Raw genomic sequence first — 72089 nt, 5'->3', positions numbered from 1 at the left:
GTACCCTTTGAATGGACGGATAAGCAAGAAGCTGCATTCCGAACTCTGAAGCAAGCACTCTGCAGTGCACCAGTATTATCACTACCAGAGGGAACAGAGGACTTCGTAGTCTACTGCGATGCGTCGAATCAAGGTTTAGGCTATGTGCTTATGCAGCGTGGGAGGTGATAGCTTATGCGTCCCGACAACTAAAGACACATGAGGTGAATTATACCACCCATGATCTTGAATTAGGAGCTGTGGTCTTCGCCTTGAAGATTTGGAGGCACTACCTTTACAGTATGAAGTGCACCATTTTCACTGACCACAAGAGTCTCCAACATATTTTAAATCAAAAGGAGTTAAACATGAGGCAACGAAGATGGGTTGAACTGATGAACGATTATGAGTGCGAAATCAAGTACCACCCAGGTAAAGCTAACGTAGTAGCTGATGCCTTGAGTCGAAAAGAATACTCGAATCGTCGTTTGAAGACTCTCTCCATAACCATCCAATCCCACCTGACCTCGCAAATCAGGGCAGCCCAGTTCGATGCCATGAAGGCAGAAAACAAAACAAGCGAAGCGTTACCTGGAATGGAAAAGAATTTCGAAGTGAAGGAGGACGGAGCATATTACTTCATGAACCGCATTTGGGTCCCTAAACTTGGGGGATTCAGAGAAGTAGTCATGAATGAAGCCCACAAGACACGATACTCCATTCATCCGGGTTCAGATAAAATGTACTTGGATGTCAAGCAACATTATTGGTGGCCTAACATGAAGGCAGAAATTACCACTTACGTTAGCAAGTGCCTCACGTGTGCTAAAGTAAAGGTGGAATATCAGAAGCCCTCAGGATTGCTACAACAACCAGTAATTCCCGAGTGGAAATGGGAAAGGATTACTATGGACTTTGTGACCAAACTACCCAAGACAACTGATGGTTTGGATACCATATGGGTAATAGTTGATAGGTTGACAAAATCCGCTCATTTCCTGCCAATAAAAGAATCATACAAGATGGAACGATTGACAAGGATCTATATCAAGGAAATCGTGAGACTCCACGGAGTGCCAATATCTATCATCTCATATAGAGATAGTAGGTTTACTTCACGCTTTTGGCAATCGCTTCAACAGGCTATGGGAACACAACTTGACATGAGCACTGCCTACCACCCGCAAACGGATGGTCAAAGCGAGCGAACCATTCAAACGCTAGAAGACATGCTTCACGCATGTGTGATAGACTTTGGAAGGTCATGGGATACCCACTTTCCTTTGATCGAATTCTCATACAACAACAGTTATCACTCAAGCATCAAAGTTCCTCCTTTCGAGGCGTTGTATGGGCGTAAATGTAGATCACTGCTGTGTTGGGCTGAGGTAGGTGACACACAGCTGGCAAGAGGACAAACACCAGGCAATGCATTAACGGGACCAGAAATCATACGCGAAACGACCGAGAAGATAATTCAGATCAGAGCCCGACTGCAATCATCACGAGACAAGAGCAGTTTGTGCGGTTTGAATCCTTATACATTTGAAAGTGTGATATCATCTGGTATCATATAATAGTTAGAATGAGCTTACTTATTTTACTTAGGATGCACTAAAATCCAATAAGTCAAGTTACGACAAGATTCACGGTGAACTGGCTGTCTATAATAATAGGCCTAAATTCCGAGATGTCACACTTAGCCTCCATGGTTGTGTTTTTGAGCTCATGGTGTGCATCTTGGTATGTTTTAGCTCACATTCAAGAAGAAGGAGTTTGGTGCAAGGTTGTGGATCAAGGAAGAGCTTGTGGATCTGGATTATTTGCTTCATTTCCAGCTTGTTTGAGGTAAAAATATTTGATCTTGTTCATTGTTGGCATAGATCTATTATGTATGAGTTTTGGTTCATTTTGGTCCCAAGAATGAGATCTAGTGGTTTGTTACCACTCCAGAAGCTATGAGTTGCCACTCTTGGTGTTTCTGATGTTCTAGATTCATAAAGTTGTCTCCTTTAGGGTTTGGAATCCCCCATGTATGAGATTGTATCCATTTGGTAAAAGTATAATGCTTTATCTTGAAGTTTGGTTCTTTTGGGGCAATGCAAAGTCATCAAGTCAATGAATTTATGGTTATAGACGTTCTTTAAGAAGTAGATATGTGGTTTGGACTCCTGCTCTTGAGCATTAAGCGCTTAAGAAGGGTTTTGGCTTAATGGATGAGTACGCTGGGTGTACAAGTCTATACGCGCAGCGTACAAGCCAAATAGTGAGTACGCTAAGCGTACAGCTGAGTACGCTCCGCGTACTCAGTCAGGAGGGATTTTGCATGTTGTGCTTCGGTTTGGGCCATCTTTTTTGCTTAGTTGTCTTGGGCCTTGTTGGGCCATCAGGTTTTGGGCTGATAATTATTTTGAGAAGGCCTACAATGGGTTTGGGCCCAATTTGGAAAATTAGGCCATGGATTGGGCCTTGGGTGGTTTTTGGTATTTGGGCCTTGGGTGGTTTTTGGTATTTAGGCCTTGTGGATTATATGGTTTGGGCCTAAGTCTTGGTCCAAACTAGGTGAGGGGTAAATTGGTCATTTGCCCTAGTAATGGATTTATGGATATGGATTGGGACCTTAATGTTGATTGGGTGTTGTTTTGATTTTGATAGTTCGGGGATCGGTCAGCCAGTAGCCAAAGATTTATCTGCGGATTCAGTAGTGCGACGTGAGTGTCCTCACTATGTTTACCGGGTCAAAGGCACCAATGTCGGACCATGGTTTGTTATGCTTAGTATGCTTCTTGTCTGTGTGACTCTTGCATATGTTATGTGTTTTACGTTTACCGAGCGGGGCTCGATGCCAGGCGGGGCCTGATGAGTATATTGTATGCTAGTTATTTGTATGTATTTTTATGATTACCGGGTACGACCCGATGTCAGGCGGGGCCCGAAGGCTAGTCTGTATGCTATTTATCTTTGTGTGGTGTGTTTATGTGTTTATATGCTATTATATTTATATGTTTATATGCTTATACCGGGCGGGGCCCGATGTCAGGCAGGGCCTGGTGATTGACAGATCTATCTACCGAGCGGGGCTCGATGCCGAGCGGGGCCCGATGCCAGATGGGGTCTTATGTCGGGCGGGGCCCATTATGTGATTTTATGTATGTGTGGTATGAGATATCTTAGGGAACTCACTAAGATTTGTGCTTACGGTTTTCAGTTTATGTTTTAGGTACTTCGGTTTTCAAATGGAAGAGCTTGGGATGATTGCAGAGCACACGCCACATGTTTCCGCATTCCATGATTTACTCTGATTTGATGATGTTTTGCTAAATCTAAATTACCTTGATTTTATGGAAATAATATGTGCTAATGATTTATTAATCTAAAAACAAAAATTTTTATGTCATTATTTGTGAGACGTTACAAATTGATATCAGAGCCTTGGTTTGAGGGATTCGGACATACTCTCGGGTGTGTCTGAACTCAAACTGAGGATTTTGTAAAGTTTTCAAAAAGAAAAGTATTTTTAAGAAAAGAGTTTTCTTAGATAATAAAGGGTGTGGTGCGTGTAATCAGCCGAGCTCAAGTAAGTTTCTACCAAATTACCCATACATGTTACTTGATATGATTTGATTTATGAATCTGTGAATCGCATGCTAGTTAGGGCTAAGGATCTGGTCAGTTTTTCATGGTAGAATGCTAGGAGAGATGCCTTGTATGCCTATTGTATGAGCTTGTAGACTTGCATGATAGTTCTGATTAGCCAGTGATAGGTTGGCCTGATATGTGATGCCTTGTAGCCTCAGAAGCATGGGATGCTAGATTGGGTATAATTTGTATGCGTAAGGCAATTTGTAGCGGGAGTGAGAGCTCCTAGTATGAGTGGTAGTATGTAGGATTGGATTCTCACGATTATTCTATGGATTGGAGTGTTACTACATGAATGTTGCTTGCTTTGTGCTTTGTAGAACTCATAAGTGATGTGAGTTAGCTATTGAGTAAATATGTCAAGTCACATGTGGCAAAGGTTGGATAATCTTAGAGTGACGGATTTGACCCTATTGCGCACCTCTCGTTTGAGTCTAGCCATTATATGGATGAGTCTGTTACTCAAAGGATTATCTAAGCTTTGTTGCATGAGATTGTATTCATGAGGTAGCTAGCTGACATTATGAGGAGTTCTTCAGCAGCTGATGGCAGGGTGAGGTCGGGAACCTAGGAAAGCCTAGGGATTGCTTCATTGGGTTTTGTTGCACGGGTTAGCAAGTGTCGGTGTATGAATTTGAGAAGGTGACTTAGAGGATCCGGGAGGATTCTTGAGGAATGTATGGATAGGTGTGGAAGGTAGTATTGGGCCCGTACTACTGAAAGTACATGATCCATACTCGAATCAGGAAGAATCTAGGAAGCCTTTGGGATGAGGATTCTTGCGAATATTCGGATCTTTTGCATGTTATTTTCAGTATGGTGTTGAGCACTCAAGAATAGGGTTCAGATTCTGATTCCGGCTCAGGAGCAGGTACTGAGTCGACCGATGCGCGGATGCGGGAGTTCATCTCATCGAAGATTACTCGCAGTATTTTGGAATGGACCCCGGTGGCCTTTGGTTTAGTCAAGGAAGGGAATTTGGAGTTCTTGGATGGTCATCTCGGGGCCTTTCGGCCCAAGATTGTAGCAGGGAAGTTGGGGGATCATCTGGAGCCCAAAGCTTGTGGATCTCTAGAATCCTTCAGGAAGGAGGATCCTATTGTTAGTTCTTGACATTTGGGATTGGAGGTGAGTTTTACACCATGTCCCCAGGATGGTCGGGGTAACTCAGGAGGAGGAGGTCAGGATTCCTTCAGATGTTTTTGTGGGTATGTTATCTTCCGTTTTCTTCAGGGTTGTTATCCGGAATTTTTATTGCTTTGGAATTATGATTGGGTTTCAGTAAGTTATATCTCGGGTCGGTCTATGTTATTGTTAGGGTTATCAAGGATTTTTATATGACATTCTGCATGCTGAGAGTCTTCAATGAATCATTAGAGGGTCGTATCTCGTTGAGCAGGTTTTAGCGTGTGCAGTTGTTGATCCGGGTCTATGTCGGGATCAATTCAGGGGTATTGCTTGAAGGATATTTATTCACTATTAGCGGGTTAGTTATCCGGTGAAGTCAGTGTTCAGTTGTTTTATCTTTTGATCTGGTGGGATCGACAGTCGTCTATGAAAGAACTTTTGGGTTCAAACACTACCGTTGCTAGGGGAGGAGCGGTAGCAGGAAGATAGTGTTGTCAGTTGCATGAGTTGTTTGGTCATTGGATGTGTCAGGGGAGTTGTATATTCACATGGGTTGTAGACGGTTAGGGTTCAGTGGTTCTTTGAGAATGGGAGTTGGGGTGAAGATTCGTCAGTTCAGGGCAAGGGTTATGGTTTTTTAGTCGTCAACATAAAAACTCAAGGAATTGGTATGTTATCATGAGAGGTGATCGAGATTGTTAGTCTGGTTAAGATTTCAAGGGTATTTTTTCAGGATTTCAGAAATTGGGCGATCATTGAGTTGGGCTAGTAAGGGAACGCTAGTTTTGATTAGCGCAGGTCATAGGCGGTTCATGCTATATGAGGTTGATGGGTTGGGAATCCTCCGAATTTAAGAGATGCGAGAGCTTCGTCGAATCCAAGTGGGAGAGAATCGATCAGGATTTCCAGGAGCTAGGAAGGGTGTGGAACTAGGTCAAGTTTCACATCCTGGCCAGGAGGAGAGACGACCCAAGAGGCCGTCTGGATTGAAGTTGTGTAAGTTGGAAGTCCAGAAAACTTCCAACAGGCGGTCGGCGCCTTCTTTGTCATGCATAGCAGGCTTGTGGATGGATCCAGGTTGAGGGTGGTGTTAGAGCATCGATGTCTGTTCTTGTTTGATGAAGGCTTTGGGGTTCGAAGCATGACCCGAACACCTGATTGGATGCAGCTGGATGCAGGTTTCGGCTCAGGAATAGTGGGGTTGTGATGTTTTGGGTGTGGTAAGACCATGGGTGATAACCGTGGTTGGTTAAAAGTGTTGTAAGACTACGATGGGATTGTAGCATTCACCAGTCTGAAGTAGACAATCGTTGGAGGTGGTCATGAGTGTAAAGGGGGATCAGTTCGTACCTTGGGCACGCCGGTCAGGATTGTCGAGGAGTTATTCTCTATTTGAGGTTGAGGACCATTGGGGTCTGAGGCGGAGTTGGGCCTGTGTAGCTCTAGACGGGTGGGACCCGTGGGCGAGGCCGCTCCGTGGTATAGTTGGGTGAGACACGTGGGCGAGGCATGTGCGATTATAGCAATACAAGTGGGACCAGGTGGAGACCGTTGGGTCAAGGTTTTGGATCTTGAGTTGCAGGATTAAGTGGGTGGTCAGTGTGTGATGCAGAGGGGTTTATAGGTCGGGTAGCCTTGTTATTTGGACTCTCGGGAACCTGGTGGTTGGACCAGGTGCGAGACTGGTGGTCTCATCGATGGTTGGGAACCTGTATATCTCGGTATAGTGAGGGGTTGTCGTGAATCAGAAGGTTTTTGGTGAAATGCAAGTGCGAATCCGTGGATCTCGGGTTATGGGTTGAGTATCGGGTTGGTTTTTGGGTGAGACCTCGAGTTGGGATTCGCGAGTTTTTATGTGTAGGATTTTCTTCTCAGTGGGATAGAATTTCACGTATCTATATGTCGAGGGCATCAATCGAAGGGTTCAAGGGTAAGGAATGGATTCAGTTTTGATGATAGATCAAGCTCTTGTGATTGTGTCTTGGATTGGTTCTATTCGTGAAGGGAATCCAGATAAGTCAAGGCAGTATTATTGATTTGGAACTCATGTGTGGAGTATCTTGTTATTCGGAGGAGATGTTAGGTCACTTGCAGTTGGGATTGGATAATCTCATAGTAAATGATTTGATCCTGTTGCGCAGCTTTCGTCTGAGTCTAACCGTTGTTGGGATAAGTCTCCTACTCGAAGGATTATCTGAGCCTTCTATCAAGTATAAGTGTTTTGCAGGGATAATTGGTCTGTGATAATGTTTTCTAATAGGAACCTCAAGTTATTAGAAGTTGGGTAGTCAATTGGGTGATAAGTGGAATGGATTTAGCAATGGTTCAGTATGGGTGGTCTGTCAGGGAGTCATACCATCTCGAGACTTCAGATTTCAGGTTGAGTAGACGTGGTTAATTCGTGAGGGATTATTTTTAGGTGGAGAAAGGATTTGTTTATCTTCGGGTTCAAGAGCCCTGCTAGGGTTGGTTTCGGTTGCCTTGGGAAGGCTGTGATATGCTCAGGGTTGTGGTCGTGTTGCACATGTTGTCTGGTGTGTTGGGGTTGGTAAGGAATGATTTCGAGGACGAAATCAAATTTAAGTAGGGGAGAGTTGTAACGCCATGTTTCGAATCGTTTCCCATTTTGGGGTGATGATCAGGGATTGAGTATTATCAGGCTTAGGACCCTTGAAGAATTGAGTTTTGGGCTCATTTGGAGGTGGATGATGTAATTTGGATGATCCGGGTATTCGGTTTGTGTTTTGGAGTCAAAGGGTATTTTGGTAATTTGTCATCTTGGGATTTTATGGAAATTGGAGGTTTTTTCGGGAAATAGTAAGGAAGGTACGAGTTGATTAGAGTGTAGAGTTTCTCGTTACCTTCTCATGGATATAAGGTTCGTCGGATTTGGATTTATAATGAAGAAGTTATGGTCTTCGGAATGTGTTAGGGTTTGAGGCGAAACCCTAGTATGCAGGGTGTACTGATTTAAAGGGCATTACGCTGGGTGTAATGTGGTGTACGCTTAGCGTACTGTGAGGGTTGGATCGGGGGTGTGAGACCTCGTACGCTGAGCGTACGAGAAGTACGTTGGGCGTACGAGGAGTACGCGGGGCGTACGAGGGGTAAAGCAAAAAAACCTAATTTTTGGATGTACGCCGTATATAAGCACATTAAGTCTTTTGAGTTGGTCTCTCTACCAGCCTCCAAGTCCCTAAAACACTAGAAATCGTCACTTAGCCTCCATGGTTTTGTTTTTGAGCTCATGGTGTGCATCTTGGTATGTTTTGGCTCACATTCAAGAAGAAGGAGTTTGGTGTAAGGTTGTGGATCAAGGAACAGCTTGTGGATCTGTATTATTTGCTTCATTTCCAGCTTGTTTGAGGTAAAAATCTTTGATCTTGTTCATTGTTGGCTTAGATCTATTATGTATGAGTTTTGGTTCATTTTGGTCCCAATAATGAGATCTAGTGGTTTGTTACCACTCCAGAAGCTATGAGTTGCCACTCTTGCTGTTTCTGAGGTTCTAGATTCATAAAATTGTCTACTTTAGGGTTTGGAATCCCCCATGTATGAGATTGTGTCCATTTGGTGAAAGTATAATGCTTTATCTTGAAGTTTGGTTCTTTTGGGGCAATGCAAAGTCATTAAGTCAATGACTTTATGGTTATAGACGTTCTTTAAGAAGTAGATATGTGGTTTGGACTCCTGGTCTTGAGCATTAAGAGCTTAAGAAGGGTTTTGGCTTAATGGATGAGTACGCTGGGTGTACAAGTCTGTACGCGCAGCGTACAAGCCAAATAGTGAGTACGCTAAGCGTACAGCTGAGTACGCTCTGCCTACTCAATCAGGAGGGATTTTGCATGTTGGGCTATGGTTTGGGCCATCTTTTGGACTTATTTGTCTTGAGCCCTGTTGGCTATCAGGTTTTGGGCTGATAATTATTTTGAGAAGGCCTACAATGGGTTTGGGCCCAATTTGGAAAATTGGGCCATGGATTGGGCCTTGGGTGGTTTTTGGTATTTGGGCCTAGTGGATTATATGGTTTGGCCCTATGTCTTGGTCCAAACTAGGTGAGGGTAAATTGGTCATTTACCCTAGTAATGGATTTATGGATATGGTTTGGGACCCAAATGTTGATTGGGTGTTGTTTTGATTTTGATAGTTCGGGGATCGGTCAGCCACCAGCCAGAGATTTATCCGCGAATTCAGCAGTGTGAGGTGAGTCTCCTCACTATGTTTAGCGGGCCGAAGGCACCAAAGCCGGCCCATGGTTTGTTATGCTTAGTATGCTTGTTGTCTTCATGACTCTTGCATGTGTTATGTGTTTTATGTTTACCGAGTGGGGCTCGATGTCGGGTGGGGCTTGATGTCAGGCGAGTCCTGATGAGTATATTGTATGCTAGTTATTTGTATGTGTTTTTATGATTACCGGGTATGACCCGATGTCGGGAGGACCCGAAGGCTAGTCTGTATGCTATTTATCTTTGTGATTATGGCATGTGTGGTGTGTTTATGTGTTTATATTCTATTATGTTTATATGTTTATATGTTTATATGTTTATATGCTTATACCGGGCGGGGCCCAATGTCAGGCGGGGCCTGGTGATTGACAGATCTGTCTACCGAGCGGGGTTCGATGTCGGGCGGGGCCGGATGAAGGGCGGGGCCCATTATGTGATTTTATGTATGTGTTGTATGAGGTATCTTGGGGAACTCACTAAGCTTTGTGCTTACGGTTTTCAGTTTCTGTTTCAGGTACTTTGGCTGTCAAATGGAAGAGCTCAGGATGATTGCAGAGCTACCACATGTTTTCGCATTCCGTGATTTACTCTGATTTGATGATGTTTTGCTAAATCTAAATTACCTTGGTTTTATGGAAATAATATGTGCCAATGATTTATAAATCTAAAAACAAAAATTTTTATGTCATTATTTGTGGGACGTTACATATATATAGCATAACGTAGGTTAAATACGTTATTTGCTATATTATGAACTAGTATACTTTATAGATGCCTTATATGTGCTAAATGATATGTATAGCATGCCTTAGGGTTTTTACCTAGATTGCTAAGAATTAGAAAAGTTAAGGTCTGGTGCCGAACTTGTATTAGGAAATTATATGTTGTCACAACCAGGAATTTTGATACCTTGTAAAACCCTTAACAAAGATAACATTGTAGTTAAAACTTGGAAAACATGTATGATGCTTGTTCAATGATCACAAAATTCCATCAAATACTCTACACAAACATTCAAGTAGTCAACAAAGGTTGGAAACCTTAAAAATCCTGGTTCAAGTCCATTTTGGACTAGGATTTTCTTATTGGGCCTAATGGACCAATAAGCTTCCAATTTGACTATTTTGGGCTTAGAACTCTTAAATGGGCTCTAATTGGACCCACTTTCATTTATTTTAACATTTTGGGCCATAATGGGCCTAGAATGAAATAAAATACCCTTATTGGGCCATAACAAATCTAATTAACCTAATTGGGCCGTAAAACCTCTTAAGGGCCCATTGGGCCGAAAACCATTAACTTTGGCTTCAAATTATGGACGTAAGCACAAAAGGCCCAAATTCTCTTCTCTCTTCTCTCTTTCGCGGCCCAAGAGGAAAACAAAAAAAAATAAAAACTCATGAAATAAGGAGGGTTAGCCACCTCCTTATTACACCATGGACTTCCAAGCAAACCTCACATGTCTCCATGCACCATCTCTTCACCTCTCTCTCTTCTCCTTTCTTCTTCTTAATTCTCGGCCAAAAGAAAGAGCCAAACCACACCCACACAACACCAAAACTCTTCTAAACTCTCTCTAAATTCTCCTCCTTCCCACTCCAAAAGTCTCGAAATTTTACTTGTGCAACAAGAAGATTTCAAGAGATTATCATCACTTCTTGGTAAGTTACACATATCCTATGATTTTATAACTCTTTTCTCATGATGAGATCCCTTCTCTTAAACAAATTGTGGTAATCATACTCTTAGAAACACCTCAAGCTCGAGATCATCATCAAAGTATTGCTAGGGCCGAAAAATCACCTCACTTTCTTCCATTTCTTCTTCAAAACCGTGATCAACAAGAAAAGGTGAGTTCATACCCCTCTATTTTCAGTTTTTTCACAAGTTTTATGGGGGAGAATACAAGTAAAATGTGTAGATCTATGTGTATGTGTATGTTATGTGTGATTTCATGTATGTATGTGTGATTTTATGTGTTTATGTGGTAAATATGTAACAAAAAGGGAAGAAATCTCGAGATCTATGGCACAAGAGGGGAAACAAACATGATCTAATATACCTTTCATTGAACAAGTCAAGAAAAGTTTCTATCTAAAGTCATAATAAACATAATGCAACATAAAACTCATTTTTGGGCTATAATTGTCAAATAAACAAAAGTTGGGTTGAAATTTGTCATTTACGGTTTTCTTAAGGACTAAAAGAGTCAAAACAGTAAAAATAAATGTTTTTATGAATATTATACTCTTTAAAAGACTAGAAATGTAATTTGTAGCTTAATGGGCTAATTTTTGGGCTTTTCGGCCCATATGCCCAAAATTTGCAAAAATACGATTTTAAGGGGCTGAAATGGTACAATTCTCGAAACAGGGAGTAAACAGGGATAAACAAAACTATTTCAAGGGTTAAAATGCTTTTCTTTTCCAGAAAGGATCAAAAATGTAAAGTTTTTGGAATTTGGGCCAAAATTGTAAAAGTTGCGAAAAAGTTGGACTTTAACCGAAAGACTCTTTGCTGGAAGGGCTGAAACTGCCAAAGAGTAAATTTTGAGCTAAAAACATTTACTTAAACAAGTCTATGGGTCAAAAATGTAAAGAAAATGGTTTAAGGGCCTAAAATGTCTTTTTTTTAAATAAGGGACTAAAATTGTCATTTTTATTAAAGAAGGGCTGAAAAGGGTCAAACCAATATTTTGAACCAATTATTTTATTATTAAGATATTTGAGTCAAAAATACCAAACTACAACTCATGAAAATAGAAAGATGAATATACGTAAAATTCCAAATATCGTTATAAAAAAACCAACCGGCCTCGTACCGATACGAAATTAACAATCGTTCAATCAAATTTTCCAACAATTATACTATACCTAAAACAAGTAAATATTCAAATCTTTGGGCTTGAAAGTCTCAAATCATGCTTATTGGGCCTTCGTGACCCATTAACATAACTTTTGAGCCCAACGATAAAAAAAAAAATAAACGTTTATTGGGCCTCCTGTGACCCAATTACATGTTTAAGGGACCCTCAATGGCTTTCAAGTGCTATTGGGCCTCAGTGGCCCATTAGCATTGCTAGTAAGGTCCAAATAAATCAAATGCGAAATGGGCCAACGCGTCCTTCGTATAATCAACAGCCTTAAATAACACACGTAATTAGCAGGACCTTGTAATCCTCTTCTCCTCGTTTGTTAGGCTTACCTTCAATTCTAGTAAACAAATACAGGTCGTTAATCAATAGTAATCAATTTCGTTTGGATTAAGTGAGTAATAACGGGCGACACCTCTAAGGGTCGTTCGTAGTCTGTAGTTATAATCAAAGTCTCCTGGAAGGAGAACGAGAGTTTGTGTATAGATCTATACGGGGGTGGCTCCCCCACACCTCAGCTGTTCGCTACAGTTAGACTCGGCCAGTCTAGGGTGACAAAATCTTAAGATCAATTCCGGCGTTCATTAGGATGCCAAGACAGACGAACTAGTCATTATTATGCATGGTTATAACGACTCACGTAATTAAATAAATCCAATACTATCCGAGTAATCAAGGAAGAGTAATCAAAATCACTCGTGTGGCGGTATAACAATTTGAAACAATTATATTATGTTATCGGAAAACATCGGGTTTTTCGAGGAAATCAACACCACTCGCTTGTATTTGCAATAACTATAATGCAAAACTTCCCATTTATACACGTTTTGAAATCATTCATGCACCAACTTATGGATCTTCACACTTCGGTATAAACAATTGTCTTTTCAGAAAATATCGGATTTTCTGGGTTTTATAAACTACACAAATCTTTTTTATAACAACCCTGCTTATGAACTCACCAACATTCCATATGTTGACGTTTTCAAAATAACTTGTATTCTCAGGAAACAGGTAAGCTGAAGAGTAATATCAAGTACGTTAGGATGTTATGTTTTGAAAACTCTCAAACAATTGATGCTATGGATATGTAATATTTAAACAATGTAATGGATGTGAACAATGTCAATCGTTATGTATTAATGCATGGTGAAGTTTATGTTGTGTTTCATGTATAATCATTGTGATGATATTCAATTTGAGTCACGCGAGCCCTCGGACGTTTCCGCCGTCTGGTTCGGGGTGTGACATATGTGTTCAGATTTCTAAACGTGTAATTACGGTATTAGAAGTGGCATATAACTTTTCAGAATAATGAGGATTTTGCGTCTAAACCTTCCCTACATATATTCTCGTCTTGGTAACAAAATGTCTTCTTGGGTGTATAGAACGTCATGAAAATCATAAGGAGCGGTATAGTCGTCAATAACGAAGGAGGTCCAGCACCTCAGAACGCCGGAGTAGCTGTTGTTCAAATCCCGATGAATAAAGCTCAGGCAATGATGCAAGAAATGATCGATTAGAAACGACATGATTTTAGGGAGCTCTTAGCTCAGGAACTAGCTAATGCTAGAGGATGAGCACCAGTGGTAATGAAACAATTCAACAACGGACCGATTTCTTTTCATGCCACGACGGTCCAAGAAGGAAATAATGATGACTTGGAAAGTTATCAAGGACTAGAGCAACTAAAGGTCCAGAGAAATGACGAACCCAAAGGTTACTGCAAGTATATGGATTTCATGACTTGCAAGCCATCATCATTTAACGGGAAGTGAGATCTCGTAGGAGTCATGGATTGGATATCAGAGAAGGATTCGGCCTTCATAACATGTGGATGCATGGTCAAACTACAAACTGCCTATGATGTGAGGCACAAGGGCACATCACTTTGTCGGTGGAACATGTTAGGGAAAATTGTGAGCCCCAACAAGCCATTGCAGCCGACATGGGACGAATTCTTGACCCATTTCAAGAGGAAGTTCTATTCAGCTGAGAAAATGTTGGAATTGGAGAATCAATTATTGGCTTTGACAAAGGGAAGCATGTTAGTGAATGAGTACACCAACACCTTCACTGATAAAATGGAGTTCACCCTAAGAATTTTTCCGGACGAACTCACCAAGATTGAAAGGTATGCCAAGGGGCTACCTTGGGAATACACTTTGTCGGTTAAGCAGGCTCGTACATTTAAGGCGGCCATCTGGGCTGAAAATTCGGTCGAATGGATGATGAAGAAAAGGACAGCCGATAAAGTTGAAGTCGATGAGAAGAGGAGAGTTGAGGGAAGCAACAACAACAATGGCAAGAAAAAGAAGTATTTGAAGCCAAGCAACGAGTCTAGGAGCAACCAGGAAGGGAAGTGGTGCGACCAGTGCAATAAGAGGCATTCCGGCGAGTGTTTCGTCTGCTACAAATGCAAGAAGTCGGGGCATATATGTACAAACTGCCTAGTAAAAGTAAAAGCTTGCTTCACTTGCGGATAAGAAGGGAACATGAAGGCGGGCTGCCCAAAAGCTTAGAAGAAAACCCCAAGGATCCTACCAGCAAAGCCCAATGGTATAAGCTACTAAATAATCCTTGATGAAGCAGATGCCGTTGCAGGAAATCAAGAGTAGAAAACTACTTGTCCGAAGATCGATATATGAGTAGTTGTCATATATAGATAGTAATAGGACGTGAAGCCCAATATAATGGGCATAATGTATGAATAAATGTTGTAATCATTTTCAAAAGTTATAAAATTTCTAGTTAAGTTACATTGTTGTGTGGCATTAAGAAATTATGATTTCAATATAATTGTTTGGTTAAGAATAAATTATGGTATAGTGTGCCTGTAAGCAGGACACTACACGGGAAAGAGTTTATACCAAAGGGTTGAAAATAGAATTGCGGTTGAAGATACGCATGAAATAAATCGTAGTGGAGTCTAGGAAATTTGTTGTATATGATTATTTGGACACATCTATATGTGTTAAATTGCTTTTGTGATCTACATAGTAACTTAGGAAAACTACAAGACAACTTTTGGGACGAGTATACGTAGGTGTGGAAGGTAGTATGGGCCCGTAATACCGTGAAGCACATGACTCGTACTTGGATCAGGAGGAGTCACAAGGTTACTAAGGTACTAGTAGTTGAATTGTTCATTCATGTTCATCGTTGCCATCATTTCAGTAACGACTAAGATGATGAAAGTTATTTCTGACCCTAGTGGTCATATCGAATCAAGTCCGACTAATTTATGAAGTAAGTTCGACGTAGCGTCCAACTTTAGATCAAAAGAAGAGATAATTGAAGCGATCAATAGAAGTATCGCAATTGCCGTTAGGATTAAGCAGCCTATAGCTAGAAGTGCTACCTGCTATAATGTGATTATATCACATTAGAACATGAAGGAATGTATCCTTCGTGTGAGGATCCGACTCAAAGGGACCTGAGTCTAGCCTTTGCATCATATGACGATAGGTCATTAGAACATGAGCCATCGGTCGGTTACAATAGTCAAAAGAAAGATCTTATCTTAGGTTAAGTCAATTCTAGAAGGAGCAAGAGCCTCCAATGGAGACCAAATTTAGAAGGAAGAATAGGTACGGGATAGAGCACCGTCAACAATCAAGAAGTCTAAGAGTAGGAAACTCAATAGAAAAGACATAAGAGTTACGGTCATTATCAGCCATGTTTTGTTGATGATTTTGGGACGTAATTATCCTAAGGGGGAGATTATTGTAACGTCCGCAAATTCAGGCTACACATAATAAGTAATAATTATTAAAATTGAAATCCTTGAATAGGATATTCTATAGTCGTGCGTGCTGCAGACTATATAATACAAGTTTCGTATTAAGGAAAAATAGGAAAAATCAGTCATATTGCCCGTAAATCGTAAAAATAAGTGCGCCAAATTATATATATATATATATATATATATATATATATATATATATATATATATATATATATATATATATATATATATATATATATATATATATATATATGTCGTCCTGATCCCGAAAATATAAATTTCGTAGATATTCGACTCCATATGAATTAGATATGATTTTTATAAGATATAATGACAGCCACACACAAGGAATGTGTGACGTAAAAAACTACGAAGAGAATGGTTGACTTTTAGCTAAAGTCACCAAAAGAAAAGTCGTAGTACTCTTTAAGATAGGAGTTTTGAGAAAAAGAATGCCTAAAATGGAGTCCATACGAGAGATTTATTATTTTATCAAAATCATTTAATCATATAAAAAATAGAGACTAAAATGGAATTAGCCGATGCAGTCTAAAGGAAAGTTGTAGATCTCGTCGAGAGCTTTCTGGGGATATAAAAAACGTCGAAAACGGAGCTCGTATGAAGAAGTTACGGAATTTACAACATCTGCGTTTTGTGTGGTGCGCGGTGCGCGTCGGTGCACGACACACGCTTCTAGAAGGTGAAAACATGGACCATAGAGAGGTTGATACATGGCATAAAATGGCTGGGGAGACGTCACCTTAGAATGCGCGACGTGCACCTCAAAATCAGCTATAAATAGGAGGCCAAGCCTCATTCTTTCTCCCACAACTTCCCAAACACACACACTCTCTCTCTCTCTCTCTCTCTCTCTCTCTCTCTCTTTCTCTCTTTCTTTCAATTCTAGCCCATTTTCTCTTAGTTTTAGTCTTTGGCGAAGCCCTGCGATCCTTAAAGTAGTAGTAGCTAGCGGGTAGAAGCTCTGCCAGTGCAATTTCCTAACTTTTGTCAGGAAGAACCTCTGTAAGTTAAGCTACACTCTAGTCTTTTTTAGTGTAACTTATATTTATAGTCATAAGTCGTTATTATGAACCTATAAATAAGATTTATCAGTGATTCAAATTTATAATATTGATTGATCTACTTACAGGAGTGGTGTTTAGAATGGTTACGTTGGCTTTGTTGTTGGATTTTACAAAAGGCTATATGCCGAAATGGTCCTGCCTCCCAACTGTGCTGCCTGGTTGATCCTTACTTGATAGATCTTGATGTAGACATTGAGATTAGTAAGGAATCTAGACTAATTATCATAGTCACTAGGATTACGAAACTAGACTAAGGCTTAGTACTTTATGCATCTAGATCTTTCGAAAGCACGAAGTGAGGTGTTGCCAAAATCGTCAGTCACCCACCCACGTCAAGTAAGTGCATAGTCTCTTTCATGAACATGATTTAATACAAGTATTAAATCAAAGTATTAAATATATGTTGGGAATCATATATGAATTATATGCTTATTGTATGGATTTATATGTTAATGCATGTATATACTGTGCTATGTGCAAACCAAATAGGGTTCTATTTTATGTTAGGATTAAATAGATAATATCATATAATAGTATTAAAAGTAGCATTGTTGAGAAGATAAAAGAATAATAATACTTAATGCTCTATAGGGAATATAAATACACTAGAGATAGGTTAGTGTCCCCTAATAATAGAGTTTGTATTAAAAGTTGGTTACAGACACTGTAATCTAGTCTAGGGATAAACTTAGACTTGTGGAAGGTACCTAGTTCGATTAAGTTTGATATAAGGTAGTCTCATTAGGAGAATGTGTGTAACCTAAGGATGAAGAGTAAAGTTTTGTTCCGTGACACTTTCAAGGTGTCGATGTACAGTAGCTCCGTACGAGAGTACGATATAGTCTTCCCATTCGGATAATCAAATATGGTAGGTTCCGATCAGACAACTGTAATAGTATGTCTACATATTTGTGGATAACCAGAAATAGTAGGTCATGATCAGACAACTGTAATGGTATGTCTGTATATTCTTTGTGACTTACACAGACCAAGGAAGCCCTTAGTTGTGCAGTCAATCTTTTAACGGTTCATCAGTCGAGATAATTTTCCCCTGATAATCATGGCCTAGGATCTGTGAGGATCGGTAGGAATAGATATGTAGGAATGTAAGCCTATATGGATATAGTATGGTAATGATTGGTTTTGCAGGTCTGATAATTTTTAGGAATCATATCAATATTGTGGGATTAAAATCCCTATGTATCTAAGTTTTCCCAACCTGACCCACTCAGTTTATATGCATCACAAGTATCAAGACTTAAGCTATTGGAACTTGGTTAAGATGTTGAGTGATTAAAAAGACAACCTGCAATAGTATTAAGGACCATCAAGTTTTTACGCTTTTACGCTGTAACTTATGTATCAGTATTGATTATAACATCCTTAGGGTTTTAACATTTTGGAAACAAACATTTGTAATCAAAATGATCTTTTATACCGGGATTTTCTGCAAATATAAATAAACAATTTTTAAAACGTAAAGAAAAGTTTTAATTGGTTCTAAAGGATGTTACTACAATCATCTTCAAACCATAAATAACAATGGAACCATATAATTTTCATTGAAAAAGAAGACAACAACGAAAGCAAACAATGTCACTGATCTGTTAATTTCAAACCTAAGGCCATTACAGCTTTCAAAAGTATATCTTCCATATAATTTATCATTTGTAATTTTTAAAGCAATGGTTTGTTTAGGTTTAAAAATCAAGCACCCACCCAGCTTTTCATAAAGATTAGATTGTTTTCACGGCTTATTGAGTTATAAAAGAAAGAGTAACTTTACTACCTCTTTACGACTTGACAGCTCATTTGCTACAACCGCATTCATTTTGTACCTTTTCAGAGCTGCATCTGCCTTCTCTAAAAGAATCTCTTTGTCTGTCTCCAACTGATCATGTAAATATATAAATGTAACCAACCAACCCAAACATATTTTTTTATTTAATATTTCTACAACAAAGTAAAGAAGTAAATATTTGTATGCAGTGAGTGAGGGCTTATATATCTATCTACCTTGATTGATACGCAGAATGCTGTCGGGGCCCACACTTTCCGCAAAACCGAAAGCATCTTCGGGACTTGGGCAAGCCGCATATCCAGAGGACCAGATGCAGACTGAATTTTATGTACTGCCTACATATATATGTGTATAAAAAAAAATTACATTCATTTACCTCTTTTTCTTTTATAAAATGTATTATAAATATTACCATGCTCTCCCATGGAACATAAAAGTCAGATACCGCAGCTGCAAGATAAAACATACCACTTGGTCCAAGCATCTGCATTGATGTTGCAATCAACCGTAAAATCTGCTCATTAGCAGTAATAGCTGTAAGTACAAAACAACATTTCTGATTTTGGACACGATTTTGTCATTTTTGCATTTACATTTCCACAATTTGTTCAAACTCACTGTTCTTGTCATTTTCATATGAAAGATGGCCATTTTGCAAAGAAAAAACAAAAAAGTCAAAGATTTGTATGACTTAATTAAAGATGATAGAAACAAAATAAATGATATCCATGTATGCTAGGTTGAGTTTTGATGATTAATCTTGCAGACTTGTTAATTGTTATGAATTAAAAGGTCAACTTTCAATTCCAAAAATTCAGCTTTAAGTTTTTACTGGTGCTAACCTGAAGATACTCAAAGATGGTTGTGAAGGGAAGTTTGAGCAAGAAACCTCCTGAAACAGCCTGACATGAAATGAAATCTTTAAGCATATATAAGAAACGCAGCTTTAAACAAGAGAAAGAAATATGACTCCTACTGCATGATGTTCGCTAATTGCTGTCTTAACTGCTTCAGAGTGCGACTCCTGCACTGTAAAAGTAAAACAAACAGAGTAGATTTTAATAATATACAACAAATTAATATTGTATTTGTTTTTCTTTTTTTTAACAAACCTTGTACTTGTATGCATGAATCATCTTCGGTAACCTGGAAACATTCGAGTAGCGGATCTTCCGGAAGCGATCTACAATATGGCTGGCAGGTTCCCCTGTTTCTGAATTAATAATTTTGTATGTTTGTCTAACTGTAACTGGCGTTATAAAATAAGAATTTCTCCACCTCCTATACAGAAAGATGACTGAATATCCAGATTTCAGAAAGTACCTGCATATAATCAACAAATCCTCATTGTCTTTCTTGTTAAAAAAAAAAAAAAAAAAAAAAAAAAAAAAAAAGGAGAAACTTGAAGGAAGTAGGGGTAGGTATACTCGGTAGACGTTGCTCCTCTATGCCCAGAGCTGAAGTTATCGATGTAACGGACACATCGTTGCTCTAAAGGAACAGTGCTCCCACCAGATGTCACACATACAACCCTTCTTGGCCCACTTCCTAACATCACATCACAAAACATTCAAACAAGATCAACCCAAACAAAATACACTTACAGGTGAAGTGAACATGCCTGATGATGAGGATTTCTGATCAATAAATTGGGTTAATTTTCTGGTTATGATATCACCATCTTTCAGAAGAGGTGCTGTGTCAAAGAAGGAACTTGTTTCATCCACAGCATCCATGGAAATAGCTACTGAAATATATGGATGGAGGAAAGGGTTTTACCCATATAACACATGCAAAGAGATCATTGGTTTTACAAAAATAAAAATAAAAACGCCCCCAAAAAAACAACTACACAAAAGGCAAACAGCCCACGTAGATCATTGGCAAGAAATTATGTTTAATCAGCCATTTTCCTATACATTATACAGACCAATCAACAACAACAACAAAAAAAAGAGTACTTGGTTTCAAAGCAGTATGATCTAAATAGAAAACACCACAGGGGAAGGCATTAGAGCAACCAATTAGATATACAATCAATCCAACTCATGGTACCCAAATGCAAAACCATTTTCCAATAGCTACTTAACTGCAACTAACCACATCAAGCAGTAAATACATAGCCGATTAATATTAATTCAGAGACATCAACTTCCCGATCAGGTAGCTATTATCAACTTTAAGTAAAGTTTTGCAGAAATTGCATATATACAGATATTTTGGCATAATAACTCAAACGAAAAACCAGGAAAGGCACAAAACGGTCCATGAACAGCCTAGTACATACATCTGTGTCTATAAACCGAGACAGACAGTACCTTATTCAGCCGCTTCAGATCAACCAGCTTGATGCAAACAAAAATGCCAGTACCGATCTAGATATAATGAAGAGAGAGAGAGAGTGAGAGAGAGAGAGAGAGAGAGAATTATTGATGATGGTGGTGATAAATTTATTGGCCGTCATTTCCCGCCATTCTTACGCCCATATTAAGATAATAATGCAGATACTTAATTATTAAAACAAAATCAGGTTCGAATTGGATGGAAAATTGATGAAGGATATCATCCCAAAAGTAAAACTCTACTTCTTACAATTAAAAAATTAAAAAATGTCTAGATAATGATTAAAGCAATCAACGATATCACGGGATTTGCAACTAAAAAAACACAGCAAACCATGAAGAAAAAAGAGAACCCCTAAATCGCCAAAAGAAACTAATCAAATAGCGGTAAGGGAGGGAGTTTGAGGGAGATGCTGATAATGGGTGGCGGTCGGAGATCACGGATCGGCCAAGTTAGTCCTTTTTTTTTAAGTAGGTTTACGGGAGACTGGAGAGGGAGTGTGCCAGACTCCCCCTTTTACCACACAAGCGGTGGCACACTCTCCTTTTACCACACCGTAAACATTTACCATAAAATTGGTAGAAATGTGATTTATACTAAGGGGTGAGCGTAGACGGGTACCCGGTCAAATGGTCTGGACCGAAACCGGAACCGGCGGTTCTTGGAATGTTGGAACCGGAACCGGAACCGATTATACCGGTTCTTAAAATCTTGGAACTGCCGGAACCGATTCCGGTTCCAGTTCCCAAAGTTTTGGAACGGTTCCTCCGGTTCTTATTTTTTTTGGAACCGCTACCCGCCGGGTACCCGCCGACTCCATCTTAAATATATCCACTCCATTACATATCTTAAAATTATTGTAAAGTTAAATACTAAATATTAAAACGCTAACTATAACAACAAATTTTAATTTCGGTTTCAGAACCGCCGGTTCGAGGCGGTTCCGATTCCGAAAGCGGGTACTCTGTTCCACTGTTCACCCCTAGTTTATACCACATCCAAAAAGTGTTGTCACAGTTGTTTTTTTATTTAATAAATAAAAACTTTAGTCTTAATTAAAAACACAATATTTCATTAATTAAAAATAAACACATTATATTGCATTATTTGAAAAAAAAAACATAACATAACATAACATTAAAAAAAATTCCTAAAAACTTAGAGAAAAACTATAAATCTTTGAATCTAAAAAAAATACACCAAACGAGTTGTTTAAAAAATGGAGAGAATTGAAAAAGAGTTGTTTATAAATTTTTGGAATTGAATTTGGTAAAAGTTGGAGAGAATTGAGAGAGATTTATTTAAAAAATGAAAGGTATTGAATTTGGGCGTACAAGATCAGAACCAAACCCTAATTTTGGAGTTTTGAGCCCTATTTAGCTCCTTAACTTCCCAAACCCTTACCATTCTCAGCCTCTACCTATCCAACGTCCTTCCTTGAAACTCTAACCCTAGTTTGAGCCTTGTGAGCAACAAAAGTTGTTTTTAAGTGCTTTGGAATATTCTTGGTGCATCTTGGAGAAGAAGAAGCTCATTGGAAAAATGTTGGGTAAATTTGGATTGTCGGATAAAAACCTCATTTAAAATTTAAAATTACCCGGAGTTTTCTTTTCTGATATATAAAATAGTCATGAGTTTTTGATAAATAATGTCAAATTTTCTGGATTTTTCTTAAAACAATAAATTTAAGAGCCGTCTTATATCGTGGCGAATCTCTTAATTAGCATTGAGTTGGTCATTGTCTTTGTTTCCTTGATTTGTCTCTACCATTGGGTATAAATTCCAAAACTTAAGATTAGTTGGTGCCCTTTCTTTTTCCAATTTGTATTTATAAACTGTCCAAAAATATATAAAAATACTTTTTTATTTTAAATTGCATTTAGAAAAGATAAATTTGATATCAAAATGATTCGATCATAATCGATATATAGGTCTTTTTTCGATTAGTTCAAATCTAGTTGTTTGTGTTAATTCAACATCTATAATCCTGACAGGGAATGAATAGCATGGTGATTATTTTACATATGGCAAAAGTCAAGTATATTCCTCCACCATAAACTTAAAAGTTAAAGCCCAACATTTGGATGTTTTTCTTCTTTAATCTTTTTCCTTTTTTATGGACGTTGCATGCTGATGAAAGTAAATCAATCCAATGCTTGAACTTTATGATAATAGTAGATTAATTAATCATCTACATGCTTGGCCTCGTAACCATGCTAATTTTACCGAACTATGTCAATACTTCAATTTATAAAGTTGTCTATATGTGTGTGTGGGGCGAGTTGCAAGTTGATGCTTGACTTCTATTGGTCTTTGATGTGTTACGTATTATAAATATTATCTCTACGTATACTTGTTAACTTTATCCATTTAGTAGAGCTTCATATATAATGTCCTACCCAACATCTTTTGTCCCTTCCCTGGACCTTTTATGTACTACCCAGTGACCTCTCAGTATTGTTGGCTTAGAGGAAAAATAGCTGTTTTTTCTTAACCAACTTCACTCTCTTTCTCTGAATCTGCAGGTTTAATGTGTTATCTGTTTTATAGATTTTAATCTTCATATCCATGGATTATTCATCATTTGAACTTGTTTTTGCATTGCAGGGAGAGAGAGAGAGAGAGAGAGAGAGAGAGAGAGAGAGAGGATGTGTAAGAGGAGAGTGGCGGTGGTAGGTGCCGGCATAAGTGGGCTGGTGTCGGCATATGTAGCATCAGCAGCGGGGGTTGAGGTGGTGTTATATGAGAAGGAGGAGTACCTCGGCGGTCATGCCAAAACTGTCACCATGGATGGTGTTGATTTGGACCTGGGTTTTATGGTCTTCAATCGGGTAACTATAGACTATTCCTTCTCCCTTCATTCATACGTTCATTTATGTTTAAATGATGGGTACCTTCATTCATGGTGCATAACTTTACCAACCCGTTGAATGTTCTTTAAAAACGTTCAAATGCTCTTGAGGATTGTGTAAGTTATTTATCAATTGTCATCATGCAATTATACCTTAATTTAATTAGAAAAATATATGATTTACTACTTGAACAAACAAATGTTTAATCGGTTCTTATAATTAGTCCAGTGTTTTAATTTGAACAGTAATAAACATAGAAGAGAAGAGGGTGTAATGTGGTATTGAATATTATAATTTTTCAGTACATAAATGAAAAACAAATTGTTAAAAAAATATTAAACTAAAAATGCGACGTGTCTATATTTGGAATGCAAAATCCAACAGCTCATTTAGACAATTTCCACCACAAAAAAGGATGAGGAAATGTGTTTACCTTTTTTAAAGTCGTGGCACAACAACCAATCATAGGAATCAACAGCTATTACTTTCTTACTTTCTGATGTAAATTTGCTTTTTTACTAGTAATATTTGGAAGTTTTATATAGAGATATGATAGAATGTTAGAAAAGTCACAAAAAACACTTGCATATAATGTTAGGTGTATGTTAATACTTTACTTGTACAATTAAATTAAATTTCAAAAAAAAAAAGCGAGAGCGGTCAATGTCATAAACTATTAATATTAATATAAATGGGCTAACAACGGTAATATACTTTTCATTTTGTACACGTTTGATTACTAAGTTTTTATACACATTCGGTCCTTATGACCGATCATTCCAGGTAAACCGGGGGAAATGACTTAACAGGGTAATATATTTCTCATTTTGCACACATTTAGTTCTTAATGTTTTTATGCACATTTAGTCTTTAATATATATAGTTTTTTTGTTGCAAAATAAGTTTTTGTACACATTCAGTACTTATGACCAGTTTTTTTAGGTTTTTCTCAAGTCATCCTATGTGGAACAATATTTTAATGAGGTGTTCGAGGTTGTTGATGTTTATGGTCACCGTACCCTCGGCTAATTGGTTGCTTAGGTCTTATGGTTTGACTTAGGTCTAGTGTTCTGAACATCATAACTTCTTCATATAATCTCGGATTTTAACAATCTTTATATCAGCACGAACTCATTTAAATTACTCTCGTTAAAAAGTAATATATTTTTACTTACGATCTTTATACCCATGCGTTCTTTTTTAATGTATGTATGAACGTTTTTTATAAAATCATAAGTAAAAATATATATATATTACTTTTTAACGGGATTAATCTAAACGAAAATTATAGTAGACTCAAATACAAACACATGGATATAAAGATTGTTAAAATCGAAGATCATATGAAGAAGTTATGACGTTCAGAACACAAGAGCTAAGTCAAACCATAAGACCTAAGCAACCAAGCAGTCAAGGTTGTGGTGGCCATAAGCATCAACAGTCCCGACACCTTATTAGTGATTGTCCCACATAGGATGTCGTAAGAAAAAACCTAAAGAAATTGGTCATAAGTACCGAATGTGTACAAAAATAACAATGACTTATTTTGCAACAAAAAATATTAAGGACTAAATGTCTAAAAAAAATATTAAAGACTAAATGTTTACAAAATTAGAAATATATTACCCTATTAAGACATTTTTTTTCTCGGCTTATCTGAAGTACCCGGTCATAAAAACTGCATGTGTACAGTTACAAGTTGAAGGGGGAAATGTGGACGAAAAAATAAAACTTAGTTAGCAAATGTATACAAATCGAAAAATATATTACCTTTTTAAGTCATTATCCCACTATATATTAATAAACAACCTTGGATGTTTATATAAATGCTTAACACCCCTCCATTTTGTATAATGACAATTTTTACATTTTCACTTTGTAAAATATCATTTTTCACCTCCTACATTTTGAAATGAGAAAATGTCATTTTCAACCTTATACTTTGTATAATATCATTTTTACCTCATCAACTTAAACTATTTAAAATGTCACTTTCACCCTCATCGTTTTCTAAACTTTCATGTTTATCCCTCGTAATATATATAATCTGATTTTCCTAGAGTTATTTCGATGGATGTTTTTACCAACGCTTTAAACCCCTCCACTATGTATAATGATAGTTTTCACCCTTTTACTTTGTAAAATGTCATTTTCACTCCTAGATTTGAACTTTCTAAAATGTCACTTTTAACCATATATTTTGTAAAATGTTATTTTTACCTCCTCAACTTTAAACTACTTAAAATGTCACTTTCACCCCAATACTTTCTAAACTTTCGTGTTTACCCCTTGAAGTATATATAATCTGATTTTCCTATAGTTGCTTCGATGGATGTTTCCACCGACACTTTGCATCCTTTCACTTTGTATAATGATAATTTTCATCTTTCTACTTTGTAAAATGTAATTTTCACCGCTTAGACTTTAAACTTTCTAAAATGTCACTTTCAACCATATACTTTGTAAAATGTGACTTTTACCTCCTCAACTTTAAACTTTTAAAAATGTCACTTTCACCCCCCCTCCCCTTTAATTTATAAACTTTCATGTTTGCCCCTCGTAGTATATACAATCTGATTTTCCTACAGTTACCACCCCTCAACTTTCTAAAATGTCACTGTGACCCCCTCGACTTTGAACTTTCTAAAACTCGTTAACTTAAAAAAATAAATAAATAATAAATAAATAAAGGGGTGCATAGCGTCGGTAGTCAACGTTTCGACATAAATTTAAGACTTTCGTTCGTTAATTTTTTTTAAAGCTTACTTGCATTTTTATATGTACGTGTTGGTATAAATTCGAGTTTTTCTACGTTTCGACGTAATTTTTTTTACGTTTTTGTGCTTATTTTATGTATGTTTCTTACGTATGAGTTAAGTCTCATATAATATATTTTTGATTATTTGAACTTTAGTTCATTAACTTCAAAAAAAAAAAAAAAAAAAAAAAAAAAAACTCATTTGGTGTTAGTATAAATTCAAGTTTCTTTACATTTCAACGTAAATTTTTATGTACATTTCCTACGTACGAGTTGGGTCACATAAAATATGTTTTCATTCAACGGTATAAATTAAAATTATTATACTATATACTAAACTGAAATGTCGACGCATTTCTTTTTTTCCGATTTAGGCCTGACGTTTTGGTTTTAGTCAATAATATTTTGTCATTTCGTTTGTGACATAATATGTATGTGGCACAATTTAGTTACATGTGCGTCATTTTGTTTTTTCCTTTTCGTTTTTCTCTAATTTTAAGACTTTTTTTGTAAATTTGTTCTATGTAACTTTCCGTATAATTGTTATATGTTTAGTAAATACTTCATATATACTTTATGTATGCAACCCATCATTCGTCAAATACATTGTCGTCTTCGCAACGCGCAGTGGACAATTATTATTGTTAGACAAAATTACATAAATAGTCCCTTTGTTTTCTCAGATTCTTGATTTTCGTCTATAACTTTTTTATTTAATTGGTCTCGCCCATATAATAAAACAAATTTTATATTCTTTTTATTTTATTTTCTCTTTTTTTATTTAATTGGTCTCGCCCATATAATAAAACAAATTTTATATTCTTTTTATTTTATTTTCTCTTTTTCTTTCGGTCAGTTACAATGTATATTAATCTTTATATTTTTATTAAATAAGAAATGCCTCATCATTTTCCCTTCTTCCATCGTTCACCACCACCTTTGTCTACCCCGCCATTTTCCTTTTTTCCATCACCAATCCACCACCAACCACCTAACTTAGAATCTATTGATCATCCTTCCACATCGGGTGTGTAACACCCGATTTTTTATAAAATAAAATATTGTGGTTTTAAAACATTTTCTGGCATTAAACCACATTTATAAAAATATGGTCCCAAAAAATTTCATTAGAAAACAATTTGTAAAACTTAGAACTAGGTATTAGAACTGATACAAACAAAACCATAATAAAACAGGAATATACATACACTATAGAAGTTATGTCAAATTTCGATCCTTATCATTACAACAAGCACAATCTTCTATGATTCATATTTGAACATGGAATACTTTTGACATATAAACAAAAATATATATGTAAAACAATAATGTCTCATGATTCATATGGGTTTAGACCCAAAATAGTTACAATATTGGTTAAAATTACCACTTTCAAGACTTAAAAACTCTTTCATATCTTGAGAACTCTTTAATATATTGACAACACTTTCATAACTTGAAAATACTCTTATAACTGAAAATACTCTTATAACTTGGAAACTCTTTTATACCTTGAAAACACTTTTATAGCTTGAAAATATTTTCATAACTTATAAACTCTTTATAGCTTAAGAACATTTTCAAGACTATGCAATGCATGTCCTCACTCAATGCAAACTTACGAACCTTTTCGAATCTTTTATCATTTCTTTTACTCACTGGTATATGTCGAATCTAGCGTCCAAACGGACTTAACTCACGACTAGATGTCGAATCTGGCTTATCATGATAGAAGAACAAATCAGTCTATCATGATATCTAGTTTCTAGACAACTACTTTGCGACAGGAGATATCATCCTAATAGTGTCTTGCTAATCCCTTATCAGAAACTATGACTAGCATGTTATTCACGTACTCATTTACTATGTAATTCACTCTTATGACGCATGATCACACTTTTCTTTTCAAGACTCGATTACACATAATGATATGCTTTACAATTAAATCATAACAATTTGCATAGTAATAAACATTTTCAATTAACATACGTCTTCCTTTCAATTGATTTTAAATGATTATTATTCAATCACTAGCTTACTCTTTTACAAGAGTTCATAGAATCACGTATTCGTAACATACTATTCAAATCAATTAACATGTCATATTTCATATTTTATCTTTTGAAAATCATGAAAGCTTAACTAGCAATTACTCTTGTAAATAGTATCTTAAACATAATTCTTAAATCATTAAGGGCATGTTTGGCACAGAGCTTTTGGAAGCGTTTGAGAGCTTTTAGCTTTTAGTTTTTGACAAAACGCTCTAGTTTAAACCAAAAGCTCCATTTGGCAGTACGAGCGTTTAGCAAAACGCTCCAAATCTAAAAGCTACTTTATGTAGCGTTTAACAAAACGCTACTGAGCTTTTGAAATCAATTTCCATAATTATCCTTTAAAATATATTTATATATTTATTTATTTTTAATCAATTGTCATTTTATGTAATTTTATATATTTCAAAAGCTTTCAGCTACTTTTACCAAACACTCATATAACAAATAAAATCTACAGCTTCCCGCTACCAGCTACCCGCTACACGCTACCCGCTACCAGCTAACCGCTTCCAGCTAACAGCTTTCAGCTAACAGCTACTTTTGCCAAACACGCCCTAAGCCATATATCGCTAGCTATAAAGCTCTGTAAGACTCACCTTAGTATCTAAGTACGGCTAGTTACACTAATCCGCTATATTCTTGACCTTGATCACTTCCGAACACCTTTTCAAGATCTATTAAGTAAATTAAGAGGTTAGTGATCTCTTACACAACCAAACATATAATATGTCTACTTACTCTTAGACTTATTTTTAATTTCATAAATTCTTGAATATACCAAAAACCGTCCCTTTAAAGGTTGGAATGCACAATTTCATTCTAATTTATAAGTTCGATATAATGTTTTTTATCAAAGCCTTAAATCCCAATATCATGAAAAAAATTGTCTTGGCAACCCACTTGAAATCCTTAGACAAAATTGCAAGAATGATCCATGTGATTAGGTCGAAATTGCCACTTTAGGCCAAACAAGTTTGGACTAGCACTTGTGGTCCAAAGGTTTTCATTTTCTTGCCACTTTGGTCCAATTTACTTTAAATTTTTTAATAATGACCATTTTGCCGTTTGTTTTTACTTTTTCAGTTTTTTTTATTTATTCAAATACTTTTATAATTAAAAGATAAATAAAAAAGAAAATCTCTCTCTCTCTCTCTCTCTCTCTCCATTAGAACCTGAAGCTCTCTGCATCTACTCCGAGCATCTAAATCACCACCCTCCACTGTTCTTTCCAGAACCACCACCTACAGCTACCATCACCCCCTCCTGTCACCACCACCATCAGATTCCACCATTATAAAAGAATAAAAAATTAGAAATCATTTTTATTTCTTGTTTTATCTTCTTGTAAAAGAAAAGTTGATCAGCTATGAATCATCAAATATTAAGCATTGATAACCAAAATCAAATTAGAAATCAACAATCTATCTTTGAATGTTCATCGATTTTAAAGCAGACAAAACATTCAAAATCATATTACAAAAGCACTAATCTATCCAAGAGCATTCACAAATCAGTTTTCAAAACTAGATGCAAAAATCAGATGTTAAAGCAAGCCCTAGCGGACACGATGCATCACCACCAAGAAACCCTAGCCGCCATGAACATCCCAAATCTGTTCAAAAATCATATTTTCCATCCTCTATTTCGGGAAGCCAATAAACCCAGTTCCACGAAGCAGAAGATACTGATTACAAAAGGAGATAAGAAGGCAGAGAAGACGATGAACAATACCCGTATAGAGATGGTACTAATTTTGAAGATCTGAACTGGAGAGTCACACACACCAGAGCAAACACACACACACACACACACAATGTATTGAAGATCTGAACTGGAGGGAAGCCGACATAAAAGACCGATAAAAACCACAACACAAAAACAGGCTTGAAACTTGGATTTTTCGGTGTATCTGAGGTCGAAGATGTTGGTGGTAATCAAACCACCAATCTGTTTTTCCCGGCGCTCTGGTCTCGTGGATGGTGGAGCTCGACGAATATGTTTGGGCTAGGGGAGAGGACTGATGGGTGAGAAAGGAAACGGATGGAGTTGGGTTTTGAAGAAGATGATGGTGGTGGATTGAGTTCTTGGTATTAAAACAAAAGTTTCCATTTTGAGAGAGAGAGAGTTTTTCTTTTTTATTTTTCTTTTAATTATAAAAGTATTTGAATAAATAAAAAAACTGAAAAAGTAAAAACAAAAGGCAAAATGATCATTATTAAAAAATTTAAAGTAAATTGGACCAAAGTGGCAAGAAAATGAAAACCTGTGGACCATGAGTGCTAGTCCAAACCTATTGGGCCCAAAGTGGCAATTTCGACCTAACCATAGGGACCATTCTTGCAATTTTGTCAAATCCTTATTCCTTTCTTTCGTGTTCGATTCTTGGCATATACTATTCATACTTGCACAACATTCGTTAATAATCACATCCAAGCATGTTTCTTTTACCAACATATTCCAAACCAATGTTCCTACCAAAAGTCAAAGCCACTATCATCTTTAAAAATTTCAAGATTCACAATTTACACTTTGATGTGTTTGAACTTCACATGATACAAACAACACTATTCTAGCATCAAAACATTTGCATTTGACTAATTTTTATCATTTCAAGCATAACCCACGTTAAGAATCGAAATATCATAACTTTTTTTCATCATATGCTTTCAAACTTCAGTCATGAACATCAAGGTTTGGCTATAGCAGAAAAGTCAACCCTTGAACCTGATAAATCCTTCACATAATCACTTGATTCTTGTTGTTTATGAACTCAACATAATATGTATTTAAATTCTTAATTTCCAACTCCAACATCCAATTTCAAAATTTCTAATCTTTTATTTTAATAAAGATCTAGGGTTCCAAGAAATTACCAAGAATCTGCCCAAATATAGAAAGATGAAGTTTCTTGGGCTGCTTCTAAGAAATTCCGGCCACCTTGGGGTCGTCTCCGTCCACCAGTAGCACCATACACCGCCGGTCAACAACGTGGTCGACCACCAGCAGCGATTTTGCTGCTTTTTCATCCTTAGATCGTGATGGCAGCAACTATCGCTGCTCCTGCTCAACCTCTTTGTTTTGTTTTCTTGGGCTGCTTGTAATACTCGCTATCTCTCTCTCTCTTTCTCTCTCTCGATCTTTCTTGAATCATCATCGCACACCTTCAATTTTTCCGTTTTTATTTTTTATAAACCCCAAGCTGCATATACCAGATATGCCCCCCAGGAAAAGAACACACCAGATTTTTAACTGGTTGTGCAATACCCGGTTTGCCCTTACTATTCCATGCCTTCGAGAAAAATTCTGCATTTTACTCCAATATTTACCCCAATTCCGTTCATCATAACTTCTGCATATTAATCATGATTTTCTTGTTTCTTATACGGTTGACAAGCTAGCCCGAACTCTACGATTTTCATGTTTAAATAAAGATAAAAGTTAAAAAAGAAAAATGTATAAAGGTTATTTTCAGGCCGGTCCTGAAAAATTAAATATCTTTGGCTCAGGACGAACTAGATAAAAAAAGTCTTTATCGTTATTATAAGTTTTAATTTTTAAATAAAAATATATAATAAAAAAAATTAGACCATGTGCAGCTGCTCACTTTATCCTCCCTCAACGCCGCTCATGGTTATTTTATATGGATAAAGAACCTACCATGCAAGAAATTGAAACCACATGGACCATCAATATAACGAAAAAAATTAGGGACGAAAAACAAGAATCTGAGAAACCATAAGGACCATTTATAAATTATACTATTCTCTTATTATTATTATAGTAGACTATAAAGTTGGTCCTTGTGGTTTTGTAAAAATTATAGATAGAATCCACAATCTTTTCAACTTTTATCAGTGATTTAATTTTGGATATTTTTTATGATTTTGGTCTTTATGGTTGACATTTTCTTATGATTTTGTTCCACATCCAACCTAAAATGACAGATACATCCCTTAAATAATTCTTTATAATATATTTTATATATTTTCTTATTCATTTAATTAAAAATAATTAAAAAAGAAAATTCTCTCTCTCTCTCTCTCTCTCTCTCTCTCTCTCTCTCTCTCTCTCTCTCTCTCTCTCTCTCTCTCTCTCTCTCTCTCTCTCTCTCTCTCTCTGCCACCACCTAGCTCATCACCATCTTTATACATTTTTAAGCATTAGTCTACAAACCACCACCACAACCATCATACACACCATTAAAACCCATGTTCATCATCTTCAATCCGATCACCATATTTACTTCATCGGAATACCAACCTTCACCAGCCCTTCACCATCTCTAAGGTGTTGTTTGTTTTTTTGAAACCAAAATGTATGCAGTCTGCGGACCATATCTGCAAGCCTCTACGGCAGAAGAGGTGGACCAAATGTCTGCAGTCTGTAATAAGAAGACTGATTGTTTTTAACGTCTGCAGCTAGGGGTGAACAAACCGGTTTTTTTTTCAAACCGAACCGGTTCGGTTCAGATTCGTGAATAGTAAAACCGGTTCAGCCATAAACCGGTTCGGTTCAAACCGGTTCCGTCATAAAAAAACTCGAACCTATCTAAACCGGTTACACCGGTTCTAAACCGATTCGATCGGTTTGACTACCGGTTCCAAACCGGTTCACGGTTATTAAACCGGTTCTAAACCGGTTTCAATATCTAAAATCTCGAACGGGTGCGAACCGGCGGTTCAGTTCTTGAATCGGTTCGGTTCATAGTTGACCGGTTCGTAGTGAACCGGTTTACCGGTTCAGTGACCGGTTCGGATCCTGAACCGGTTTTTTTGTGCAAGCCTATCTGCAGCTGTTGAAATAAATTGATTTTTCAAATTAATTTCATGTCATAAACATTAAAAATGCATTTTCAGCAAAAAAAAAAAAAAGAAAAAAAAACTGCATAGTGGCCCATGTTTTTTTTTGTTTAGGTTAAAATGAGGTCAGACAGTGGCATATGTCTGCACCAGGAAGACCTCGCGCAGACGTTTTTTGATCTGCGCACTTCCAAAAAACAAACACTCTGCGAGAGCATATGTCTGCGCGTTGTCTGCGCGGCGCAGACAAAAGTGGTTGCGCAGATCTTCACAAAAAAAACAAACAGCCCCTAAATCATCAGACCTAACATCATCGGCCACTATATACTAACGTCATCTTCAACCAATGTTCTGATTTAAATGCCCTCACCAACATCAAGATCAACATTAATGTATCGTCTTCTTCCCAAATTATCGACTTTAGGGTTCCAATTCTTGAGTTTTGATTGAGGTATCAAATTCTTCCCCCCACCCTTAATGCTTCTATAATAGATGGTATTGGTCTGTTGAGATGGTGAGAAATCAATGATGATGGTGTTCTTATAGTTTTAATCTGAGAGGGGATTGTTTGGTAGTGTTTTAGATATCAGTCGATAGGTGTATTTTCTTGTTGATCTTGACTAGGTCAGAACAACGAAAATGGTGAAGACGGTGATGATGGACCAAGTGGTAGTTTGTAATGGGTGGGATGGAGATGAAGGGGGTGATGTTGGGTCTCCTTGAATAGAGGTAAAGATGGTTATGAGACATAATCACCTTGTTGGAGAGCATGGTGTCACCATGAAAAACAACGGATAAGGAAGTAGACATGATCAAACTAAAAAGATTTGAACTTTTTTACATTTTGATAGATTCTAGGGTTTTCAGCTCTCACTTCGTCGGAGGAGATGAAGTGGGTCGGAGCAATGGCTGGAGGATATGAAGTGGCGATAGTGATGGGAGGGATATAACACTAGGAAGTGAGACAGAGTGGATAGGGGGAGGTGTGGGGTTGGTGAGACCTTCTTTTATTTTAATTATCTAAAATTATCAAAGTAAACATAAAATTGAAAAAATACAAATATAAGGGTATAATCGTCTTTTCAAGTTGATAGGGACCAAGATCACCAAAACGATTTGAAATTCGACTATTGGTGTAAGTTGAAAAGATTTTGGACTTCATCCACAGTTTTCTGCAAACCACGTGACCATTTTTTCAGTTTAGTCTAATTATTAAGGTGACGTGATATAAATTAAAGGGTTTTGTATTCTTTGGAAGAATTGTTCTATTTTGACTTTCATAAGTAAAAATTTAGTCAAGTTTCATCTAGACTCCTATTATTTTTAATTAGGTGTTATATATATATATATATATATATATATATATATATATATATATATATATATATATATATATATATATATATATATATATAATCAATTGATGAATATCCAGGTTACATATCCCAACATGATAGAGTTCTTCGAGACGCTTGGAGTTGATATTGAGATTTCTGATATGTCGTTCTCCGTAAGCTTAGATGAAGGCAATGGTTGTGAATGGGGCAGTCGAAACGGTTTATCAGGTTTATTTGCACAAAAAAAGAATGTACTAAATCCTTACTTCTGGAAGATGATTAGAGAAATTACCAAGTTTAAAGATGATGTATTAAGGTAAATTTTACAAATTGACAATACTACATGAATTCATGTTTTGAAACGAAACATATAGGCTTCAAATAATATAATTAAAGCAAATTTGCTAGTAGTTCAAAACTAATATCATAACTGATATAGGTATCTTGAAGAGCTTGAAAACAACCAAGACCTTAGTCGCAATGAAACATTGGGGGACTTTCTCAAGTCACATGGTTACTCTGAGTTGTTTCAGAATGCTTATCTTGTGAGAAAACTTCAACAAGTAGCTTTTTAATAGTTGAACTGATAAAAACGATTTAAGTGGGAATATATGATATAAAATTTTGTAACAGATTCCAGTTTGCTCCTCCATATGGTCTTGCCCTGCCGAAGGAGTTAAGAGTTTCTCTGCTTTTTCCGTTCTCTCATTTTGCCGCAATCATCATCTACTTCAGGTACACAAACGTTTTCGCAATTATTCATAGTCAATATATATATATATATATATATATATATATATATATATATATATATATATATATATATATGATGTGACCTGGTTCCCGAACGGTAGTGTCGTACGCCTATGATGACTCCGATGAACCTGCGAGGTCACAACGAGAAAGGATCGCCAGCTGTTCTCCGGGAGGAGGCTCCCGGGAAAACGCTTCGACGGTCAGATAGACTTGGGACTGTATTGTGTGTAAACTGGGAGAAGACAACTTACTCTCCAAGGCACCTGGGGTGGCCTTTTATACTGAGTCCTTCTGCTAGTCCGTACGGGACAAGGGCGTCAGACCCGACAGGATCGGGGACGTTGATTGGAAGATCGTGCTCCTTAATCTGTTAGAGCCAACGATTGGTTCAGGCGGTAATGTTCTGAGCATCTGCCTTGTCGCCTGAGGCCGTTACATTTGTCCCGGAGTGGAAGGCGCCCCTGGCGGGGCCGAGCCTTCTCCGCGAGCGCCCTGCTCTTAGGGGCACTGACAGGCGCTAGGTTCCGTCGGGCTTAGTCCGCTTGGCGCGGCATGCTTTGGGGCATTCTCTGGCGTGTCTATGAGCGGCTTCTTCGTGTGTGCCAGGGGCACGTCATCAATATATATATATATATATATATATATATATATATATATATATATATATATATATATGATTTACTTATTTTCAATATTTTATCAGCTTTTTGGTCGCCCCCAGTGGTTTACTATCAGATGGAGGTCACAAACCTACGTGAAAAAGGTGATTCCTTAACTGTTTTCATGGTAGAATGATTATGCTATCAGCTTCACCACAATTAAGAGATGGATCATTTTAACTATATGATTAAATGAATAAAAGGTCAGAGAAGAACTGGAGAAGAGAGGTTGCCAAATAAGAATGGGTTGCGTTGTCCAATCTATCACAAAAGTCGATAATGGTAAGTGATTTCTATCTACATACTTGAGTTTTGTGATCTTGAACATTATTTTTAGTATAGAAAGTTGTTGTTTCAAAGCTTCTCATTTTGAATGTTTTGGAGTATGAACAGGTTGTTTAGTTTTATGCAAAGATGGATCACGAGAAACGTATTCTGAATGCATAATGGCTACGCATGCGCCAGAAACTCTAAAGATGTTAGGAGAAGAAGCTACACACGAAGAAAGAAGAATTCTTGGTGCTTTTAATTATGTGTATAGGTAACCTCTTAAATACTTTAGTTGTTTAATTAATTACTTTATGATTTCAGATTCGGATTAAAAGTTTACAAGTCTTTTTTGTTGGCAGTGATATTTTTCTACATCGTGACAAAAGTCTAATGCCCCAGAACCCATCTGCATGGAGCTCATGGAACTTTCTTGGAACCGTGGACAATAGAGTTTGCTTAACATATTGGCTAAATGTGCTTCAGGTTTGTATGATCAATGCTATATTGATCGCATTTATGTAAGTGCAAAAATATCATATTTTCAAGAATATAATTAATTTACATGATCAAAATGCAGAACATTGATGATAAGGGGCCACCTTTTCTGGTTACCCTAAATCCACCCCGAACACCAAAACATATGATGCTCAAGTGGACAACTGGACATCCAGTCCCATCAGTTGCTGCATCAAAGGCTTCACTTGAGCTAAATCAAATTCAAGGGAAGAGAGGAATTTGGTTTTGTGGTGCATACCAGGGTAGTTTTATTCTTGTTGACTATATATTCATATGATATGTTAGATTATCTATTTAATTTTCATTTATATATGCTTCACTCCATATTTATTTATTTGTATAGGTTATGGGTTCCATGAGGATGGGTTAAAGGCTGGTATGCTTGCTGCAAATGGCATGCTTAGTAAGAGCTGTGAAATTCTCAAGGACCCTAAACATATGGTACCATCTCTAATGGAAACTGGTGCAAGGTTTTTTGTTGCTAGGTTCCTTAAAGATTATATCGCTATGGGAAGTTTAATGTGAGGAACAATAAACATCGTCCCTTTAAACTATTAATTGAGGGTTATTTTCAAACATAACACAACTTATATTATACGTAATAATATTTATTTCTTATAGTTTATTAGAAGAAGGAGGTACAATGTTCACCTTTGAAGGAACCAGAAAGAGGAGCAATTTTAAAGTTTATCTCAAAGTTCACAATCCCCAATTCTATTGGAAGGTTAATGCATCTTAGGTCTTCTAGAAATTGTACTTTTGTCTTAGGGATACAACCCAACCCGAAATGATTTAATTAATATCAAGAAATCTCCATGCAGATTGCTACAAAAGCCGATTTAGGTCTTGCTGATGCTTACATAAATGGAGATTTCTCCTTTGTTGATAAAAAAGAAGGCCTTTTAAATATGTTTATGGTAAACTTAATGGTTTTCGGTTTATATTTATTTAACTAGTTAATTTCCTATTGTGCTTTCTCACTCAAGTTTTCCTGTTTCATAGATTTTCATTATTAACAGAGATTTAGAAAGTTGTGCCCAAAAGTCCAGCAAAAGGTAGTTACAGCTTTTAACACATCTTCATATGTTGTTCTTTAATTATACTCATGGCATGAAGTATGTGCTTGCTCTAGGGGCTGGTGGACACCAATGTTTTTAACAGCTGGAGTGGCATCAGCCAAGTATTTCTATCATCATATTTCAAGGCAAAATTCTCTTACTCAAGCACGTCGAAACATATCTCGCCACTATGATTTGGTATTTGAAATATTTTTTTTATTTATATGTTGTAAACATTCATTATGCACCTCACTAACGTTACAACCATTTAATCTATTATATTATATAGAGTAATGAGTTGTTTGCATTGTTCTTGGACGACACGATGACATACTCATGTGCAATATTTAAGGTAAGAATGTATTATATATTTTGAGTTCTGTTTTTGTCTTACTCAAGTCTAACTCGCACTTACAATATATAGAATGAAGATGAAGACTTGAAAACAGCACAGATGAGAAAGATCTCTTCATTGATTGAAAAGGCAAGAGTTGATAAGGAACACAAAGTTCTTGAGATAGGATGTGGTTGGGGAACTTTGGCTATTGAATTAGTGAAAAGAACTGGATGTAGATACACTGGCATCACCCTCTCTGAGGAGCAACTAAAATATGCAGAAACTAAAGTGAAGGAAGCTGGCCTACAGGTATTATTATTTAGTTGTGATATATCAAAGTCATCATTTGATTAATTTATCGACTTCTTAAATGCAATTTCAGGACAAAATCAGATTTCTACTATGTGACTATAGGCAATTGCCTCATACTTACAAATACGATAGAATAATATCTTGGTGAGTTCTCATATATCTTCTAGTCAATATGCTTAACATATATTTTAGTTTAAATGTGTTCAGTAAAATAATTTTAAGGATTTAGTAATTAAAATCTTTTTCATATGTGACTATCTGTAGTGAAATGCTAGAAGCTGTTGGGCATGAATACATGGAAGAGTTTTTTAGTTGTTGTGAATCAGTATTGGCAAACAATGGACTTTTTGTCTTGCAAGCAAGTTTTCTTCTTCTTCTTCTTATTCTTTTAAACTTTTTAAAGTCGAATAGTGACTGATATAGTTTGGATCATCAGTTCATATCAATCCCAGACAGGAGGTATGATGAGTACAGACGAAGCTCGGACTTTATAAAAGAGTACATATTTCCTGGAGGTTGCTTGCCTTCACTTAGCAGAGTAACATCTGCGATGGTTGCATCATCCGGCCTCTGGTAAGTCCTATTTAATAAGGGAAAATAGTAGAAAATAGCAATGTACTTTACTTTTTTTTTAACAAAATAAATAGCAACATATTTGCCTTTTCTTCATACATAATACCAATGTACTTGCACTTTCATACTTATGACAATAATGTAATTATAATTCTTTACCGAAAATAACAACATATATATAACAGATGAAGTACAAAACCCATATTAGTAGCAAAATATAGCTATGTTGAAATTGTAGGTAAAAAATAAAGTATAGTGCTGATATTTGTAGCGAGAGAAAAGTACATTGCTATTCCCTACAATTTGTCCTATTTTTTAACAACTTTTTATGGTCATATGAGGAGCTCATCAAAATGCTTAATATAATTACAGTGTAGAGCAAGTGGAAAACATAGGGATACATTACTACCAAACGCTAAGATATTGGAGGAAAAACTTCATGGAAAAACAAAGGTAAAGAATTGTTATGTTTTTTATGCATTTTGATGATTGTGGGCGTGGTATTTATTATTAATGTTGTTCATAGCAAAATACTTGCTCTGGGGTTCAACCAAAAATTCATTCGTACATGGGAATACTATTTTGATTATTGTGCTGCTGGTTTTAAGACCCACACACTTGGAGATCACCAGGTATTTAGTATTCTTTTTCTTAAAACATGCAATCAATTTATAATCATCATAAGATAATAGAAGAAAGTGTATCTTGCTAAGTCTCGTCACTTTTTTGTTCATTGATTTAAGGTTGTGTTTTCAAGGCCCGGAAACATTGTTGCACTAGGAGATCCTTACAAGGGTATCGCATCGGCTTATTCTTTAAATTAAATGTCACTTGCTTCTTTAACATCATTTTATCAACATTTATTTTTTTTGTACTCAATTGAATTCCCTATTGGTTTCATCTTCCAAATAAAACACAATACATTATTTTTTTTCGAAAGAGAAACAATACATTATTGGTATGTTGATTTGTGCGTGTGTTTTCTTCTTATGTAAACTTGATAGATTGTAAGGCAGAAATGCATCAAATATGATCCATACAAAACCAATCCATTAAATGCTTAGATTTTATTCAACCAGTTTTAGAAATCAACTCGGGTTTGTTTTGTTAACTAAAGAGCTCAGTTTATTAGGTAAGAGAATTAATATGGTAATGAAATGAATCATATTACATAATTATGTTTGGTTGACATGATATAATGACTTTACTAACCAACAAGCTTTTGACATAAAAGTAATGTTAAGACCCACCCCCCAAGAGTCTGATGGTTGAATTCATGTCTGGAGAACATATGTGATGGAATAAATTAGCATATAGCTGCCATTTGAAAAAATAATTTTAACTCTACTTTATAGATTATTTTAATTATATATAAATTTTTAAAAATCAAAAAGACAATAGAAAACAGAAATAAGTTTCAATTTCAACATCTTTTAGCCATCTTTAAAAATTCAGATTTAGATTAATTAAAATAATGAAAAAAAGTAAACAAAAATTACATATATATAAACATGTTATTGAGCATACCACAAAATGGAATGGAAGAAGTAAAAAAAACAGCTCCACAAGCTAAAAAATGAGTAAGATCGAGCTCCTTCCAGACCATTTGATTATGTCAGGCAAAACAAACATGGTTTCTTTTCCAATTCCATCATACCAAACCAAACACACAGCCTAATGGTTACTATACTAGATGAGTCTCGACTTGTATGTCAAATTGGCAGAATTTCCATTTACAAATGGGAATGGATAGATAGCCACTTAAAATTGACATATGACATACCACAACACAGTCAAGTCAAGCTCCTCCATCTGTCCATAAAGCCAATGAAGAAAACAACTGCATCCATGTAATGAGTAATGACAGACCTTCAGCATAACAGTAGTTTCAAGCTCCATCAGCAATGCATCTCTCCTCCTGTACAACACAAGGCCACAGGGGACAAATGATTATGCCATTGTCAAATTCTTTTTCATCTACCACTATCACTATCTACAACAGCTACTCACTCAACTACAGCATTACTCCTCTCTTAACTTCTAACACTATTATTTATACTCCATTGCTATTTATTACATATAATAATAATTACATTGCTAGATGCCTCGGGAATTGCCACATCACAACTGAACAGATAGAGAGAATCATATCAGTTAATATATGAAAATTATATCTTAGAAGTAGAACACCATAACAAAATCTAATACACACTATAATATAAAGTATATAACCAAGCCAAACACAAGAAAAAGAAGAAGCAAATGATGATTAACCAACTCAACTCTACTCCTCAAAAATACTGCTTATTTAAAAGAAAGAAAAAACCAACCAAAACAGATAATAGATTACTTCAAGCTACCGAGAATCAATCAAGCAAGCCAACCCAACCCAACCAGTCATCCTATCCGCAACAACATATTAATTGTACGATCAAAAATCACTCTTGCTAACCCTGCCTCACCGGACCACCGCCATAACCACCATACCCACCACCACCTTGCCCGCCATTCCCCTGAACACCATAGTTCCCGGCGGAAGCTTGTGAAGGATCACCCCTCCACCCTGAATTCCCATATCCATTAGCATCCCCATAACCACCACTTCCCCCCATGTAGCCACCACCACCACCGCCAGAGGCCTGAATTTCTCCGCCAGCACCACCAGAATTGGCAGCCGGAGCACCACCGATACGGCCGCCAACAGCACCATATCCAGCAGGATTCCCATAAGACCCGTCGTTACCACCACCGTATCCACCACCATAACCATACCCTTGACTCCCATACCCAGCACCTCCACTCGGAGATTGACCGGTAGGTGGTGGTGCCGCCTGTGAACCACCACCTCCAGCAACAGAACCACCCCATGGGGCAGCCCCGTAAGCTCCGGCACCACCATATCCGGAGGAAGGCTGAGCATTCCATGAACTCCTTGCTGCACCAGATGGAGCGCTTCCATACCCTGCACCTGCAACATTTGGGTTTCCATATGGTGCACCACCATACCCTGGGGTCCCACCACCATAGCTGCCATACCCATTGTAACCCATTCCATTACTAGGGCCATATCCATATCCAGGTGTCCCATATGGTGGAAACCCTCCACCACCACCACCACCACCACCACCGCCGCCACTTTGAGATTGCATGTACCTGTTAGAATCCATTCTACTCTCATAAGAACCTGAACTTCCACCATAACCACCACCACCACCACCACTGCCCATGGACCGCCCACCACCAGCACCACCACCACCAGGGTTAGCGTCCTTAGGAAGAGCCCTTTTAACTTCTACTTGCTTACCATTCAAATCATGGAAAGTCTTGTGCAAAACCCTATCAACAGCATCCTCAGAATCGAATGAAATAAATCCAAAGCCACGAGGCCTGTTAGTCTGCTGATCATACATTACTACTACATCAGTTACCTGTCCATACACTTCAAAATACTGACGAAATCCTTCTTCACTCAAAGTGGGTGGCAAACCCCCCACAAATATTTTCTTTGTCCTTGTACCTCCCCCACCCCCACCACCACCACCAAAACTTCTACCACCACTCGGGTTTCCAGCTTTTGACACCTGTTGTTCCTCTCTTGATAAGGCCCTCTTAGCCTCCACCTTAAAAAAAATATGGCTAATTGTCAAAACATGTACAACAACGATGATAACAACTGTATATTTGATAAATAAACACTCAGAAATAGCAAGCACAGCTTCCTTTTCATATCCATGGTGTGTAGTAACATAAAACATATCAGTGGATGAAAAACTTTTTAACAAAAAAATACAAGGCTTAAAATCTTGATAAGTGCAATTACACAGGGAAACAACAAACAAGTGAAGAAATATTCCAAAATTTCTCTAGGAAAACCTACAACCATTGCCTTATTCAAAGCTCATGTGACATCTAAATCTTTCTTTTAACTGACTAAGTATTCTGTATTCAATAACAATACCACCTTGACACCTTCCATCCCAAACTGGGATGCGCTAAAAAATGTAAGCCATCAGAAAGCAAAAAGAATCATAATTGAAAAAATGTTCTGAAATCTGAATCACTGAATAACAATCCCCAAGGGTCTTTTTGGCGATATTTCGTTGGTGCAGATTGACTATTTGCCCTATGTTTTGGCCATCCCCTAGGGCATTTCTCAAAAAGCAAGTTTCCCCTTTTCAATAATACATCCAAAATCGAGGTTATAAAAACCAAAAAGCGAGGACACGCATCATGTAATTGTTTTAATTCTCATTAGTGTAAAATCCTTTGCGTTAGTCCTACATATAAGTCTGAGCTGGTGTCATTAATTACCACTAAATCAGTAGTGGTAGACACTATTTCACAAGACTAGGGTTAGAAAATATAAAGGTATAAACCTAAATCGGAAAGGAATAAGTAGCGGAAGTAAATGAAATGAAGATTTATAACAAGAAAAAGAGATCTAGGTAGGAGAAATACCGTTCGGCCATCAATGGTGTGTTTTTCTTGAAGAACAGTGTCGAGTACGGAAGGATCTGAAAAGACGACGAAACCAAAACCGCGTGGCCTGCCGGAGATCTTGTCTCTCATTACGACCGTCTGTAGAATCTCTCCATAATTACCGAAATACTCTTTCAGCTTCTCCTCCGAAGTTTCCCATGAAATCCCACCGATGAACAGCTTCCCCTGATCTGAATCCATAGATTAATGTTTATATATATGTATGTATGTGTGTGTCTCTGAAGCTGGGATAGTAAGGTTTTTATGTATATATTCCCCTTGTGTCTCTCTCAGAAACAAACGAGAGAGGGGTGATTGAGGAGGGTTTGTGGCGGAGGCGATGATGGGTCAACCTGGATGAGAGAATAACAAGTGATTGAGAGTAGACGGTATTCTTAACCAACGGATGAGATTTAATCTCTTCGTCCTTGTAGGTTTTTTTTTTCTTTTCTAGATTTTAGAGTCTACAGATATTTTCACGTCCGGAGATACGCGCACCTATGTAAGATTTTGAGCATATTTTGTTCTTTATTTTAAATAAAGAAAATAATAAAACTTACTATTTTTGTAACTGCAAAGTGAAATTATAAATTAAACATGATTGCTCCCATTAGGAAAAGATGAAACATAAAACCTTTGTGTATACCATCAAATCACTCAAACATATTTAATACAATTGGTTATGCCTTAGAGGTTGGGATATGTTTTTACTAATAAATTAGGTTATAACATGTCACGAGTATAAAGAAAAATATTATAAATAAATCATAAACGTAATGATTGACCAATAATTAAAATTAATTTATTAAATTACAAACATAGATATTTTGCCAATAAGTTTATAATGATATAATGAATATTTCAAATTAATATCTATATTGGTTTGAATATCCGATAGACATTTTGTATTTGTAGATATTTGATAAAATTATGATATTTAATTATTTCGTAATATTTTAAATTTGTCATCTTTGTAAAGACACCCCTTATCTGGTATAGCAAGGTTGCGACTATGCGTAAAATGAACAAATAGTGTTATTTATAAAGTAGAATGTTATAATTGGTTCATAATATCTACCATTTTTAAAGTAGTCTGCTATAACTAACGAAAAAGTCACATAAAAAAAAGAGTGCACATGCACCATTTATGCAATCAGTTGGGGATAAAATATACATGGCACAAGAAAATCAGATAATTAGCTCCCAATTTTAGCATTGTATTGTGAAAGTTTACTGCTATAACACAACATAAATATGTAGATATAAAAAGTTACATGTTTTTTTTCTAGTATTTAAGGCTCTTTTGGACAAATTATTTCTAGTTTGCATTGTCCAAACATTGATCCCTAAGAACTTATATAATAAATTGGGGAATTAAGAATTTTTGCTTGCATTGTCTTATTTGGTTTATCTTGAATCGGGATCTTTTGGCTCTTATACGGATAATATTTGTCAATTTTTGTTCAACAATGTTGTTAAAAAAATGTCAAATTTACATACATTTCAAAATTTAAGATATAACTAATTATGTACTAAAATTGTTATGTTTTATTGAAATAGTATAATACTAACAAACAAGGTATTTGTTGTGATATGTCTTCGGCTTAACTCCGTCTCTTTGAGGGATGGAAACGAAGGGCCTGAGAATCATAGCAAAGAAAACACGATCGTCAGTCGTCGTCCGGGAGGCAGTCCCGGAACGAAGCTCCGACGATCAAGTTAGTTAGTCTCTTAGAGAGAAGGTGAAAAAGTGTTAGGTAAGAGTTTAAGGGTCGCGTTTTTTTCGATCCCTTCTCTTGGAGGAGAAGGGACCTTTTTATACCTGTGGTAAGGGGACAGATCCCGACAGTACCTTCTACCTTTTTCAGGTTTGGCAGGGATAGATGGCCTTCGATTGGTAGATCGTGCTTCGCGAGTAGTTGTTTGTTATTGGTGTAGGTTTGTCAGGACCGGCGTCCTGAGCGCTACACATGTCGCTATGGGAGGCGACTGGTACTATTTTGTCATGACCCTGACCTTGGCGCTTGGGCGCCAAGGGACGAATACAGGATCGCGAGGGCGAGGGCGATGACGCAGCGTTAGGCATATGCCGTCCTTTGCCTAAACCGTCTATCAGACTGACGGTTCTGTTATGTTTGACGTATTCCTGGTGGGATACGTTATCAAGTCCCCTAGGCTAGTAGATGTTAGTGTTTGCTTAGGGTAGTTGAGTTGTTCTATCTTAGATTTGGACACGCGTTTGGTGGGGATGGCTCTTTGAAAACTTCTGACGTGACGGAGGCGTCTGCACAGGCGGTTTTCATCATCATAACTGCTTGAACTTCCCACCTGTATTTAAATCTTCTCCCATTTGTGTCAGTTCCCCTTTTATTTTTTGCTTCTTCTCACTTCTGCTACTTCTTTTCCTCTTTCTCTCTGTTTCTGCTTTTTTGTTTTTCGACGAACAATGGCTAGCCCAAATACCAGAATCGTTCCTTCTCCGAGCGAGTTCGCTGATCTTCAAGAGCGGTTTGGTTTCCTTCCTGAACATGATATGGAATACCATCGAAAGGGGGCTATAATTTCTCGTCTGCCGGAGGGGAAATTTGGAGTCCCCATTTCGATCTTTGAGGCTGGTCTGAGGCTGCCAACGACGGACTTTTTCGACGAGATAATGTGCCAGTATGGCTTCCGCGTGGATGACTTGACTCCAAACGTTGTCAACAAGATTGTTGTTTTTGAACTCGTCTGTCGGGCCCTTGGAGTTCTGCTACAGTTGTGGGCATTCAAAGCTTTCTTCAATTCTTCTACTCAATCCGGTGCTCGAAATTTTTCCCAAAGGCGAGGTGTTCATGCCTTTATCATTAACCAAAAAGCTCTGAAGAACTGGCAAGACCATTGGCTCTAGGTAAATCGCGACCTTGTCGGTTTTGGCTATCCTCGTTTGACTACTTTTTCCGATCGAGCACCAGAACTGTGGGGTGCCAGTGCCACTGTGGCGCAAGCATTAAAGACCATTTGCATCAATGGCGAGGATTGGGAGGATCATATGCTGGTTGCAGTCGGGATGAGCGATGCTTGGAGGGCTCGGGGGATAATGCCTCAGTTCTATGTTGAGAAGGACGGTAAGTACCTCTCCTTCCCCCCTCTTAGATTTTTGTTTTCTTGTGTGTTTTGCGAACTATGTTGGCTTATTTCTCGTTTGCAAGTTATGCGGGGATCCTTCCCTTTGAGATGGTGTTGAGGGGCCGCTTTCAGGGCACCTGCCAATACCGGGAAGTGCCCTTGGTTGAGACGCTCCCTCCACTGGTCAGTCCCGACCGTGCCTTGGCTCTTGTCGGCCCTCTTGTTGCTTCTCCCCCGAGTCCTATTCTCCCGTTGGTCAGGTGTTGATTGACGAGCCTGTCGGTGGTGTTTCTTGTGAGGACCCTTTGCCTTCTTATACGGATGGGGAGGAGGCGTCGACCGGATTGATGCGGCGTAGCACCCGTACGACCTCCAAACGACGACTTTCCTGGTTGGATTCGCCGCTTGCAGAGTCCGCTGAGGCCAGCTCCTTGGGTCGACGCATTCTCAAGAGGCGGAACGTGGACTTCCTTTTGGGGGAGGCCACTGTAGTGGTTGATATTCCCAATGATGACGCTCCGAAACAGTCGGAGGGGATGAGAGAAGAGACGACTGAACTTCCCCGTGAACCTAAAGAGGAGCCAGTGGAAACTACTGCCTTTTGTGGGAGCGTTTTTGGTGTTGAATGAGACGTTGTTCGCGAAGGTAGTCTGTTAGGATATAAATCCTTGAAAGATCAATTAGATTCAAAACAGTTAAAGAATAAGAACTCGACAATGATTCAAAGTACGCTGAATGATTAAAAGCCACAGCCTCAGAAGAATTCGATTAAGAATTGCTACTGTAGATGCGTGATTAGGGTTACAAGAATAATTGTCAAAGTTATGAAACACAGTGCATGCATGCACCTTAAATACTCTAACCCTAATAAATGACGGGTAAACAAGCCGAAGCCCGTTTACATAATTAAACAATAAAACAAGACTAAATAATGCAACACTAATTCCCAACAATCTCCCCCTTTGTGTCTATTGAGGCAAGAAGCTCTTTACTGTTGAGTCTTCTTTACGGTCTTGAAGAGTTTGGGAATGACTGCAAGAAGGTGCATGCGAAAGGCAATGTACCAACGAATCATATCAGAAAAATTCTTCTTCGCAACATCGTCATTCATCTTGCATTGGCCTGTGATTCCAAAATAAATTCCAAGCAAACTGTAGAGAACAGATGCTTGTCAGACAGTGCGAAGAGGCACTTATTCAAGTTAGCTCCGGTACCACGATGAAACATCACGGTCCAATTTTCTTTGTCAATCTTCCCCATCTGCATTTTTTTGATGTCGTTCATTTTGCCAGTGAGGGGAGCAGTGGGTTTCTTTTTCAGAACCGAAGCGATTTCAATATCAAAATCTGCAACTTCATAGATATACGAAACCAGCATTCGTTTTATATGCATCAAGACAGGTTCATACTTCTTTTCATCTCCCAGAAGATAGACAGGTTGAGACATGGCAGATCAGCTAAGGAGAATTCATGAACAACACTTTCTGATCCTCGTGCCGTTTTGAACTTAACGTTCACGAAACTCCATGTTTGAATAGGCCGTATAACCTTCACAACAGTAATCTTTTGTGCACTCCAAGTAAGATACTGAGGTTTGCCCTGGGATAAGTAGAACTCAATCAAGGACCGATCAACATTCGTATCAGAAGCTGGAGCATTCACCGTTGAATCAAAAAAACAAAAGAGAAACGCTTTTGGAGTCATTGGCATATCAAACTGCAAATCCTGTGAATTCTCTAGATCGAATGAAGCAACAGGTTCCAGCCAATGCATGCTTGGATTGTCAATGGCCTCATTTAGAATTCTCTCCTAGTGGAAACAAAGTCTTTCGACTTTCCAAGGTCACTTGAGCTTCGCGTTCAGCTTTCTCTTTTGCTTCTGCTTCTCTGGCAATGCGAGCATTCTCATCCAGGAGTTGATCACGAGCCTTTCGCTTCAACTGGTCAGCTTCGCTTTCTTCTTCCTCATCACTATTCACCAATTTTTCTTTACCTTTTGAACCCGAAGCTACATTAACCTTCGGTTCACCAGTGACTTTCAGTGTTTGCTCTTCATGAGTAGATGTGTTCGGAGGCGGCTGAGTTGATTCTTTTGATGCTTCTCCCCTTGTTTTGGAAAGACGGGAGGCTCCGAAACACCCTCAATTCGGTTTAACATTGCAAGAGCAGGACGAAACGTTTCATCCAAGTGTCGTCGAATGGAAATGGTGAGAATATGATCGTGAGAGTCGAGAATGTTGGAGAGTAAGGCATTCACATCACCAACATAACTTCGAACAACTTCACGCTCAGACTTGAGTTCCTTGATTTCTTTGTTGGTGTTGGCAAGTTTCGTTGCTGAAACTTTGACTGCAGTGGTGTGAGCAGCAAGTTGATCCATAATATTGTTTTCAGATGCCATATCATCATCAAGCTTAGTCATCTTGGAAGAGATTGAGGCTTGGAACTCAGCATTGTCTTTTTGGAGACCAGTGTGAACTTGCACGAGAGCTTCCTTCTCCTTTCGCAAAGTAGTGTTAAGACCCACAATCGCCTCATTTGCTTTAACTGTGTTAGACTTAGCGGATGTTTTCAAAGTAGTCATGAAGGCCTGAGCTTCAGTGAGGAGTTTTTCGACTTTTTCAGTCACCTCAAAATTTAAAGCAGTAGAGTCATAAACTGCCTTATTCACTTTATCCAGGCTCGCTTGATGTTCCTTGGTCATCGACTGGAAAAAGGCCTCAACTGCTGCCTTTGAATAAGCATCACTAGAGGAAGCTTGAGTAGAATGGATCAGCGAATCAAGCTTTTCTGTGATAACCTTGAATTGACGTTGAGTGACAGGAGCATCATCGTCACTATCTTCCTGAACCCTGAATGGGCTGAATTCAAAAGATCGAAATTCGAAACCATCTCCCTCGAAAAAGGTATATGTATCATCATGTCTCAGAGGGGAAAATGGTGGTGTGGAATGACCAGCAGACAAACCTGAAGATACTACCCCTGCATCAGATGCATTGGTAGTAACAGGAGGTTCATTGTTCGTGTTTGTAGTGGTGGTGGTAGCAGTGGAGTCAGTGAACATTGGGATAGATGAAGCAAGAGTGGTTGGAACTTGAGAAGTAACGGGAGGTGGACATGATGCGATGGTAATCGGAGTAGAAATGGTAGTAGTAGGATATGGAATGGATGCATTCTCAAAGAAGTCATCAGTAATAGGAACTGAGACTGGAATGTGAAAGATTACCTCAGGGTTGGTAGAAGTTGGTTGTGAAACCTCTGGTTGAGAAGTAGCAGCAATATCTTCGTTTTGCACATGCTCTTCCACTTCAATGCGAACATCTGACTGAGTGTCAGACTGCGAATGTTCGCTTTCACTGGGAGTTGGGGATTTAGCCTTGCGAGCTGCTTTCTTCGTCTTTAGCTTCTTAGGTGGAGGAGAAGGTGGTGCAGATGACCCATCTTTACCCTTTCGTTTCTTGGGGGTTGCAGCGGCTGTTGAAGTACCTTTTTGTATAGCTTTCTTCTTACCTCCTTTCTTTGGCTTATCAGCCTCATCTAAAATAGCTTGCATCTCATCAGTCAAAGGACGAAAGCCTGAGACTGGAAGTTTCCTGTATGCCTCAAGAATTTTGCTCGCAGCAGGAACATTGCGAAGCATGGCTTCAGGAATCGAACCCACAAATGAAAATTTGGAGTTGTCAACAATAATGAAGTTGGTAGTATGGAAGACTGAAATAGCAGACATAAATGAATCCCTCATCACAGGAAGTTTAAGCTTCTTAATAGCCCTTTGGACAACAATCGTCCAGAATCGAGCACAAGAAATCTCACTGTGTCGGGCTGTATAATAGGTACTTTGAACCAACTGAGTCCAAAGAACTGCCCCATAGTCGATGTTTTCACTGGTGTAGAGTCCATACATGATGGTCATGAATAATTTGTTGGCGCAGTCAGAGCCAGTAACCCTCTCAGATAAGCTTTTGAAAAGTAAAGTGAAAAGCCCATTCTATTGAGGTGGCAGATTGGGCTTCCTAAACTTTGAGATGGAAATTAGAGTTTCTTTGTAGCCCATCTGATAGAACATCTCCATGATTGCGGCGATGGTGATGGATACAGGGTCAACCAAATCAGTGGAGCCCTAGCAAGGAGCAAAATCGGGACTTAGAAATAGAGGTCTTCCTGTCGAGAACTTCAAACGTGATTCTCTGTTCTTCTTTGACGTAGCAAGCAGATGAGTACGCCTTTGAGAGAAGGGACATTGGAACATTCTCACACATCGTCAAGGCTTTAACTAGCGGTGAGTACTTCAGGCATTCAACAATCGGTAACATGTAACTGTCGTATTTGAGAGGATCAAGATCAAGAATCAGGTTTTGGTTTGGATTGATGGCAAGCAGAGAGAACTGCGCTGATTTTTCGTGAACGGAAGGAGTTTCAGAGGTTACTGCCATTGATGACTGCTTGAAGAAGAAGATGAACAGTAGATGGTGATGATCGCCAAAAGACTTTGAGAGAATTTGTGAGTGGTAATGAGAGATGTAGCGTCAAAAACCCTTTATACAATTTGTTTGGTGAGAGAAAGTAGGAGAGAGATTGTATCGGTTACTGAAACGCCGCCTGCAAAAGCGTGATATGACAACTGTACGTCAGTAAGATGTGTCAGGCGGTGGGAAAAGTGGCATCGGTTCAAAGTTTCACGCACCCATTTGAATTCTTATCCATTAGAACGTCGCGTTAATTTCTCCCTTGCACATTTAAGAGTAATCCAACTTTCGCATTGAAAAAGAACTTTCGCTTTTAAGTAAACTTGAGTTGAACTGCGAAACTGAAAATAAGTGTAAGTACTACGAACTAGACTTTTGGAAAATCACAAGGATCTTTGTGCTAGAGTGTGCCAAAGATAAAGAAATAAAGCAAAGCATTTCTATGGAATTTTAGTGATGTCTATGTGAAGACACAAAACAGTGGATCCCGGGCAAATATCTCTTCCTTCAAAGTCAAGAGAGACTAAGAAGTGTCTATGTGGTTTCCCGTTGAATTACGATCACTTGTTTATTAAGAAACAGTGAAAGGCTTCTTTTTGTTAGGTTTAAGGGTGGTTTTAGCTTCAATCAACTTTCAAAACTTGATATAAGTACGAATAGTCTGATGAAGTACTTGTGTGACCAGTGTAGTCAGTTGAACGAGTAGCGGTAGAATGATGTTAGTGACTTCGATAAACATAGAAATCTCACAAAAGTGACCAAGCAGACAACTCTTTACTCGATATGAGAAGAGTAAGGTAGCTTATGACTTATGTGAATTCATAGCCTAATTGGGAAGAAACGATTGGTGTTATCGATTCATTAAGGCTTCAACATAAGGTTGTCGAGGCTTTAGACAATATGCAGCAGCATGCTTCTAGGGACACTTATCTAGTACATGGATAAAGAGTTTTATACCTACCCCATCATTCGTGTTATTAAAAAAAATAGCCTTCAAACCTGCACAAATGGTTAATGAACGAAAAAATATTTTTGAATTTTTGAGAATTTTGAAATAAAAAAAAATTAAGAAAAATATTTTTGGATTTTAAAAAAAATAAAGTTAAAGAAGTGGAATTAATAAATCAAATGAAGAGAAAATAAAAAGTAAGAAAATAATTTTGTATTTTTGATTTAAAAATAAAATAAAAAAATGTTTTTGGAATTTTTGAAATAAAAGAACACAAAAAAAATAATAAAAATAAACGAAAACAAAAAATATATATACTGTACAAAAGGATATAACAATCTCCAAACCACGAGTGAACAGTTGATCATGAGAGATGTAGAGCTATCGCATGAAGCGCCGGAAAAATAGGGGATGTGAATTACTGCGAGCGTTCGCACCAATTAGCATGACCAAAGATGACGGCGAATTATTACGAGCGTTCGCACCAATTCGTATGACACACTTTAGACGCGAGTGTGAAAATCCAACCAAAAACGAAAGTGTCAACATTAAAGCGAAAGTGGTTTTGGAACAGATTCAGCTTCTATCATTCCCAAGCCATGAATGATTTTATTAAAGGTTGTTTCAGGCAAGGCTTTTGTGAATATGTCAGTAAGCTTATCAGCAAATCGTACGAAGTGTACTTCAACATTACCATCTTCCACGTGATCCTTGATAAAATGATACCTCAGTGCTATGTGTTTTGTTTTTGAGTGTTGCACTGGATTATGATAGATGCGAATGGCACTTTCGGAGTCGCAGTATAAGGGGATTCGTTTCATGTTCAGACCATAGTCACGAAGTTGGCTTTGAATCCAAATGACTTGTGAAGTGCATGAGGTTGCAGCTATATACTCGGCTTCAGCAGTTGAGAGGGATACGCAAGTTTGCTTTTTCGATTGCCAACTTACGAGCTTTCCATCCAAGAATTGGCATCCTCCTGTTGTACTTTTTCTATCCAAACCGCACCCTCCAAGATCAGCATTCGAAAACGCTTGTACGAAGAAACCTGAGTTTGATGGATACCATATGCCAAGTGAAGATGTTCGTTTTAAGTACCTGAAAATGTTCTTGACAGCAACCATGTGTGGTTCTCGAGGATTCGCTTGAAACCTAGCACAATAACAAACAGAAAACATAATGTCTGGTCGACTAGTTGTTAGATACATTAGTGAACCAATATTCTGACGATAAAGGGTCACATCAACAGCTGGTTTTTCCATAGACGGTGTTAGTTTCGTTCCGAATGCCATTGGAACCTTCGTTTTTTAATCTCCCACCATTCCAAACTTAGCGAGCATGGTCTTCGTGTATGCCTCCTGATTTATAAATATGCCTTCCTGGCTCTGTCTTATGTTTAAACCAAGGAAAAAGTTAATTGGACCCATTGAGCTCATCTCAAATTTCGTTTCCATTAGCTTTCGGAATTCAGCTGTTAAGTTGGGGTTTGTAGATCCGAAGAAATTGTCATCAACGTAGATTTGGACGATCATGAAGTGACCACCCTCTTTCTTGCGAAAGAAGGTTGGGTCAACCGAACCTTGCTTAAATTTAGACATTTTTAAGAAACGAGTAAGAGTTTCGTACCAGGCCCTTGGAGCTTGTTTCAGACCATAGACTGCTTTGTCTAGAATGTAACAGTGATTAGGATACTTCTCGTTTATGAAGCCAGGTGGTTGCTCCACATACACTGTCTCTTCAAGTTCCCCATTCAAGAATGTGCATTTGACGTCCATCTGGAATATCTCAAAATTTTTATGTGTCGCATAAGCCAGAAAGATGTGAACGGATTCTAGCCTAGCAACATGTGCGAAAGTCTCTTTGTAATCAATGCCTTCTTCTTGACAATACCCCTTTACAACCAATCGCGCTTTGTTTCGTATCACGTTTCCTTCTTTATCAAGCTTGTTGCGAAACACCCACTTTAACCCTACAACAGATGCATCATTTTGTAACAACTCATTATTTCACGTCAAACATGACTTTTTGATAAAAGGATTATTTAGAATAAATAATCTTATCTAAGTTGTAGTATATGTCACAAGGTTTCCAAAAATATAAAGAACGCCGAAATTCGAGTTATAACGAAGAAGTTATGACCAATCGAAGATCCACGACAGAACCGGCACAACGCTATGCGACGTAAAAAGTGAGTTTACAATCAAATGATTTTTAGCCTTAACAATCAAAATGAAAGTCGTAGCGTACGTTAAACCGAGAGTTTAAATAAAAAGAACGTACAAATCTGACTTCGTATGAGGAAGTTATGATTTTTCTAAGTTTCGGTTTAGCAATAGACAGCTAAAAACTCGAACTAAAGATCGAGTGATTTTTAGCAGACACAACCTAAACGAGAATTGAAGATCTCGTGAATAGTAGTACAACGATAAAAAGACAGACGAAAACGGACGTCGGATGAAGAAGTTCTGAATTTTTAACGGACTTTTCTTGTCCCGGCCTGTTAAAAATATAACAATAAAAATAAAGTCAAAATTAGCCGACGGAGTCTAAACAAAAGTTGTAGAGCATAATCTCACCTACGCGAGGATATAAAGAACGTCAAAAACGGAGGTCGTAGGCGAAAGTTATGAATTTCTGAAGTTTGAATATTCATTCTCGAAGGAGTATGCCCCACGTACTCGGAAACAAGGACCGAAATCGACCACGTCGACCCTCCGTCACCCCTCCCTCGCATGTGTGCCATGCAAAGTAGTAGCTCCGACGCGTGATCAGTAGGCTGGGCACGTACGCTACGCCCAGCGTACGCACGTACGCCTAGCGTACTCCGAGGCTTCAGCCTCCTATAAATAGGAACCGAGAGGTCCGGGTTTAGGTTGCAAATTCACAACCTCTCTCCTACTTTTACACACTTTTAAGCCCTTCTAACTACCCCGATGCCCCGGTGACATATCCAAGCTCTGACGAAAGCTCGAAGCCCCGAAATTCTCGAGAAAATAATCTTTTCCAGTCGAAACTCTGCCCGCGTAAAGCCCGGTTTTCATCAAAAACTTGCGGTTTCATCAAAAAAATCAATTATAGAAACGAAACGTTGCCCGGATCACCACCTATCATGTGAGTTCATACCCCTACATTTTTATGATTTTTAACTGTTTTAGGGGGGAAATACCAGTTGAACAGAATTAATATTGTGTTAATATCTCAAAAGATATTTAAATATTTTAATATATTTTAAATTGTTATAATTATCATAAAAAATACATATTTATATATGTGTAAATTATATAATTTGGATTTAAAATATTTAGAATATATAATTTGACCCCATTTCATGTTCCTTGTTTGGTTGTGGGCTTGGGGTAAAGTTATATAATTGAAGGTCTAATTAATCACATTTATATAAATATTACATTTATCTAAATATAAAAGGGTTTTCAAACTGTTTGGTACTTTTTGGTACAAACAGTGAACTTCCTCGAATAACTGTATTACCAATTCTTACCATAGTTAAACTATAATAGGTATAGTTTAGAAAACACATTCATTGGTACTTAACAGAAAACGAGAATAAAACATTCATTAAATAACATCAAATCAGAAAACAACCAGATAAACTATATCTTATATAGTTTATGAAACTGATCTACTGAATATTTATTATCTAGTAACTTATCAATATTCTATACATAATCATCAATATAGCACTTGTGAGACTACCTTCATGTACTTTTCCAAGTACCAACAAAAGTCCTGAAATTATAACCAGAGTCTCCTTGTGTGAGAGCGTGACAATTGTGTATAGATCTATATGAGACTGACAATCCCGCACCAGAGCTGCTTGCAACAGCTAGGTCGGCAGACCTGTGGTGACAACTGTCGTACCATATTACGACGCCTGAAGAACGTCGTGTTCAGGCGATCCTAGGTCATCAAGCATGGTTATAATAACTCACGATTTGGTATTGAATTAAATGATTAGTGTATGAATAAGTAAAACTTCACATAGTTTTATCTTTATAAAACTATAATACAATATTTTACCAGTTTAAATACGGAAATACTATTTTCGTATTGGAAAAACGCCTTTTCTTTATAGTTTTATGTAAACTATAATACAGTATACCACTTAAGAACCATAAACTTTCACCCTTTTTGCTTATCGTATAATACATCAGAAAATATAGGATTTTTTGGGAAAAACGTGTTTACCTTATCAAATAACGAGAAAACGGATTTGAATTATAAATATTCTCATAATTAAACGATAAAACAAGACTAAATGACACAACACTAATTCCCAACATGTTCCAAACTCACCAGTCGTGCTTTTGACTGGGAAGGGTATTGCCGAGGGTTCTGCTTCTGCTCCTTCGGCAGCGCCGACCATATATGTTGCAGGATGGGAGATATGCCGGGAATCTCGCCTTTCCCAGCACACGACGACATATGATTGGGGTTCCGATGCTTTTCCCTCTGCTACCATCGAGGATTTGGAGCTTCTCTCTAACTCACATCTTTCGAACAACCTTTTATATGCAACTGCACAGGTTGGTTCGTACATGGTGGCGACTGCCTCTCGCCTTCGTCAGAGCAGTTCTAGTTTCGGTGAGCTTGCTTTGATTAAATTCGAGCGGGATGAACTGAAAGCGAGGTTGCTGGAGTTAGAGGGGGGAGAAGTGGTCGTTCGTGGAGCGCTATGATCTTTTAGCAGGAGAGAAAACGTCTTTGGAGGACAAGGTGGCTGCTTTGCATAGGTCAATGGAACGCTTTTCTCAACGGATCGAGGTTGTAGTGGAGGAGAAGAGGGTGTTGGAGAGTCAGGCGGATTGTGTTAATAAGTGGTTGGAGGAGCAGATCATGAGGATAAAAGATGAAGATGAAGATTTGGGGTGGTTGCTTCAGAAGGGCGTTGTTCGGGTGGTGGATAAGGTTATCGAGAGCACTGAGTTTTTGTTGGGGGTTAAGCGGATGAAAATGGCATGTGTGGCTTCCGGTGTGGAGAATGGCAAACATGCGATTCGGGAGCAAGTGTCCGCCGAAAAGTTTGTCTCCGGGGAACCAAATGTTACTGTGGAGCATGCTCAGGCGATGCATGCTGTTGTAAACTCTTTTATGGAGACATATTTTGCCTCCTACCTTTGCCTAGGTGAGCTAGAGATAAGAGGCCTTCGCTAATTGTGCGATGATCCTGACACCGAAGAGGGTCAGCCTGAAGGTGGCTCTGTTGGATTAGGTGTCTAAGCCATAACTATATTTGGTATGTACTTGACCCGATTGTAGCATGGTCCTTTTGGGTTTCCTTCACCACAGCAACTTGACTAGATGAATAATGGAGAAAGAGGTTATCATGGGTTATTAATATATTATATGAATAATATATTAAAAGAGAAATCATCTTTGTTTAATTAATATTGGTCAAGAATTAATTTAGAATTGATTTTGTGGTCAAAAGATATTAATTAAACTTGGGGGACTGATCTTGTAATTATAAGATAATTACATTTTGGGCTGAGGAACCATTGGAAAGGGGTTGGACGAAATCTTATGGGAGCCCATAAGGATTTCGTCCAAGGGGCTTGATTCTGGAAGATTATTGTGGGCTACTTAGAGCCTAAGCAACCGGATGAGGTCTTTGACTGAAACCCTAATTCCTCAGCTATATAAGGAACCCCCTGGCTCCCCAATTCGGCTACCACTTTAACCCTAGAGATCATAGAGCCGATTTTAGCCTTCCCCTCTCTCTCCAAGATCATCCAATTGCTATTGGTGTTTGTGATTCATTAGAGGCATCGCATTTGAGGTGCTAGGTTTCTTAAAAGCTCAAGATCTTCAAGCAACATTCAAAGTTAACTTTCTAACTTGTTTATTAGATGTTAATTTTGTTTTGTTGTATGCTAGATTAGGGTTTGCAAGTCTTGGACAATTTTTGCATGTACAAATAGAAAAACTAGATCCAAGCATTAGGGTTTGCATGAACACCATATGAATGTTGTTTTGCTCATAACCCAACAGTGGTATCAGAGCCTAGATCGTTTCTCTTTTGTATTTGATGCATAGCTAAAATTGTTCAAAGCTAAAAATCAAAAAATCTTGCTTCTGACTGATGAACTCGTCGAGTCACCTGATGAACTCGACGAGTCAGATGAACTTGATGAGTCCAATTAGTGACTCGACGAGTCGGACAGTCTGGAGGCTGATTTTTCGGGATTTTGACTAAAATTGAATTTGGATAATTACCAAAAACGTTTTTAACTGATAAAATCCGATTTTTTTCAATAAGGTATTGATTATCCTAATGCAACTGAAAGATAATTGTCATAAATAAGATAATTACTTGTTTTATAAGATAAAATTGATTATTTGTATTTTTGATTTGAATTATCTAGTCAAGAAAATAGACTAGGTCAAATTATGTGATAAATATCAATAATATGATTAATTTAATTATTTTTTAAATTTGATCTAAAAGATGTTTTGAAAAGTTTCAAAACTTGCCCTCAAGTTTTGGAATTTAAATTTTTGGTTAATAGTTTTAATTTTGAAATATTTAAATTCAAAACCCTAGAGTTTTAAAAGTTAAAATTCAACCCTTATACTATTCTAATATTAAAAGATTAATAATATATATATGTATAAGATAAAGCTAGTCTTACCGTTAGTAGGCCTCATTCACGAAGCCGATCTATAAGGGGGGTATAAGGTTGATGCCTATAAATTGGCAGTTTAATGGGTGTCCACTCTCACCCGCTGCTTCCTTGATTGGTGGAGGGTCGTTTGCCGAACGGGTAGGATAGGGCAACCAATTCCTCATTAATAAGTATAATGATTATATAAAGTAACTAAATGTTATTATAAATTCCCAATCTTAGTTACTTTAGGAAAAATGTGAAAATGTATTCTATTTCATGAAATTACACTTTGCACCTTGCCAAGTCGTTAGTGGAGCGTGTGTGGTTAACCGACACACTAATTTGGGACTAGCAAGGGTGGAAAAGGGTAACTCGATGTTTATCATAGATCAATGGAGCGTGTGTAGTTAACCGGCACATTGATTAGGTGGTAAATGACATCAAGAGTACCAAGTACATTTAGATGGTTATTCACACCTTGTTTATGATCCTTGGTATCCCAGTCACAAACTTGAAGGGCATATCGAGATTTAAACATGCCATTGAAAAGTTCAATGAATCTCAAAAGATCTAGGAGTTTCAATACATTTAAAACTTAATTGCTTTTTTCGTTTTTCGTGGTGGAAATTGGTAAATCGTCATTTACCTACCTTCAAGTTATTTGCAGTTTGGATTACGGCATCCCTCTTCTAAATTGTAAATAATTTTGTTGGGTCCTAACCCTAATTTCTTATTTGGGTGTTTAATTGGCGACTCTTATCTATTCTAAACTTTGTTCCTTTCCTATTTCAGATGTCTGCTTCGAACAACAACGCTTCTGGCTTGACCCCTTCTGGCTCATTCTCACTCATGAACTTGTGTGGGAGGGTGATATTCTATGGAACCAATTTCAATGATTGGATCCGCAACATTCGCATGGTCACCCATCACGAGAACAAAGAGTATGTTCTCGACAAGGAGCTAAAGGAGGTCAATGTCAACACTGCTACTCCTGAAGAAATTATTGCTTATGAAACTCATGAGCGAGATGCTACGAAGGTTCATTGCATCATGCTCGCAACAATGACTGCTGAGCTCCAAAAGTCCTACAAGGACTACTATCCCTACGAGATGCACCAATATTTGATGGAAAGGTACCATCAAAGTGCCAGGCAGGAGAGGTATGAGATCATCGCCTCGATGATCACTACAAAATGAAGGATAGAGAGTCCATCACGGCCCACTTGCAAAAAATGCAGATATTTGTGGACCGCTTGCTGAAGCTGAATGTCAACTTCGATGAGGAGCTGGCCATAGATATCATTCTTCACTCGTTGCCTCCTTGTTACGACCAGTTTCGTATGACCTATCATATGAACAAGGAGGAGGTCACTCTGAGCAAGCTTCAAGGCCTGCTAAGGACTGCTGAGAGTAGTCTGAAAGGCAAATCTACTGCATCAACTCCTACTGCTGCTGCCCCTGTCTTGGCTATTGGGCAAGGGAAAGGAAAGAAGATGAAGGCTCCTTCTAAGAGCCACAAGGGTAAACCCCACGATGAATCCTCGTCTAGTGGGACCAAAGTTGGTTCTGCTACCCCCTCTTCTAACCCAAAATAAGCAGAGTGCTTCTACTGTCACGACAAAGGGCATTGGAAACGAAGCTGCCCGAAGTATCTGCATGACATCAAGGATGGGAAGATAAAGCCATCCTTCGTAGGTATTTATACTATTGAATCTAACAACTCATCACATGCTATTTCTTGGGTCCTTGATACAGGATGTGGTTTTCACATTTGTTCTGATTTGTAGGGTCTATGAAGAAGTAGGGATGTGGAGCATGGGAAGATAAACCTGATCATGGGAAATAGGAAAGTGTCGCCTGTCACCAAGATTGGAGTTTACTCTTTAGTGCTTAGTAGTGGGTTAGTTTTAGATTTAAATGATTGTTGTTACTCGTCAGAAATGGCGAGAAACATTATTTATTTTCATGGTTTGTACAAACAAGGTTTTAGATTTTCGTTTGATAATGAAATTGGTTCTATTACTGCTTTCTTGAATGGTACTTTCTATTTTGAAGCATTGCCTTGTAATGGAGTATATGAAACTATGAATGTTGTAGATAACTTAGGAAATAATGTGTTGCACATTGATTCGTCCAATGGTTTGGACAAAGCATGCTTGTGCCATTGTCATCTTGGACATGTCAACAAGAAACGCATAGCCCAACTCCAAAAGGATGGAGTATTGGAGTCATTCAACCTCAAATCGGATGACACGTGCGAATCTTGTTTGCTTGGAAAGATGACCAAGTCACCCTTCACTGGTACTTGTGAAATGGGTGAGGATTTATTAGATCTCATACATACGGATGTATGTGGACCTTTTAGATCCACCACAAGGGATGCGAACTGCTTCTATGTGACTTTTACTAATGATTATAGCATATTTGAGTATATCTACTTAATCAAGCACAAGTCAGAAACCTTTGAAAAGTTCAAAAAGTTTAAGCAAGAAGTAGAGAATCAGCTGTGAAGGAAAATTAAGATGCTCCGATCCGATCGAGGGGGTGAGTACCTTAGTATTGAATTCCACGGCTACCTCACGGAATGCGGAATCGTTTCGCAATTCATGCCACCTAGGACACCACAGTTGAATGGTGTGGCTGAGAGGCGCAATCGAACCTTTTTGGACATAGTTCGTTCCATGATGAGTCGAGCTTCGTTACCTATCTCATTCTGGGGGTATGCCTTAGAGATTGCCGCCCATATCCTTAATCTAGTCCCGACTAAGAAGGTTGCCAAAACACCTCACGAGATATGGACAGGGAAGGTTCCTTAGTTGGCATATATCAAGGTTTGGGTTTGCGAGGCTTTCGTAAGACGAGAGACTCACGACAAGCTTGAACCTCGTAGTGAGCGGTGTATTTTCATCGGCTATCCAAAGAAGTCTTTTGGATATCTCTTCTATAGACTGAGTGACATTGTTGTCTTCGTTGCGAGGAGAAGGGTTTTCCGAGAAAGAGGACTCATATGCCAAGAGGACAGTGGGAGGAAAATTGATCTTGAAGAGCTTCAAGAATCAAGCGATGAAGGAACCTCTAACACTGGCGCTCAACCCGAGGAGGAAACTCCTGTTAAACCGATTGACGAGTCCCTACCTCTTAGACGTTCAAGTAGAGTTAGTGTTCCACCCGTATTATATGGTTTCCATATAACTGTTGAGGGTGATACGTTTATTAGTGATAACACACTAATAAATTTGGATGAACCTAACAACTACAAGGAAGCCATGGCAGGCCCGGAGTCTGCGAAATGGAAAGAGGCTATGGACAGCGAGATTCAGTCCATGTATGACAATCAAGTTTTGAACTTGGTTGACAATGTGCCAGGTCGTAAGACCGTCAGGTGCAAATGGATTTTCAAGAATAAGACCGACATGGATGGGAAAGTACACACTTTTAAGGCGCTATTGGTTGCGAAGGGCTTTACTCAAACTCCCGGAGTTGACTATGATGAGACCTTCTCACCAGTAGCGAAGATTAAGTCTATAAGGTTCATGCTAGCCATAGTTGCGTTTCATGATTATGAAATATGGAAAATGGATGTCAAAACCGCTTTCCTTAATGGGAAGTTGGCTGAAGATGTTTACATGAGTCAGCCAGAGGGTTTTATCGATGCGAAGCACCCTATTAGAGTGTGTAAGCTTGATAAATCCATCTATGGATTAAAACAAGCATCTCGCAGGTGGAATCTTTGTTTTGATGAGAAAGTCAAAGAGTTTGGTTTCTCAAGAAGCGAGGATGAGTCTTGTGTATATGTCAAGGCCAGTGGGAGTATAGTTAGCTTTCTCGTTTTGTATGTGGACGACATACCACTCATAGGAAACGACGTCCGAACCTTGCAGGAGGTTAAGTCCTGGCTTGGGAAGTGCTTCGCTATGAAGGACCTCAGAGAAGCTGCTTATATTCTAGGGATAAGGATATTGAGAAACAAGAGTAAGAGACTAATAGGACTTAGTCAAAGTACTTACTTTGATAAAGTGTTGAAACGTTTTAGCATGGAAAATTCCAAGAAACGGGAGTTACCAATCCAAAGCAATACCAAGTTGAGTAAGACTCAAAGCCCGAGTACCGATGACGAGATAGCAGAGATGAGCAGAGTACCTTATGCTTCCGTAGTTGGCTCAATCATGTATGCTATGACATGTACTCGCCCTGATGTGGCGTTCGATTTGAGCATGGTCAGTAGATATCAAGGGAACCCTAGTAGAGCACATTGGACCACAGTAAAGAACATTCTTAAGTACCTGCGGAGTACCAAAGATTAGGCTCTTGTCCTTGGTGGGAGCGATGACTTGAGAGTGCGAGGGTATAGTGACGCCAGTTTTCAGACTGACTGGGATAATTTCCGCTCGTAGTCGGGCTGGGTCTTTACCTTAAATGGAGGAGCAGTGACATGGAAAAGTTCCAAGCAGGAGACCGTAGCTGATTCAACGTGTGAATCAGAGTACATGGCAGCGAGCGAAGCGTCGAAGGAGGCAATATGGATAAAGAACTTTATCGAAGACCTTGGGGGTTTACCTGCCATAAAAAAGCGTATGGATATTTTCTGCGATAACGAAGGTGCGGTTGCCTTAACCAAGGAACCGAGGGATCATGGCAGATCCAGGCATATCGACAGGAAATATCATTTCATTAGACATCGGGTAGAAGAGGGACTCCTCGTAGTAAAGAGGGTATCGTCAGAGGATAACCCAGCAGATCCCCTTATGAAGGGACTGAGTAGGGTTAAGCACTTGCAGCACGCTAGGAGCATTGGGTTGAAGGACGATATTAGTTTTAGTGATTAGATAGATTTTAGAAACTTGTAATAGATAAATTGTAATTAACATTTGATGATTAAATAAAAGGGTATTATTTATAAGTAAAGTTACTGTTTTGTGTTAATTATTTACTATTGTTTTACTTCACATGTTTTGACTTCCTGAATAATAAGATTATTTAAAATATCCACAGTCGATCATACGTTGGAAGTAAGTATGAAAAAAGACTGTCATGAATTAGCTTGTAGATTGTCTAAGCGTTTAGACATAGCAAAAGTTTGCTGCAACGTTCATGAGTGCTTATGAAATATGATTTGAGTATTGGATTAATCCCGCACTCACATGAATCACTTCATGGAATTTAATCACGAGTAATTGTGAGACGATAATATCAGATAGTCTTTAAACCTAGATATATGAGTTGTTGTTTACGAGATGGTTGTGCATTGATAATGTGTAAACGCATCAGTAACTTGATGTTATAAAACACATTGTTGTGAACGATTTGATGAGTAAATAGTACAAGCATATAAGTCGAATTTTATCTGTTCCTTTTATCCTGCGAGGATAAAAGCGATATCTTGGGCCCCTCGATGATTTTGTTTTGACTTATGTGTCGGGCCCGGTCAGGACTGAGTTGATGTGTTCAATTAAGTTCTATGTCAGATAAATCAGAGATCGAGAAACAAACTGCTGGACAATAAGTATGACTATGTTCCATGTGATTTTCCACACGATATCTTGAGAACGGAGGACTATACGATACCTTATCTAAAGGACGTGTCAGAGTTCGACAACGGCTTTTGAGAGCTACGATTGCTAATCGGATTTTGAAGTCGTAATTACATTTATAGTTATTAGACTTATCCAAGTGGGAGACTGTTGGATTAGGTGTCTAAGCCATAACCATATTTGGTATGTACTTGACCTAGTTGTAGCATGGCCTTTTTGGGTTTTCTTCACCAGAGCAACTTGACTGGATGAATAATGGAGAAAGAGGTTATTTTGGTTTATTAATATATTATATGAATAATATATTAAAAGAGAAATCATATTTGTTTAATTAATATTGGTCAAGAATTAATTTAGAATTAATTTTGTGGTCAAAAGATATTAATTAAACTTAGGGGACTGATCTTGTAATTATAAGATATTTGCATTTTGGGCTGAGGAACCCTTGGAAAGGGGTTGGACGAAATATTATGGGAGCCCATAAGGATTTCATCCAAGGGGCTTGATTCTGGAAGATTCTTGTGGGCTGCTTAGAGCCTAAGCAACCGGATGAGGTCTTTGACTGAAACCTTAATTCCTCAACTATATAAGGAACCCCCTGGCTCCCCAATTCGGCTACCACTTGAACCCTAGAGATCATAGAGCCGATTTTAGCCTTCCCCTCTCTCTCTCTCCAAGATCATCCAATTGCTTTTGGTGTTTGTGATTCATTAGAGGCATCACATTTGAGGTGTTAGGTTTCTCAAAAGCTCAAGATCTTCAAGCAACATTCAAAGGTAACTTTCTAACTTGTTTATTAGATGTTAATTTTGTTTTGTTGTATGCTAGATTAGGGTTTGCAAGTCTTGGATAATTGTTGCATGTACAAATAAAAAACTAGATCCAAGCATTAGGGCTTGCATGAACACGATAGGAATGTTGTTTTGCTAATAACCCAACAGGCTCTTCTCACGTTGGAACTTCCTCCACCCCTCAGTAGTGATGGTTTTTTCCCTTTTTTGTTATTTGATGTTTAAGACAGTATTTGTATGTGCATGGTGTCTGTTGAACAATGTTTGAAACAATGTATGATTTTCTTCTTTGGCCTTGTGTGGTCTTTTCCAAATCCCGGGGGTTGTCCGGTTTAGACAATTTGTTCTCTTTGTTTTTTGTGTGCTAAGTTTACTTTTTCAGTTTATCGCGTTTCTTTTTTTTTTGTCTTGGATGGTTTGTGTTGGCCATCCTTAGTTTGGATTCACCCCAGAGTTTAGTGTTGGCCTTTGGGGGTCTCGGTCATGGTTATCGTTTGCTTGACAAGTTTTGGGGCCCCAGAGCGTCTGTTTTGACGAACTCGGCGCTTGCCCTCGGGCCAGTCATTGTGAGTCGAGGCTTTAACTAGTATTTAGGTACGAACTCTAGTTGGTTCTTTTGGTTAAGGTGTCCTTCCTAGCTAAAAGCCTTCACTTTGGGGCTTTGCTCTAAGCTATGGGTCAAGGGGAGTTGTACTCCTACTCTAGTCATATAAGCAAGACCAAGATCGTCACCTCGGGGTCTAAGAGCTCAGGTATTATGCATTTCGAGGGAAAGCTAATGATCCTTTAAGGCCTCTTACTTGTCGTGATTAGGAGTTGCGGCTCTTCTGACCTTGTCGACATGTTTATTAGGGAGAAGTGATGAGCCCTTGAGGCCTATGATTGTGTTTTTCTCAATGGTTTTGTGTTGGGTGGCACGAATGATTAGTCCGTCTTTATTTACCATTTGTACGAAAGTATGTCGATACTTGTTCGTTACAAATTGTGTTTTCATTGCATATTTTTTGGTGTCTTGGAGATATCTACATCGTTAGATAAGTATCGGGAGTCCGATAGTTTTTTCTATTCTAGGTCTAGATCTTGGACTGACTAGTTGGGGCGTGATTATCCGTTTGGAGTTTGATCACTTGGCCCCTTCCCTTGATTCCCCCAAGCTAAGACTAATGTCGTGGGCTCTGGGGCTCCCAGGTCATTGGGACGAATTCTTCTTCTTGGTCTTTCTTGGTTTGTGTCATTTGACGGCTCGTGCCTATGAGCTCTCCAGCGTTCGTGTTCGTGTGCGAGCCGTGATTGGTTGTTTCTGGGATGGTCGTCTTTCGGAAGACGATTTTCAATTTCCTCCATTCTCCAGCTTTGGTTGCCTGGTTATCACCTTTGGGCGATTTTACCTCTTTCTGCGTGACTTTTTCGTTGTTGGCTCTGTTTTTTGCGAGATTATTGACTAGATGTCGTCCTGGTGGAAGCCTCTGCCAGTTGTGGACTCTTACGGTTGTAATGAGTCTCATGTCCACGTCTTCTTTTTTGGGGCAGTTGCCTACCCTCGTTGCTCTGGCACTGGCGGTTCCTTGGTTCTGTTTCCGGTCGAGCTCTATGACTTCGCGCATGTGTTCCCTCGTTTCCTCCTTTTCCATGCTCTATGCCATTGTTGCACGAAGACGTGTGGGTATGCTCAGTAATATCCAACCCCGCTTGGTGTTCGTGCTGAAAATCCTCGATGTTTTCGAAGTGGTAATGTTGTTGCTATCGCGCGCTTCTCCCCCCGGGCTGTTCGTTTGGGGTTGGTGTCCTTTCCTCCTGTCTTGGGTATGGGTATTTGTTTTTTTGCGCTTGACCGTATGGGTGGTAATTATTTTTGTGCGTCGCTTTCTTGGGATGTGCGTGGTATCCCAAGCGGTGATCGCCCGAAGTGGTTTTGCCCGTGTGTTTAGGGCTGTTACTGTTGTTGAGCTACTGGTTGTTCTAAACTTTAATGTACCATGTATTGTTGATGGGATGGCCTGTAGCCGGAAGAGGGCAGGTCACCCTAGGATCATATTGTCTTCTGACTTGTGTTTAACTACCGAGAACTCGATTATCCTTGTTACCCTTTCCTTTCCATCGTGGCTGAGTAGTGTCAACGGGAGGTTTATGGTCCCGAGCGGCCATAGCTTGTGTCCTGTGAAGCCAACGAGCGGGGCTCGGGTTGGGGGTTTTAGGTTCCTCTTCTAGGATGGCGGGAGTCGTTCGAAATAGTGCTCGTAGATGACGTCAGTGCTGCTACCTCCGTCGACTAGGGCTCTCCAGATATGATGTTGTTGGACGAGGGCGAGGATTATGATTGGGTATGTGGGGTCCCAGTCGGGCGCTCGCGGGTCTTCCGGTAAGAAACTTATGTTGAGAGTATCGCTGGGTGAGCCGTCGATGCCACTGGCTGGAAACCGACGCCTGGCTCTGTTCTCGGGCCTTACAATTGCAAAGATTTCCTCCTTTTTGATTGGTTGTTTATTCGCCTCCTTCCGGGTTCTCCCGTCTTTCCGCTCGGCTTCGAACTTTGATCGTAGAGTCTTTGCGATTTCCGTTAAGTCTCCGCTTAATTGCTTGTCTTCTATTTCTCTTTTGAGGATCGCGCACTCTCCAGTGTCGTGGGTTTTGCTCTTGTGGTATTCGTAATATTTGCTTTTCTCTTTTTCCGTCCGCTGAGGGGTTTTTTCTACCACGTGTACTTCCAACTTATGGCTCCTGGGCTCGTGTTTGATGAATGGGTGGAATCTATGAGATGAGTGTCTCGAATGTCTGTTATGTTTATCATGGCTTCCATCGTTGCGCTCCTTGTGGCTATGACGGTAGTGGGAGTCGGCTGATTCTTGTTTGAGGTAGGCGTTCGCTACAAATTTTAGATTGGATTCTTTGCGTTCTTCTCCCTCGATCTGCCCGAGGTATTTTTCGACCCTATATTTGAGCTCGTCCCTGGATTTTGGCATTGTTCCTTGAAGTTTCCTTGACAGGGGGCCTGAGAGTAGCCCCTGGACGAAGGCGCCCGTGACTAGAAATTCCTCGTGACCGAAGACGCTCAGGGTCGTGAGGGTAAACCGGTCATAGTATGCTCGGATGGATTCTCCCTCTTTTTGCTTGCATGCCATGATAGAGTTGGCATCTCCTTTGACTTTCCTCAACTACATGAAGTTGTGGAGGAAAAAATACCTAAATTGTTCAAAGCTGGAGATACTTCCCGGATGTAGTGCCTTGAACCATTTGCTAGCATTTCCTGATAGCGTGACCGGGAAGTAGGTGCAGGTAAATCTCTTGTCCATCCGAAGGGATGTCATTGTCCACTCGTAAGTGTCTATGTGTTCGTCAGGATATGTCGTGTCGTCATACATTGGGATGTTTGGGATCATGGCGGAATGTGGTATTTCATACTGTAATAGCTCTTGGCAGAACGTCAAGCTAATACTTGTTACGGGGTTATTCATGTGTGGGTAGTTGGGGTGCTCCGCTGACCATCACCTGCTGTACGTGGTATGGGTTGTTGTACCATTGGCCATACTCGTAATGGTACCCGTGGTTGTACATGGTCGCTTGAGGCATATACGGTGCCTATGTGGTGTATGCGTGCATCGACTGCGAACTTGACTCCGTTGGCCCTGTAGTGTGTGATTTCATCCCATGCGTTGGTGTGCCTTGAATGTTGTGGGTTTGTGGATGCGTTTGAGGGCACACGCCTTGGTAGTGGTATGTATACGGGTTGAACGGTGGTAGCTGTGCAAATAGCGGGATATGCGACATGGGGGTCATCGGGGAAGACGGATGACCTACAAGTATTGGTGATGCGGCTGATAGAATGGTGTCAGGGGACCAGGAGCTGGTCCCCACCTGTCGTGTCGATGGCTGTGGTCGATTTGCTGTTTGTTGTGATTGGGTGGTCGGTGCTCTTTGAGGCGATGTGGTGGTAGTCGTGGTCGGATGTTCTGTTGCGACGGGCGGCGGTCGCCATAGACTAGCGATGAGCTCCATCGTAGGGACGACTGGTGGCGTCGTCGGTGTCTGTGTGAGCGGCTGCCCTTCCAGTGTCGACGACCCGCTTCCGTCGAGGGACTGCATTGATCTAACCGGGCTAGTGTCGTCACCTTCCTGCCGTATCGGTCCTTTTTCCGTCATTTCCGGCGCCTGATGTTGTGAAGTGGGTTGTGCCGTACTGGGTGCACGTCTGGATGGTGCAAACTGTTGTGATATGTCCCCGACTTAACTCCGTCTCTTTGAGGGATAGAAATGAAGGGCCTGAGAATCACAACAAAGAAAACATGATCATCAATCGTCGTCCGGGAGGCAGTCCCGGAATGAAGCTCCGACATCAAGTCAGTTGGTCTCTTAGAGATAATGCGAAAAAGTGTTAAATAAGAGTTAAATGGTGGCGTTTTTTCGATCCCTTCTCTTGGAGGAGAAGGGACTTTTTTATACGTGTGGTCAGGGGGACAAATCCCCGACAGTACCTTCTATCTTTTCAGGTTTGACATGGATAAATGGCCTTCGATGGGTAGATCGTGCTCCGCGAGTAGTTGTTTGCTATTGGTGCAGGTTTGCCAGGAACGGCGTCCTGAGCGCTACACATGTCGCTCTGGGAGGCGACTGGTACCATTTTTTCTTGACGCTGAACTTGGCGCTTGGGCGCCAAAGAACAAATATGGGATCGCGAGGGTGAGGGCGAGGACGCGGCGTTAGGCATATGCCGTCCTTTGCCCAAACCGTCTATCAGACTGACGGTTCCGTTATGTTTGACGTATTCCTGGTGGGATACATTATCAGTATTTTACTATTAAAACATTAAATTTATATGGCTAGACTTTTTTATTGTGTAGTCGGTGTAGAAAATAAAATCTTAAGTGTTAAAAAAGCATCAATCTATATTTTATATTTGGGTACCAAGATTAGAGTTGTCCATAAGGTGTGTGAGATCAAGAATTTAGTTTGTAGTAAAGATAATTGAACATCAATAGATAAGCAACAAATTATTTTAATATTATTGTATTTATTGTTGAAATCTCATCAATTAAAATCTTGCAATCATCACACTTTTCTACATTCTGAAATGGATTTAAAGCACATAATACATTGATCTTTATTATTGTTATTTTTATCACAACAATATGAAGGTGTGCATCCTTGGCATGACAAACAATTAGTCACTTCTTGTATTCTCTCTTTGATCCACCATCTCCTACATGTATACAAAAGAGGTTAATATTCATATATTGTAACATGCAGGGCCGGTTCTAAGAAGTTAAATTTTCTCAAAGGCCCAGGACGAACAATAAAAAAAAGGCCCTTATCGTTATTATAATTTTTTATTTTTAAATAAAAATATATAATAAAAAAAATCGGGCCCTGTGCAGCTGCCCACTTTGCCCCCCCCTCAACGCCCCCTATGGTAACATGACTTCATATTTGAATTTACATGTATACAAAAGAGGTTAATATTCATATATTGTAACATGACTTCATATTTCAATTTATTTTTTCTACACCTTAAGCATTAACTTTCTAAACTTGTGTAAGATAATAAAAACCATACTATGAACTTCTATTTTGTTATAGTTATGATTTTTAATGTATAAAATGTTTTATTCTCGCAGCAGTTCGTATGAACTAAAAAAATTTCTCATATAGTTATGTATTTTCATTATAAATCTAATCCTTTACATGAAGTAAGTTGTCCAAGACAATAAACGACTACATAATTTTTTTACTAATCACCATGTTATATATCTTAATTTCTCTCGATACATATATAGTGTAAAACTTAAGCAAATAATACTAAAAGCAATTCAATAAATTACCTTTAGCCATACAAATCATAAGAAAAATAAGAAGGTGGCGACAAGTAAGCATAGGAAGGTTCTTCGTGTCAAATTTGTTCAACCAATAAATATATAATTCACTAGGTGTGAAACTCATGTATTACATGGGTTAATTAAAAAAAATAAAATATCAAAATGTAAACATTAAGTATTTTTTAAAATTAAATTTTAAAATAAGGAAGGAAAAAACATATTTATTGCAATTTAAGATCATATTTATTATATTTAATACTTTACTTATATAGCTATATGTATTATGTGACTTTTTAATTTTAAAATTAAAAAAAACCTAGAAATTGACAAGTGGATATTATTTATTTCAAAAATACCACAAAATGACAAGTGTCAAAACTTACGAGAGATTGATATGTAACAAAATGAATCTTCATTTATTAGAGTAGATTAACACAAAAACTAAAATTTATAATCAATATTCAATACCAGAGAGTATTTAAAGATATATATATATATATATATATATATATATATATATATATATATATATTGATTTCAAATTTGGAGACTATTAATTGTTCATTCAAATTATTCCGCCAATCAAGGGATCACATAAATAATTCCCATAATTTTTATATAGTTTTATGAGATTTATCATTAGGGACTCTACAAATGAATCGAGACATACCATACGGCCATATAAGAGTTTAGGCAATAATTTTTTATTGAGAATGTCTAATAAGATGACATTGATAATGTCTAAAAAAGATGACATGTAGCATATAAAACTATTTGTTAATTAGAATAGGTAGATTTGTAAAAGTTTATTAATGAAATGAGAATGATCTCTTTCTTTTTCATTCGCCAAAAATGATATAAAGTTGAACTTTCAACAAAACTAGAACGTAGTTCAATAAGATAGATATTTAATAGAAATATTTTCTTAAGACCTTACACTTGATGAAGGTCACCATGCAAACTAGTAGCGATTCCAACATTTTCTTTTGTTGGGGGGCATTTTTGAATAGTTTCAAAAATATAAAAGGATTTTTAAATAAAATTTAAACTACTAGAGGTATTCATATGTATTTTTTTTTTGCCATTGGGGGCATGTGCCCTCACTCTCAAAGCTTTGGATTCGCCTATGATGCAAACTACATCATCAAGGTTACCATGCAAAAATGCATTGTGTACATCCATATGTTGCAACTCCAATTTCTTGATTGTTGGAAGTGTTTGTACGATCACAAAGT

General features: G+C 38.3%; 3 protein-coding genes across 9 annotated transcripts; 1 reads left to right on the top strand and 2 right to left on the bottom strand.

Moving 5' to 3' along the window:
• Positions 1-18213: 18213 nt before the first annotated feature.
• LOC145120088 (phosphopantothenate--cysteine ligase 2-like) lies at positions 18214-21230 on the bottom strand. 5 transcript variants are annotated; one of them, XM_079055878.1, is made up of 10 exons: positions 20797-21230; positions 20096-20225; positions 19906-20022; positions 19757-19801; positions 19591-19672; positions 19455-19507; positions 19321-19380; positions 18891-18962; positions 18694-18813; positions 18214-18568 (listed from the first exon to the last, which is right to left on the bottom strand). In XM_079055878.1, the coding sequence occupies exons 2-10, from the start codon at positions 20212-20214 to the stop codon at positions 18541-18543; spliced, it is 696 nt and encodes a 231-aa protein (XP_078912004.1). In that variant the 5' UTR covers positions 20215-20225; positions 20797-21230; the 3' UTR covers positions 18214-18540. The 5 variants fall into 5 exon arrangements, with proteins under 5 accessions (XP_078912004.1, XP_078912002.1, XP_078912000.1 ...); XM_079055876.1 differs by having other exon boundaries at positions 18891-18992; positions 19455-19502; XM_079055874.1 differs by having other exon boundaries at positions 18891-18992; positions 19591-19685; positions 20797-21227.
• Positions 21231-23206: 1976 nt separating this feature from the next.
• LOC145119172 (uncharacterized) lies at positions 23207-40063 on the top strand. 2 transcript variants are annotated; one of them, XM_079054792.1, is made up of 23 exons: positions 23207-23346; positions 23429-23652; positions 34720-34937; positions 35061-35166; positions 35255-35356; positions 36081-36140; positions 36240-36318; positions 36430-36577; positions 36666-36789; positions 36884-37064; positions 37166-37343; positions 37444-37546; positions 37644-37739; positions 37825-37877; positions 37955-38078; positions 38170-38232; positions 38305-38526; positions 38600-38673; positions 38794-38887; positions 38966-39102; positions 39475-39555; positions 39629-39734; positions 39846-40063. In XM_079054792.1, the coding sequence occupies exons 2-23, from the start codon at positions 23470-23472 to the stop codon at positions 39924-39926; spliced, it is 2613 nt and encodes an 870-aa protein (XP_078910918.1). In that variant the 5' UTR covers positions 23207-23346; positions 23429-23469; the 3' UTR covers positions 39927-40063. The 2 variants fall into 2 exon arrangements, with proteins under 2 accessions (XP_078910918.1, XP_078910919.1); XM_079054793.1 differs by having other exon boundaries at positions 23225-23346; positions 23433-23652.
• Positions 40064-40544: 481 nt separating this feature from the next.
• On the bottom strand, positions 40545-44029 carry LOC145119206 (heterogeneous nuclear ribonucleoprotein 1-like). Of its 2 annotated transcripts, XR_013713736.1 has the most exons (3): positions 43561-44029; positions 41433-42722; positions 40545-41020 (listed from the first exon to the last, which is right to left on the bottom strand). XR_013713736.1 is itself a non-coding variant. In XM_079054821.1 (2 exons), the coding sequence occupies exons 1-2, from the start codon at positions 43780-43782 to the stop codon at positions 41550-41552; spliced, it is 1395 nt and encodes a 464-aa protein (XP_078910947.1). In that variant the 5' UTR covers positions 43783-44029; the 3' UTR covers positions 41253-41549. The 2 variants fall into 2 exon arrangements, 1 of the variants encoding a protein (XP_078910947.1); XM_079054821.1 differs by lacking the exon at positions 40545-41020 and having other exon boundaries at positions 41253-42722.
• Between the last annotated feature and the right edge of the window lie 28060 nt (positions 44030-72089).

This window comes from Lactuca virosa, chromosome 6, assembly GCF_052849685.1.
Source record: "Lactuca virosa cultivar CGN04683 chromosome 6, Lactuca_virosa_CGN04683_v6, whole genome shotgun sequence".
NCBI classification, from domain to species: Eukaryota; Viridiplantae; Streptophyta; class Magnoliopsida; order Asterales; family Asteraceae; genus Lactuca; species Lactuca virosa.
Note: the sequence above shows the minus strand (reverse complement) of the source record. Positions and strands in the feature narration are given on the sequence as shown.

Bases quoted from the DNA above. Each gene is read 5' to 3' on its own strand.
- LOC145119172 (XM_079054792.1), top strand. From the start codon at position 23,470: ATGTGTAAGAGGAGAGTGGCGGTGGTAGGTGCCGGCATAAGTGGGCTG. The intron at 36,319-36,429 runs GTAAGTGATTTC...GAGTATGAACAG, and splicing joins TATCACAAAAGTCGATAATG to GTTGTTTAGTTTTATGCAAA. The intron at 38,674-38,793 runs GTGAGTTCTCAT...GACTATCTGTAG, and splicing joins TACGATAGAATAATATCTTG to TGAAATGCTAGAAGCTGTTG.
- LOC145120088 (XM_079055874.1), bottom strand. From the start codon at position 20,214: ATGGATGCTGTGGATGAAACAAGTTCCTTCTTTGACACAGCACCTCTT. The intron at 20,023-20,095 runs GTTCACTTCACC...GATGTTAGGAAG, and splicing joins AAATCCTCATCATCAGGCAT to TGGGCCAAGAAGGGTTGTAT. The intron at 19,686-19,756 runs GTGGAGAAATTC...ATTCAGAAACAG, and splicing joins GTCATCTTTCTGTATAGGAG to GGGAACCTGCCAGCCATATT.
- LOC145119206 (XM_079054821.1), bottom strand. From the start codon at position 43,782: ATGGATTCAGATCAGGGGAAGCTGTTCATCGGTGGGATTTCATGGGAA. The intron at 42,723-43,560 runs GTATTTCTCCTA...ATTTTTTTTAAG, and splicing joins ACACCATTGATGGCCGAACG to GTGGAGGCTAAGAGGGCCTT.